The 71,647-nt window shown below is 43.5% G+C and overlaps 2 protein-coding genes, 1 long non-coding RNA gene and 1 pseudogene across 8 annotated transcripts; 2 read left to right on the top strand and 2 right to left on the bottom strand.

Annotated features, from left to right (window-relative positions):
* Positions 1-8,970: 8,970 nt before the first annotated feature.
* Positions 8,971-19,570, bottom strand: LOC147429696 (uncharacterized; annotated as a pseudogene).
* Positions 19,571-25,026: 5,456 nt separating this feature from the next.
* Positions 25,027-44,219, top strand: LOC147429695 (uncharacterized). Of its 2 annotated transcripts, none has more exons than XM_086495945.1 (8): positions 25,027-25,413; positions 39,756-39,889; positions 39,985-40,204; positions 42,014-42,395; positions 42,463-42,597; positions 42,674-42,830; positions 43,242-43,644; positions 43,737-44,219. In XM_086495945.1, exons 1-8 carry the CDS (start codon positions 25,333-25,335, stop codon positions 43,941-43,943), a joined length of 1,719 nt encoding a protein of 572 aa, XP_086352071.1. In that variant the 5' UTR covers positions 25,027-25,332; the 3' UTR covers positions 43,944-44,219. The 2 variants fall into 2 exon arrangements, with proteins under 2 accessions (XP_086352071.1, XP_086352072.1); XM_086495946.1 differs by having other exon boundaries at positions 25,029-25,413; positions 39,752-39,889.
* Positions 44,220-45,227: 1,008 nt separating this feature from the next.
* On the top strand, positions 45,228-51,482 carry LOC147429694 (uncharacterized). The gene is made up of 2 exons (XR_015185897.1): positions 45,228-49,547; positions 49,713-51,482. It is a non-coding gene; the product is annotated as an uncharacterized LOC147429694 (long non-coding RNA).
* Positions 51,483-52,153: 671 nt separating this feature from the next.
* On the bottom strand, positions 52,154-58,845 carry LOC147429693 (uncharacterized). 5 transcript variants are annotated; one of them, XM_086495943.1, is made up of 11 exons: positions 58,412-58,845; positions 58,126-58,323; positions 57,900-58,011; positions 57,701-57,746; positions 57,477-57,540; positions 57,247-57,399; positions 55,351-56,950; positions 55,212-55,270; positions 53,485-55,133; positions 53,203-53,289; positions 52,154-53,123 (listed from the first exon to the last, which is right to left on the bottom strand). In XM_086495943.1, exons 1-11 carry the CDS (start codon positions 58,468-58,470, stop codon positions 53,059-53,061), a joined length of 4,092 nt encoding a protein of 1,363 aa, XP_086352069.1. In that variant the 5' UTR covers positions 58,471-58,845; the 3' UTR covers positions 52,154-53,058. The 5 variants fall into 5 exon arrangements, with proteins under 5 accessions (XP_086352069.1, XP_086352070.1, XP_086352066.1 ...); XM_086495944.1 differs by having other exon boundaries at positions 58,126-58,320; positions 58,412-58,844; XM_086495940.1 differs by having other exon boundaries at positions 53,485-55,270; positions 58,412-58,843.
* Between the last annotated feature and the right edge of the window lie 12,802 nt (positions 58,846-71,647).

The following is a 71,647-nucleotide window of genomic DNA, read 5'->3' as shown; positions in this document are numbered from 1 at the left end:
GGGGGGTGACCTACACTCCAGCCTGCCACAGAGCTTACTCCACAGGAGTAGTGCAGTGAGAGAGAGGAGTGTTGGGAGCTCACCAGTGGCGTGACACTCTGGTTCATCTGGCGGGCCCGTTGCTTCCGCATCTTTGAGGCTCGCCTTGTGCCACCAACAGAGACTGTTCACGATCTTTGGCTAGAGCTGATCCACACACTCAGAGGACAGCTCGAGAGACTACATGGCAGCTCCAACCGCATGCGGGAGCGTAGAGAGGCTTTCCTTCGACTCTGGCGTCCTGGGCCTTTCTACACCATGGTCCAGGGTGTACTTTGATGGCACTACCGACCACCTGTGTGGCTTTTCCCTCCTCCCATCTCTTGATTTAGCCTCATTGTACATATGTTGTTTTTTCATTGGGAGAGTCTCCCCATCATGGTTGTTGTAGCCCTCCCTTGAAGAGGTGGTTGTAGCCCTATGGGCAGTTTCATTAACTAATAGAAGGATCATTTTCTCGGAAAAAAAAAGGATGGTGTGAGGTCACTCCAAGGGGATGAAGTCACGTGATATGGGATGCTCGATCTTACAAGTGCCAGCTTACATCCCTAACCATCGGCCACAATTAGCAGTGTTGTGTCACAAAGTGATGACATGGCATGCCCGTTCGAATAAACCCTAGAGAAACTGACAAGATATTATAAGTGTTCCAACTTATAAAGTTCTGTCCGATGGGGCCCAAGGGACACTAGAAAATTAAAAAGGCCCAACGAATTGCTGACGTGGCACAACATACGGATTTCTACAAATTGCGGCGCCATTTGTACTGGCAGCACTGGAACCAACAGCTTTTAGAACTTGAAGCTTTTCATGTACTGCTTTTGGGCCAGGGCCTCTCCATTGCAACAGTCTTGGACACTGAAAATACATATCAGCACTTGCACAAAGACGACAGTCACTGAACATTCAAATCATATTCATATCACTACCCCTGTCAAGATCTTGGATGAGAATCATGATCTATTGTAACGTACTTAGCAACCACATCCAGATTTGTCACAAATCTCTCGCAAATGTCTTGATTCACTGAATCTTGTTACTATCATGTCCATCTCATCTCTCCGGAGAACAAGATTGAAATGATGTACTCATTTTATCTTTCAAGCATGCACCCAAACACTACTCACAAGAGAGAGCACTTATAACATATTCGTTTTCAGAAATTCCCAGTTCGAAGTACTTCTTTCATAAAGTCATTCAGCATAATAATGTCAGCCCGTCAGTATCCCTGAAATCACAGAGGAAATCAACGACCTTATTCCATCTAGGTAATCTGTGACAAAGGAGCGGAGTAACTCCCCTCTTGTGTAGTTTTCGGCTCCACTAGATTGAATCCGCTGATCATCATTAACTCTTCGAAAATTCAGCCGAAGTGAGCTAGATCCTAGGCATTTAGCTCCTAGGCCACGGACATTACCAAATCGAGTTCGAGACATCGCAGAGCGTAGCTTAGGTGATCGCCATGAGCCCTCTCGACATTCAAAGAGCCAGAGCTTTCTTCAGCCACTGGTAGCACGGATTTGACCAAGCTGAGGCAGTAGAGGGGAGACTGACTCTTCCCTATTAGAGTGTGTTTCTTGGGATTATGCAGAGTACCTTCAGCTTCTCTCCTCGATTGGCTCACTTATGAATTCATTGCTCGATTCCGGATCAACAGCAGCCTCAATAGTGGCCAGAGCTACTGGCATCTCTTCCTTCAGAGCTCATGTCCCGGATGTCTCTTTGCTACCAAAAACCGTTATGTTGCCTAAGGTAGGAATGAGATGGATACATGAGAGAGTTGAGTATGCAGGCCTCTCGAACCAGTGCGTCATCGGCCACCTCGCCAAGGCTTACCCCTGGCGGCGCCCACGGCCCCATCCTGCGGCAGCCGCCGGGTCAGTTGCCCAGTCAGCCTCGCAGTCAACTCCCGACGCTACAGCCTAGCTAGCAGACGATTTGTGGCTTGGGGGACGCAGGACACCTTTCCCAGACACCTGCTCTGTGGCCAGGCACTCAGCAGCCACGTGCACCTCGACAGGGGCAGCCGACACCCCGACAACAGTGGGTTCCCTTGCGGAGTCCATCCTCCCCTGCCTCCCCGGCTCCTCCTCCTCCTGCTTCGCCCCACTCATCCCCGCCACCCCCGGTGCCTTGGCGCTCTCTTGTCGTCAGATGTTTTCTTGAAAGAGATTTCAGTAGAGGAACCCCGCCGATTGCCACCATTCCGATAAGACTGTCGTGCTTCTCGGCCATCCCGCGGCGGCTAATGAGCTTCGACACATGGCGTCGCTCAGCCCTTCAATTACTCCTTCACGTGGCTGTTTGGAGTAGAGGAGCCTCACGATCCGGCAACTGTTCGGGTCCATGTTGCATTGATCCCAATGAGAGGAGAGGAGGAAGTAGACTCCTCGATGGGCTTCTCTTTTCCTCTCTACAGCACTCGTTCCAAGGACTGAACCCTGGGCGCAGCATTGGAGTGTCTCCACACACAAGCTGCCGAGTTCTGCCACCACCTTGGGGACCTGGAGCTAACTGATGTCATAGCTTGCCTCTAGGAGCTAGCACAGTTCTTTGTCACTGGTGCAATGTACTCGATGGGGGGTCGCCACTTGGTAGTCTGGAGCTAACTGATGTCATAGCTTGCTTCTAGGAGCTAGCACAATTCTTTGTCACTGGTACAATGTACTCGATGGGGGTCGCCACTTGGTAGTCAGGATCGTGGCGAACCTTCTGTAGAATCCTTTCTATGTATGCATACATGAGGACCACTTGGCAGATAGTGATGCATTGGGGATGGCATGCCGCCACTGCGAGCTAGTCAAGAGCTCATGTGGGGCTACAGGAGGACGGACTCGCAGTCGCTCAGACGCGGACTACTCTCTGTCCAAGCCGCTTGCGAAGACCCACCGCACCGCTAAATCTCCAACTCTGCACTCTGGTGCACCATGAGGATCTAGGAGGGCCCCATTTTAGATCCTATTGAGGCCGGCTCAAACAGGAGCGACAATATATATGCGCCGAACCAGCCCAATGCACAGACTGAGTTCTAGACCCAGATTGCTGATGCACTGCCTGCACTGGAGCCCTGCTGCATAGGGGGTGACTTCAACATCCATGGCAGTCAGACCACCATCCATGGCAGTGAGTTGGCATCTTGGGAGAGGCTTTGTTTTATGCACGGCTCCCATTCTTACCTTGCTTGGAGACCCTTGGCGGCTGGACCAGCTCGGAGCTTTGGCGAGTGGCGAATGTTTTGCAGCTTTCATGAGGAGCCGTAGTCAAGAAAGGCTTGGCCGCTTCAGAGGGCTAGCCATGAGGGAGGATATCCAAGACGCACTCACAGAGGAGTGGTAGACTCCTTTTGAGCCCCAAGGTGGATGGGGGAATTCACGCAATTGGAGATCCTAATTGCAGCCAAAGGTTGCACGAAGGAAGGCGATTGCCTATTCTTTGAGGTACACGACGCAGAGGAAAAACTACAGCGGGTAGTAGAGGAGTCCCCACTGGTGTTTTCAGAGGAGCGAGGTAGTGGCCGCAGTTGCCTGGAAGTGGCTGATTGATCCGGATCCTTGTGACCTTGGAGCAGAGTGGAGGATCTAGGTTTACGGCACCAGACCCTCAGGTGTCACGTGCGCATTGCACTTGCGCTACGTGGACATGCTTCTGCTACAGCCTAGCGTCAGTCTTAGCTAAATACCTACCCTTGTGAACCTCTAGCAGGACATGCATGTCCAAGCCGGTCATAGTTGCATACCCTCACTTAGTCACTTAAGCATATAGGCATATAAACAGTCACTTAAGTCATTTATTAATAAGTGACTTTGACATGACATTTACTAAAAGTAGATAGGGCAAATGGCTAAAAGACCTATAAAAGAAGCCCTTTGGACGCTAGAGAAGGCAGAAGAGGTAGGAAGCAGTAGCAGTTGCTGAAGTACCCGCAGGACCCAGTACCCAGCGTTTTCAAGCCCCTTCTCATCAGTGTTTTCAGCCTTAAGCACCATCGTTTTCAGCATGGGGCATCTCAGAATTCAGCTAGCAGTCCAGTGTTTTCAGCATGCATTCAGCCCCTTCATCGTCAGTTAGTTGCAGATCAAAGCCGTCAATCCCTACCATTTTCAGCATTCAGCCATAGCCTTGTCGTCGTCGTCGTCACAGTACCAAGCACCAGCAGTACCAAGTACCCGCAATACCCAGCACTTAGCCTTGTCGTCGTCAAGTACCAAGCATCCACCGTAGTACCCCTCAACATCTGCCGCAGTACCCATCAGTTTCTCAGTAGTACTAAGCATCTGCATCAAGTACCCATTAGCATTTCAGCATCTCAACATTTAGCATCGTTGTATCAGCATTGTGCAAGTAATAAAGCAAGTACTTGCTCTGGAAACAGAGAAAGGGGGCCCTTGAGGGTGGTTGGGACCCACATGCAGTGTCGTCTCTCTTTTCTCTCTCTTTGCCTATCTCTCTCTTTCATTCAGTTCAATTTAGTTCTTTCAACTAAAGGAAAGTAACCCTTGTGTTTGTGCGTTTAGTATTAGATCCGAGCTAAATCCTTAAACACTTTCGTTGCACCTGACATCGATATCAGATCTCTGTGCGTGCTTCGGCTTTGCAAACTCAAGGGAAGACACCAAGTACCCAAGAATCCCAAGGACACCAAGAGCCCAAAGAAACCTCTCTCAGTTTTTTTTCTCAAAGAAAGCTTCGCGTCCTTGCCCCGGTCTTATTTAGCCACTCCCACACTTAGTCCATTGCGCATCAGGCGTGCTCCCATCTTCATCGCTATGTAACAAAGATCGACATTGAATCCACAAAAATCCAAATCTTGAGTACCAAGATCTACTTGCCTCCTATGCCAATGTGGAAGGAGTTGGAGAAAGGAACCCTAACCGTCTTCTACATTCACATTCGCATGTAGTGTGCATCCATTTCCGTCAACAAGCAACCATTGGAAATACCTCGGAGCACCCTTACCTTCATCTTCACCCGCAATGTTTTCACGACAAGACTATTCGAGTAGTATTACTTGCTCGCAAGGCAAAGTCAGCATCAAGGCTGGTATTCTGCGACAGTAGTAGGCTACCTAGTAACTCGTATGGTCGGTGTTTACATCACAACAATCCCTATATCCTAGTATCCACAAGTTTGGAGGAGTTTTCATCGACTTATGCATCCACAATCATCAAAAGCATTCATCATCAGAAGTATAAAAAGCGTCTTAAGGTAGAAGTTCGGCAGTTGTGCCTCACCTTTAACAAGGGGGGGATGTCACGTGCGCAATGCACTTGCGCTACGTAGACATGCTTCTGCTATAGTCTAGCGTCAGTCTTAGCTGAGGACCTAGCCTGACACCCTTGTGAGCCTCTAGCAAGACATCCACGTCCAGGCCGGTCATAGTTGCATACCTTCACTTGCACAATTAAGTCACTTAGCATATAGGCATATGAACAGTCATTCATTAATAAGTGACTTTGACATGACATTTATTAAAAGTAGGCAAGGCAGATGGCTAAAAGACATATAAAAGAAGCCCTTTGGGCGCTAGAGAAGGCAGAAGAGGCAAGAAGCAGTAGCAATTGCTAAAGTATCCGTAGGACCGAGTACCCAACGTTTTCCAGCCCTTCTCATTAGCATTTCAACCTTTAGCACCATCATTTTCAGCATGGAGCATCTCAGAATTCAGCCAGCACTCCAGCGTTTTCAACATGCAGATTTCAGCCCCTTCATCGCCAGCTACTTGCAGATCAGAGCCGTCGGTCCCTAGCATTTTCAGCATTCAGCCATAGCCTCGTCGTCATCATCGTCGTCGTCATCGTCATCACAGTACCAAGCACCAGCAATACCAAGTACCAAGTACTCGCAGTACCCAACACTTCACCTCTCAAGTACCAAGCATCCACCGTAGTACCCCTCAACATCTACCGCAGTACCCTTCAGTTTCTCAGCAGTACCAAGCATATGCATCAAGTACCCATTAGCATCTCAGCATTTAACATCATTGTATTAGCATTGTGCAAGTAATAAAGCAAGTACTTGCTCTAGCAACAAAGCAAGGGGCCCTTAAGGGTGGTTGGAACCCGACATACAGTGTCATCTCTCTTTGCCTATCTTTCTCTTTCATTCAGTTTTGTTCAGTGAAGTAAAGTAATCCTTGTGTTTGTGCGGAGTACTAGATCCGAGCTAAATCCGTAAACACTTTCGGTGCACCTCACATTAGGGCAGCTTCAATTGGGATCCAAGAGAGTGGGTCTAGCACGATCCCTTTGAGCCAAACATCCCAAGCACCCCCTTCTTTTAGTACACAATCCAGCTTGGTTGTCACATTCTCACAGCTCATCAGCAAGCTATACCAGTAGCCTCAGATCATTGGCTTCGGCAAGGCCTTTCTCAAGAGTTTCTCTCTGACTTCTGGCAATGGCTCTCGACCGGCCAACAGGTCCGCCGGATCTCCATCTTCCAATGGTTAGTTGCTTACGGGGGATCGGCAATGGGCACCTCACTAGTCTACAGTGGCCATCCTCCTACTTGCCTCTGTTGCAGGCATCCCCTAGAGACTCAGCGTCATTGGCTCTAGGACTGTCCACAAGTACAACCAATTTGGTTGAGTTCTACGGATTTTGACGCCCTTCTCTCACGGGGGGACCCATACCTAGGACACAACAGCTTAATCCATCTCTTCAGGCCCAGCCCTGAGCTATGAGCCAGAGCAAGACCGCTCATGCCTTCCGCTACACACAGGGCAGCCTTGGCAGTACCCCACACTTGATTTCACCTCGATGGCTTGGATTAAGGAGCGGGACAGTCCTGAGCAGCCTTATCCTCTGGTTTGTTTGGTGATCTCGTTGGCGCATAGATCCGTCTGCCGAGACTCTACAAGCCCTATAGCATGAGCTTATTCACACGCTTCGAGGACAATATGACCCAATTCGTGTCTCTTTGGATCGCTCTACACTGGCTCGCCTAGCCTTCCATGGCACTTGGCGGGTAGGCCCCTTATACACCGAACAATATGGAGTGATAAGTTGGCATTTAGGCCACTTGGTTGGCTCTTTCCTCTCCCTATCCTTTGAGATAGCCCTTAGGAGTTAAGAGAGTCTTTGTACTTTGTCAGAAATAAGAGAGTCTCCCCCCACTTTTGTCATGTCATGTTCCAGGATGGATTGTGGCCCTCTCAGCGGTTCTCTCATTTTAACCAATAGGAGTACCTTTTTGTCAGAAAAAAATAATGTCAACTATTCATACCTATAAATAACCAAAATGTATGTGCACATGAAGAGTATCGTCCAAATTGAGTTCACTTTTGAAGATGGTTTAACAATCTTGGAACCAATTGACCTCAATATTGATGACTTTGTTTAATGTGTATGCATGCACCTAGTATAAGATGGGTACGATTCATCAGGTACGTTAGGTATGTAAAAGTGGGCATACCTAGCAAAATGAATAGGTACACTAATGGATGCAACTATGGTTCATTTGTTTACCTGCTTCCCATGGTTGAGCGTGCTCGTTTGACGGGCCCATCGTGAGTGTCCCACTGAATAGCCTTACTATCATACTTTGCAATTAAGCCCACATCAATTTTGAGCAAGAGACACGTTAGGTTTTGTCTTACAATCACACTCATCCTGCCGCTCTCTCTGACACACATCATTGTGTTGGCCAGAGTTGATGAGCTCGATCTTCTATTACATTTCGTTCCCTGAATATGATTATCTTGCACAGAAATTTGCAAGTGATCTCCAATTGTGTGGTTTCATCATTGCCAAAAAGCGTTAAAACATAGGGTAAGCTTGACATGAACGGGTTAACATCATCAAGGAAAATTGCAGAGCATCCCAAAAATGATCTTTTAGTCAACTGGTTGGAAAAACGTCAATGATCAATAGAAGGTTGACGTAGACATTTTTCATACACTGCAAAACAAATGGCCAAATTTACATCTCATGACGAAGCACACAAAGTTCTCCTTTATCAAACGTCGAGCACAAGACCAAGCAAGCTAGATATAATTCACGAATCTTCAAACATAATCAGCCACCTGGACACACAAGGTAAGCTTTACCTGCACGAGTTAATATCATCAAGAGCACTTGCAGAGCATCAGAAAGTGCTCAAAGATCTTTTAGGCAGATGGTTGGCAAAATGTCCGTGGTCAACACAAGAAAACAATGTAATATACCCCATAAGAGTGTCACCACACCAGTGCACAACATATGCTCAAGGACTAACAATATTGTTGTTACACCAAAGCAGCCCATTCAAGAGGGAGAGCAAGCCAAGGGACACAAGCCCGCAATGATTGGTTCATACATCAGTCAGACAAGATATTACTCAGAAAGGACATTTCAATGCCCACACTCAAAATGAGTACACAAAGCTCATAAAATGAACAGTTCCCATACTCTCTCAGTGCATGAGGGTAACAGCACATGCATAGAAGAGGGTTATTACCATTTCATTGGTGCTCTCAAAACCTGTACAAAAGAGAGACCATTCACCAGTTGTAGGAGAGCACGTGCTTTCAACACGCCAAAAGGTAAAAAATCTTTCTTGGGACAAGCATGAATAACAAACGATTCGCATCGCTACACAAACAAACATGTCTTTGATACTTACTTTGGGCATGTTTCTTTTTTCTCATTTTTTCTTTTTCTCTCCAAGATGCTTTTCGTTGCTGGAATCTCGTTTACTATTTCATTAGTGGTACAAGACATGGAAGAGTAAATCCGAGACTTCAAACTCATTGTGCAGCCGCTCTCTGCGAAAGAGTATTCCACAAGTAGCATAATATTGACAAATTGGCAATCTCACAAGACCAACACAACACAAAGCTCATCTCTTACTCACCAAAGCAATCGAAAGGGTTTCTAGGAAACAAGCCTCAATACAAAACATAACAACACAAATCACCCTTTGACACAAAAAGCGCCATGTCTAGCGGGTATCCTAGCGGTTTGACGCACCTCTCCTTAAATGTTAAAATCTTCATGATGCGAAGGTTTTGACGTACAAGTCCTTGAATGCATCTGTGGCTATCTTCATCTTGTCAAATATCTGGCGATCACTCTCCACCAAGTCGATGACAGTAAATTGATCTCCATCTCTCACAATCATTGCATGCATCCTGTAAAAAAGAAACAGCAAAAGTGGTCCCAATAAAACTTGAAAACCTTACCATCCCTACCGTGTTTGTAATTATCACTCCCAATAGATGAAACAAAATAGACTTGTTTTGAACTCCTTTCTCCCATTCGTTCAACACAAACCGCGAAGCTAGGTTCTCTCTCACCGACTCCTCGCGTATACAAATGAAAACTTTTTTCTCCTCTTTTTCCATTATATGTGGTACAATGCAAGAACTTTGCACCACGACAAAGCCCTCGAAGATATCCCCTATCCCATGGGCAAGCTCCATACTCGCTACACCCCAAAAACCCTTTTGTGTTCCTCTGCGTCTAAGTGTGTGTGATGGCTTTTTTCCATAAGCCTCTTATCTCCTCGACGGAGAGCTCTAAGGGTAGAGATAGCAAAGAAGAACACTTATCTTCGTCTTCCTCCTCCTCAAATATGCTCTTGGCAGCATCATCTATCATTGTCCTCTTTCACAGGTGGAAGCTACAACTGGCTTCTCTCTCTCATCGCTCTTCTCGGCTTGCAATTGGGAGTCTATCTCGTTGCGTTGAAGACTTATAATAATAGTAAAAATTTGTGAAGGAAAATGGTACAGATATTTGTATATAAATTAAAAATATAAAGGAAACAAGTAAAAATTGTGATTGCAATTGCAAGTTCATCTTGTTGTATTGAAGACTTAAAATAATAACACAAATTTGAGAAGGAAAATGGTAGAAGAAAATTGTATGTGAATTAAAAATATAAATAAACGAAGTAAAATTTGAGAAGGATTTCAATTTTTGAATAAGCTTTAAATAAAGCAAATGGACCTGTTCAGGTGAGGACATTGGTAACAAGTGCTTGTAGCCCTATCGACATCTTTGTTTTAATATTCTTTGCTCAAATTAGTAAGCATATATATTTGCACGACTTGGTGTGTCACTAGTCTAAGAGAGATAATCAAGAAAATTAAAATCCAAAAAATTTAAAATTTTATTTTCTACTTAAACTGAAATTTACTAAAATTTTCTATATCCTTTTATGGTATTTCTCTTTCTCTATTTTCTTATCAATTTCATCGTCTTATGATAAGAAAGCAATATACATAACTCTTACCAAATTCTTTGTTTACAACAGAGTCGTCTGGTTAAAGATTGTATCGGAGATGGATATAAAGTCTCCAAAGGTGGAAAAGAAGAAGATGCAGACAGTTCATCCGAAGAATCGAATTGATTGTATTGAAGATCAATAGAGACGATGACGTATTCAAGGTACATTTGGTGCGTCTCCATTGTTGGATTTGAGACATTTAAGTTCGGTACCTGCTTCATTCTTCACAAAGACTTTCCACCTTTGAAATATGAAAAACAAATTAAACTTATTTTTCATTACATAAATCCATGTTTTCTTAGTCGTATCGTCTATGAATGTTACATAGTACAATGAGCCACCAAGTGATGATATACTTGCAAAACCCTAAACATTAGAATGAACCAATTCAAGTTTTTTATTTTTTCTTTCATTTTCTGATTTTTGAAATTTTACCCTCTTCTGTTTACCATAAACACAACTTTTATAGAACTCTAAGTCCACTTTTTTCAAACCTGATAGAAGCTTCTTTGATCGAAGGATTTGCATTCCTTTGACACACGTCTAGAGGTTGTCAAGGCTCAATTGTGCTAGTGGGTAGCTCATGAGTGCACAACAAGGCAGAATTTTGACGTACTGTGTATTACTCAATATCATCAAAGTTACTATTTGCCATTGGAGTGATTGGACCACGGCCACACATCGTGTCAATATTTTCAAAAAACATCTATGGAAAACTAAACTACCATAACAATAAGATGTGTCATATACAATCAATCTGAGTATCAAAGAGGATTTAAGAAGAAAGCACACAAATAGTTGGTGTAAAAAGAGCCAAAAATTGCGATCCCATGATTGAGAGAGATCCTCTCTATTGCATGAATATAAGGGCACCATATTTTGGGCTTGCAGAGTGCGTTGAATCTTAGCCATATCCACAACGCAAAAAAAACCTCTAATGTTAAAAATGTGGCTAGAATTCCAATGTAAAAATACACACATGGAGGAAGAATTTACCTAGATTCCCTATATCTTGTGATCTTGATTACCAGACCATATGTAAACTACAAAGAGGATAGGCACTATGGTCTTGTTGGGACTATGTACCTTGTAATCAATATCCATTATAGCCATAATTGCCAGGTAGTGCATGAAAATGTAGAAGAGGGATCTCCTATGCCAATTATCCATGGATGTAAACACGCTTTGAATCTGCAAAATTGTGATTGACAACAGGACCGTGGGCATGTATTTCCAGAAGGAGAATGGTTTGTCTTTAGAAGGTCCAAAACCCTAAGGAAAATTGAAACATCAAAATAATAAACTATGAATGTTTTCCTATATGAGAGCATCACATCTTGTTTCTTTGAAATTACATGGCTATCGTGCTTTTGGACCTAGCCTCAAACTAAGGCCCACATTAGGGGCTAGTGGTAGGTCACAGGCAACAACAGGTTTAAAGAAGCTGGTGAGTGGCGAGCGAGTTGGCGAGAAGTAGGTGGAAGTAGCTTTACTCGACTGTTAGTCATATCAAAACAAAAAAATCCATGTCCTCTACTTACCAATGTAGATTTGTGTCTCTCTCGCGAAATACTTTGGATCTCACTCTCTCTCTCTCACACACACACACACATAACTTGGGTTGAGAGTTTCAACTTTCTTGTTACGATGGCATACCCACATAACAATCAGTGATGCTCCTACCTAATCTTCGTCATTAATGTCAACGTTCTACTTTTTGTATCAACAATTTTCGTATCGCTGTACATCAAGATAAGAAATTTTAGATGGCAAAAAATGTATTTAAAAATCTGTTTCTTTTTTTGCAAATACAGGGAGAGAGGAGGAGGAGGAGGAAAAGAAGAAGAAGAGAGAGAGAGAGAGAGAGAGAGAGAGAGAGAGAGAGAGAGAGAGAGAGAGAGAGAGAGAGAGAGAATGCTTAGCAAGGTAGAGCCAACAATAACCTATGTATGTTTCGGTCAATATGTATGCCAAATGTGTCAACTAAAAGATATTATTGGCGCGATTGTTATTTGTAATATAAGTCTCTTGAACTACATGAGTTGTAGGATATTTTAGTAGGGTTAAGAAGCATTGGAGTGGCTTCACAACTTCTACATAAGCTTCCTGTTTGTGATGTTCTCGTGTTGAATTGCACTTACCATACATAATATCCAACTTGAGAAAGGCCTAAAAGCTTTGTGTGATTTTTAGCAAGTGTGGAGTGAAGGTTGCTCTCTAAAGACAACATATGCTTGCGTGCAAGAAACACATATGGCATACTTCAAGAAGTTGATATGGGTAACCGAATACATGATGAGATCCATAGTAAAAAAACAAGGCCGTTCTTGATGGCACTTCAGTTCACATGTATGACTGTAGAAATTTATATTCAAGCGATGTTGGAAAGTATGGTTGTGCTTGGTGCTTTGATTGAGACATGTGGCACATTTTTTACACGCTTCCATTAGAACATTTTAGAGGTCATTTAGAAGCCCTTGTAGGAGATTCTATTTCTCTCTCTAAATTTTTTTCTCAAAATGCACTCGTACTCATTGAGTACATCCAAAAGGACAACTAGACACGTTGAAAAGTGAACCTAACTTCTTGTACTTCTTAAAACAATCACCTTTTCATTCAATGCAAGTGTTTGTTTTATGCGATAGGTATCTCTCATTCAATATGGATTTTGTCATCAATAAAATGAAAAAAATTCATGAAACTATCAAAAGTAGTGGTAGAATTTGAAGCTTTTAACATTGCCAGTGCATTTGAAATGCCCAAAAACCTAAAAAACAGAGGTTTACTTATCTCGTTTAGAATGACCCTCAGACACCATTCAGAACGGTCCTCGCATGTCGTTCAGAATAGCCCTTGTTTTTTTTAAAACACTTGAAGAGGGAGAAAATGCCAAAAAACATCCATAAAAGGGCTTTAGCAGAATGGCAAACAGTATTGTCTGTTGGTGCTTGTAATATCCTCTTGTCTATAGAAATCAAGAATATATAGCTTCTAAAAGTAATTCACCTTTCATCTTTTGTGTGGGCTCATTGTAGGAATCTTGTGGTCAACAACAATTTTATGATGGAACTACTTATTAACATTTTTATAGCAATAACACACTCTCTCATCTCTCTGGTTATTTTAATCATACTTTGTGTGATTGTTTTGATTTCTTTTATGATGGTAGAATTTCAGAGTTTTGGTCATCTTCGCTCAAAATTGTACTTTGCTCGCTTTTTTTTGCTCGGGCAATGGAAATGCTCAAATTCTACCAATGCTTGACAATTTCATGAAATTTTTCATTTTATTGATGACAAAAACCGTATTGAATGAGCAACACCTACATCATTAAAAAGACACTTGCGTTGAATGAAAGGTGATCGTTTTCAAGGACCACTAGATCATTGAATGAGTAGGGAGCACCTTTTTCATATTTTTGTTAATATCAACCTATTTTTATATGTAATGTTGGCCCTTCTCTCATTAGAGGGGCTCTTTTTTCTGTCTCTTCTAGAAGGGCCTCCAAAAGGCCTCCCAAAAGTTCTAATGTAGCATGGAATGTTGAGTGTGGTGCACTTGCCATATAAGAACAATTCATTGATGAGCTTTTGGTATGAGATATGTTCTTGAATGGTAGTTATCAATAGATATGTCCAACATTGGCATTCTGAAGGAGCTCTAGAATGAGTATGTATGCAAATTGTGATGCGCTTACCAAAGCACGACAAGAAGTTAACATAGTTTTGATATGAGGTGTCATCATTGACAAGATTATGGACCAATTTTGGCACAGTATGTTCAGCATGGACAATGGCAAAGAAGCTCTATCGGTGTGTATGCTGAATTCCATACACTTTCTAGCAACACAACAACTACAAGAGCTTTTGGTTTGAGGCTCTTGGACAATGTTGATATTGAAGGGTTGGATATGGCAAAAGAAGCTCTAGATACTTTTGGTTGTATGCAAAGTGAGCACCTCTTTCCAAATGTGATCACATATGCTCTCTGCTTGAAGGCATGTAATATTATGCAAGCAGTTGACATGGTCAAGCATTTTTTACGGTGGGTTACTTGAGTTGACCCATACTTAGACACCATGCAATTAAGGCATTGATCTCACAACTTCACAAACAAAAGGTGGCAGATGCATCCACCAGTCTACTTTCAATTTGCGTTGCCCTTAGCCTTTGGTGACAAATCCTTTTCACCGGAATATGGACATATTGTTTTTGTTCTCTCTCTCTCTCTCTCTCTCTCTCTCTCTCTCTCTCTCTCTCTCTCTCTCTCTCTCTCTCTCTCTCTCTCTCTCTCTCTCTCTCTCTCTCTCTCTCTCACACACACACACACACACACATTGATAAGTTGGATCTACCAATGCTAGCAGGCATCAAAAGTGCTTCAAAGTGCCTAAATAAAGCCTAATCTTGTTTTTTTATCGTGGTTGTTTGGCGCACAACACACCAATCTTTGCTCACCCTACGAGATGCCTGATTTTGACTTCAAAACGTGGTCGTGCAAGTTGCAAATAAATGGAAAGTGGCCCATGCCCTAGAGAGTGCAATTGAGTAGCCCAAATAGATTGGTTGGCTGTTATGATGCAATACAAGGCATGTACCTAGGCCCATGTGTTAATAGTATACAGGCGGATGATTAGGCAAGGCTCATCTTCCCAAGCTCAACTGCCAATATATACACTCTTTGTGCCCTCCTAAAGCTTGCCATCCACCTTTTTCCCCAAGAATCTGTCAGCCTTCAAATACTCTATTTACCACATAGTCTCTTCTAAACTCATTGACTCCCTCTTCGTCATTGCATCATCTCTACTACTTGCCATCAATTTGTGAATCCTATCATCAATTGGGGCCTTTCCCATTCATGACCTATGTTGCTTGCTCAAGACCATTCCTGAGGTTAGTGCCATTGTAGTGCACAACCATGGCCCACTTCATCTGCAATATATCTACTTGCTCAAGATCATTATCCTAAGGTCAGTGCCATTGTAGTGCACAACCATGGCCCACTTCATCTCCAATAACACCATGAAGTATTGGCTTGAATCCTCTCTACTCCCATGAAGGTGAGGCATGCTCAAACATTTCCTATGGTTTTACTCTTGCAACTTTATGTAACAACTGCAACTCGAGTAGTGAGTGTAATGGAAATGGAAAATCGTTTATTTATTGTAGACCACAAGTGGTAAAAACATGAGTGAGCTATGGGCTACGTGAAAGGATATCACAGTTATGGACATTTCATTATTCAAGTGCTCTTAATGAGCTATGGCCATTTTATGTCCGGGTAGATAGTTTGTATTCATTTTGAGCATTCAGAATCTATAAATAAACACGTGCAAGAGGAATATGCTCACTTAGGGAGAGATTGCACCTAGTGTCTTTGTCATTGTTCTCCTCTCTCTTACCTCTCCTCTCTCACCATGCTTGTGTAGCACTCCCACTCTAGGAGCTACACTTGCACGTGTTTTTATGTTTTTTGGCTCGTTGTCTCTCTCTGATCATGCGCTCTTCTCAATTGTGTGTATATGCGATCTACCAGGTATACAATTCTATTGGGATTATTGTTCTTAGCATGTTATTTTTCATGTTTTGCAAGCACGCCTCGCCTTCCGGTTGCAGTAGAGGTATTAGAGACAACACTCTTGATTATGATAAAATTTCAAAGATCAAGAATCAAGCCATGTGCGATGTAAAGAAGCTAAGTGTCTTGTTTTTTTTTAACAAACTGTAGCATATGTTATCTTTGTTAAGCTTTGATTAATCATAGTTAAATTCTTATAAATTTTCCACTGCACAATTGTTTCATGTGTTGTAGAGTCCATGTTGCTTAAGTAGGAAGAGATGCATGACAAAAATGATGCCTTTGAGTAAGCATAGATGGCTCTTCATAAAAGGCATAGATCTATCTCAAAACTCGTGCTTAACATTTGTTTTTCAAGATGACAATGGGATAACTAATCTACCACACATTGGTCATCTTGGAAGAAGAGCAAGAAAAAGAGTTTTCTTTTTTTTATTTGCTCATCATCAGAACCAACTCGATAAGAGATTATATAGTGGGAGATGGAAAGAATAGAGTATTGAACATCACAAATAATCTTAAGAAGACAAAGGGGTCGAGAATGCATAGAAGTTTTAGATATAGAAGGAATAATCCCAAGCGACCTTGGAGTCGCGAGGATAGAAGAACAAAGACTAAGGATGATGGGGTATGAGAGGAGAGAAATTTTAAACGTTGGAAAGGGGGAAAGGGAAACACACCCGGAATACAAACATCGCGTCTCTCTATAGGCTAGGATATACACAGCACCCAAATCAACTAGAGTTCTCCTTCAAAACTCGACATGGTCATAGAAAAACCATCTTTTGCACACAATGATACGCACACACCCGCTGCCACACATCAAAACAGCCCAATCATCCTGTACAATTCTGTTCACAGCCTTCCACAAACACAACCTCTCTCAATCTCTCTTTGCACAACCGACTTCGGGGGGGCACACCTACCGACACACGCCCGAAAACACATGCACACAAGCAGAGAAGAGAAGGGGGAATTGACACAAAAACACGGCAATGATGGCTTCTCTTTACAAAACACGACCATTTAGAAAATGCTCCAAGCCAGCACATGCATTTGTGAGCTCAATCACAACAATCGGAGCCCTCCTAGCTCCGCATCAGCTTCACGGCTTAGCAGCCTTTGTGTCGCAACATACATTGGCTCAAAGCCCACACGGCCAAAAAGCCTTTACAAAATTGCAAAAACTCCCTCTTATAGGGGTGGCTAAAGCACCAAAAGGAAAAAAGAATTAGTTTTCTGGCTTGTGCAGCCATCTGAGCTCCATTTATAAGTTTTTATACATTTCACACACTTGGTACACCCATTTTAGTATCACATTGCATGTTTGCCACATTAGCCCACTTTCCACACTCAACTGTATGTGAACAACCTCTTACTTGCTACCCCCGGATGCCTTTGAGCGCCAAGCCATGTGAGCTTTCCCTCAAGGATGTCACGGTGGCGTGACAATGCCTAAGTGGGAGCAATCCCTCATAAAAAATGTTTGGGCCAATTTGAAGGCCGCATGTGACAAGCCCCAAACAACCCGCCACGTCAGCAACTACTATGCCATCACCCTCACGGCTCAAAGCGTCATCGATGGCCAAAGGAACCGTTGTCTTCCTAACAAAAGTGGCCAAGATGCCATGTAGTACCCGCGTCCGGCTCATGCCCAAAAGTGCTGCCAACTCATGCTTGTAGCACCTGAGGGGCTGGCCGCCATAGCCAAACACTAGCAAGCTCCCAAGGGAGCTCTCTCCCATCTCATTGCCATTGTGAGGTGCCTCACGCTGCTCATATACCAATCTTACCTGGCCCAAGCATGCACATGTGGGATAATTTTCCTAACACGTGGCGCTTGCCGGGCTAACCTGCCTTCCAAGGTTTTAAAAATCCGCATAAAACTCCCTTTAACTCCTTAAAAAACCTCTTCACTGCACCAAGTTGGGAGCACTGCCAGTTTTTGCTCACAAATCCAATTGCCAGACTATAAAATCTCGGTGAAAAAACATTATGTTGGCTTCAATTACCTCGGACTTTTCCGCATTCCGGATCTGTCGTGGCCTCTAACAACGCAAATCAAAATTGGGAAAAGTTACCATGATCTCTCGTCTTGCTACAAGTCATCGACTTCAAACTGCTACTATAACTTCGTGATCCCAACTCGAAATGAGGAGCAGTCACTTGCATCTTATTACGTATAATGAACACTATCTCTCAAAACCTGGTCAAGGCCCAAAAACTCCCAGATGGCACATTTTCCAGAGCAGTCCAACTGGCCCCAAATTGGCCCTTGGTAAAACTTCAAACACATGTAACTTAACATCCGGGACTCCGATTGTCAATTTGCAAGGACCAACAAGCTCCACAATTCAAGCTCTACACATCCATATGTCAAAACCATCTTCAACCACCTGTCATCATCTGCCCTTTCCATCTTGGATCTACAAACACCTCTAGCTTCAAACCATCATATCTTGCAAGCCGTGGCTCTGTTTGATGAGCCGTCTGGACCAGATCTCTCAACACTTCAAACTCTTCATCTCACAAGCAAAAAACCTACACCTCGGATATCCTTCACCTGCCATCCCATTTGGACCCCTTTGAAGCCCTTCTGGTCTATGAAGCCTCCTCAGTCATAGACATCAAACTGCTACTTGCTTGCCTAGGGTCTTCACACTTGCTTAAGTCCTTTGCCATGCACCTGCTAGCCCATCCATACGTATATGTTCCATCTTCTATGGTTTACCAACTTTGGCTACACCATCATTGCCTAGCCCCCTTGTTGAATATTTATGTTCACCCACAAAACTGGTTTATTCATTTACCAATTGCAAACATTGGCACACACTATGAGAAAAAAAAACCATAAATACAAGGTCTTATTCGTGCCTCCTACCAAACATTAAGTGGGTTGCCCCACCCCCTGCGTCATATCATAGCCTCTGCCTGGATCAAATAGCTGGCACTGTTTTTGTCCATCTGCCTGTAATCTCATCCCATAGTGTTGCACCCCATCACACAGACCATCATACTCACACGCTGCTCATGTCCTACCTTCATCACTCCAAGCATCCTCCGGCTTAATACACACTTCACCAAGCATCATCATACAAGAAAATCGTACCTGACCACATGTCTAACCCTCTCTCCCATCCATAGAATGTGGAGGTCTCTTGTAAGAACCCATGTACCTGCTTGATCACCCATTGCACAACTATATCCATCATCATACCCATCAACCAAAACTCACATACCTTCAAGGGAAGAAAATACACCTCTTGGAACTCTTCTTTGTCCATCATTGGACATGCATGCTACACTGGAATCTCCATTTTCTTTGACTCCTTGCTCTCCTCTTTGCCAACAATACACTCGATTGCAACATCATCAAGCCCTTTTGCTTCAACCACCTTTTCTATCACTGCATCATGCTCTGTCAGAGTAGAGAGAAGCTCTCTCCACACCTCACCATCCTAGACTTCATCCGTAGGTAAGGCCACCTCCACTTGGTCTCCATCAAACATCTCATCTTGCAATGCTCCCTTCTCTTCACACACTTTTACCGCATCTCCACTCACATGCATAAGGGTGACAAGTCAGTTTCACAACTCGTACCTGCATCCATAGGGCTGCAATCACTTGGCTCATCCTCGTCTTCTGTCTCTAGCTCAAGAACCTCCACTAGTTTCATAGCTTCCACCTCGTCCACAAACCATACACTCTTATCTCTATCACACTTCAAAGGAGACTGAACAACCATACCTCGATTTGGCAACACCTCTCTCGCCCGATCTAGAACTGCCTTCACTTCTTGCACAACAAAAGGGCCCCTCTAACTGGCATCCTTGGCATGGGAATAACCCCATCTCTTTGCAACCACAACACCCTTGGTTCTTCTTGCACCGGCACGTCCCTTTGCACCACTTTTGGCTCAACTTTTATTGCTTCAATCCGCTATGGCATCACCACATTTGACAAACCCTACCTCGCATGTCACCTTCAAATATTTGCACTTGCTAGACTTGGTCTTGTAGTCAAATTTGTGGATGATAGATGTACAGTACTTGACCTCAGTTTTGGTGATGAAATTGTTGCATCTTTTATGTCATGGGTTGTATAAGCTCACTTTGTATGACAATTGTGGGCAAAATTTTGCGAATGCAATTGTGGATTCTAAGGCTATTTCATATGCAAAGCTTTGGCATTCACGTTTTGGACATATGAACTTTGCCAGTTTTTTGGGTTTGCAAAAATTTGATATGGTTGCTTCTTTGCCGCCTCTTGAAGCACCTGCCAAACATGTTTGTGAAGGTTGTATTTTGGGCAAGATGCAGTGTTCAAAGTTTCCAAAAGATGATTTAGATAGGGCCACATGCAAGTTGCGGCTTGTGCATAGTGACGTTTGTGGGCCCATGCAAACTCCGTCCTTGGGCAATTACCTTTACTTTGTGACTTTCATTGATGATTAGTCCAGGCATGCATGGGTGTATGCGCATAAAGCGATGTTCAAAGTATTTTTGTGCTTCAAACAATTTTTGGCTATGGTTGAAACTGTCTCAAAATATACTATGGGAAACCTCCATTCCGATCGAGGGGGTAGTATATGTCTCATGAATTTAATGAATTTCTGGCTAGTCGTGGGATAAAACACCGATGTACAATGCCTAAAATGTCTCATAAAAATGGTATTAAGAGAGGAAAAACATGTCACTTACAAAAATGGCACGATTTATGGTAAACAGTCAAGCTTTTCCGCATTCGTGTTGGCTTGAGGTTATCATGTGTGCCACTTATGTACTTAACAGGTGTCCTACAAAAGCTTTGCATTCTGTAATACCATATGAATCATTGCATGATAGAAAAGCCTTCTATTGAGCACATGCATGTTTTTGGTTGTTTGCCATATGCTTTGGTGCCACAAACGCGGTGCAAAAAATTGGATGATAAGGCTGTCAAATGTATCTTTGTTGGTTATAGTGCTGAAAGCAAAGGTTACAGGTTGTATCATCCGCAAACAAAATGTATCTTGGTCTCATGGCATGTTGCATTTGTGGAAGATTCTGGTCAGTCCTTGATTTCATGTACTAGAGATAGTAATGTAAGCTCACAAGACATTTATGACACTTTGTTGCCTCTTTTCAGTTATGGAAGTTCGAATGTAAATTCCAATGAGGCAAATGTACAACCTATGGGGGTTTCTGAAAATTTAACAAATCAGCCTATTATTGATGGAGATGTCCATGATGTACTTGATGAGGAAAGGAATGAGAATGAGCAGGCTTAGAGGTATGCCTACATGGTTGGTGCATACTTTGTGTGACAAGTAAATTGGATGCACCTTTGTCTAGTCGTACTCGTTCAGGTTCTCGCCATGCATCTTATGCATTAGATTGTTATGCTTTGTTTGTGTCTAGCTTATGTGAGGTTGAGGAACCTTTGTCTCTTTGATGAAGCACAGAATTCAGAAAATAGGATGGCTACCATGCAATTTGAATATGATGCACTGTTAGAAAATGACAAATGGACTTTATGTGATTTGCCTCCTGGCAAAAAGACCATTGGTACGAAGTGGGTTTACAAGTTGAAACGCAAGCCGGATGGTGAGATTGATCGCTATAAGGCTCGACTTGTTGCAAAGGGCTATGCATAGCAAAAAGGCATAGATTATGAAGAGACTTTTGCTCCCACTTGTCATATGACTACTTTGGATTTTCTATTGCATTGGCAGCTCATTTTGGTTGGGATGTACATCAATCAAATATTACTGCTTTCTTTAATGGTGAAATATTTGAGAAAGTTTATGTAACGCAGCCTCGCGGTTTTGTCATTAAAGGGCACGAAGATAAAGTGTGCGATGTAAGAAAGCTTTGTATGGGTTGAAGCAATCTCCTCGTGCTTCGTATGAGAAGGCTAAAACTCGTTTGGTCAAACAAGGTTTTCATAACAATCCAACAGAAAGAACATTGTATGTAAAGAGTGAGGGTGATTTTCTTTTCATTGTTGTTCTCTATGTGGATGATTTGTTGATCACTAGACCAAATGAGAGACATATTACTGGATTTAAGGTTGATTTGAATGCTACTTTCAAGATGAAAGATTTGGGGTTGTTGCATCATTACTTGGGTATACAATTTAAGCAGTGTGATGGTGGCATTGCTTTGTGTCAGACAAGCTACATAGAGACATTGCTATGTAAGTTTGGACTTGAGGCTTGCAAACCTATTACCACTCCCATAGAAACAGGTTTGAAATTGAGTCTTCATGATGTTGGTGATCCTGCCGATGTCACTCTTTACCAAACTGATGTTGGTTGCCTCATTTATGTATGCAACACGAGGCTGGATATTCAGTTTGCAGTCTCACATGTCAGCAGATTTATGCATAGCCCAAGGTCTAAGCATCGGCAGGCTGTCAAGAGGATTTTTCACTACCTGAGTGGCATTTTACATCTTGGCTTGTTTTATCCCAAGGGGGGATCATTGCCGCCAGATTTACATGCTTTTTCGGACTCCGATTGGGCTGGTTGTTTTGACACATGAGTGTCCATAAGTGGTTTTTGTTTCATGCTTGACAACTCATGCATATCATGGTTGAGCAAGAAGAAACCTACGGTGGCGACTTCCAGTTGTGAGGCTAAGTGCAGGACAGTCTTCACAGCTATGGTTGAGTGTGTATGGCTCAAACACCTGATGGCCGATTTGGGTGTTGGATAGGACACTGCCAACACTATTTACCCTGACAGTCAGAGCGCATTGGCAATTATGAGGAACCCAGTTTTTCATGCTCGCACAAAGCACATTGAGGTGCATTACCACTATGTCAGGGAGAGGCTCTTAACAAGAGAGATCAGCTGGGCTTATGTGCGAACACAGGACAACCTTGCAGATATTCTCACAAAGGCATTGTTTCATGAGAAGTTTGAAACTTTCCGCAAAGCTTTGGGCTTACTCCCCTTTGTGGACTGATCATGTCCTTAGAGCATGGCACTTCCCTATACTCTAGGTGCCAGCTCTCGTTCACCGCATCACTCCCAGGGGGAATTTGTTACCATATACATGTGGTAGTGATGTGTGTGAACACACTTAGGACCGTTGGGCCATTTTTTCCTCACTAGGAAGTTTTTTCCCCCATGCATTGTATATACGCCCATCACTCTAGGGATATCTTATCTTTCCATTGCACACTAAGTAATACACTTTTTGTTGTGTGCCTTGAGCTTCCTTCGTCTTCTCCAAGCTGTGTGTGTTTTCTTGCAACCCTAATTCCAACAATGTAAATGTCATCAATATTGTATAAATAGGGCGACCCAGTTTAGGTTTGTGAGCAATAGGTCAAGATATATGGGCAAGGATTTGGGCTCCTCTTCCTCATTTCCTGTGAGCAAGAAGGAGAAGAGAAAAGCCCATGATAAGGAAGAGAAGGAAGATGAGGAAGAGTTGGAAGAGAAGGAAGATAATGAAGAGAAGGAAGACCCTGGGCCAATTTTCACTATCTCCACTTACTTGAAAGAACTCCCACCATGGCTAGCAGATTTCCTAGGCCCTTCTAAGGTGGGGTTGGAGGATGGCATGGATTATGGATTGGGCCTTGACATGTTGTTGTTAACACAGTTGGACTATAAAAAACATGCAGAGCAAATGCAAGGGCTGCACAATCCGTCAGAAAACTGAAATACTTTATTGGGAGCTACACGAGAAATGGAGCTAGTAAAGTTGTACAATTTACATCATACTCTCAAGGAGAGAATTTGTAATGGTCTCTCTTTAGAAAAAAATATGATTATGTAATGTTTTCTCTTTACAAATTGCTCTCAAGTAGAGAGTTTGTAATGTTTTGTCTTTACAAAATGTTCTCAAGTACTATTTTGCTATTTACAAAATTCTGCTTCACAAAACACTTTTGGGGGTTTTGGGAGTCCTGGGACTCTTTCTTGTGCTAGCTTCCTCTATTTTTCTTGGGCTCTTCCTTGGTGTTTTGGGCTCTTCTTATGTTTGCTTGCCCTTCTTAGGCTCTGTCTCCTTGGGCTTCTTTTGCTCCTCCTTAGGCTCTGTCTCCTTGGGTTCTTTTGCTCCTCCTTAGGCTCTATCTTCTTGGGCTTCTTTTGCTCCTCTTTGGCATGTGCTTTTCTGGGGGCAACAGGCTTCTTTGCATTCTTTGGAACCTCTTCCTTCTTTGGCTTGTAATCACCGAAAGTGAATAACACAATGGTTTGGCCTTATCTAATTGGCATTGTATACACTTGCGTTTGACCTCAACTCGTACACCTATTTTTTGCTTATTCTCATGAGATGGTAACCCTCAACCCCATGACGATTCAAAACGAGGCATGGCCGCCCGTCTTACAAATCCCCCCAAGCCGTAGATCCCATTTGAAGCGGCTCGTGTGATATAGTGTGGAGGGTGCGACGTGCACCCTCAACGCAATAGCGATTCAAGACGAGAAAGCATGTCACCTGCCTTAGCCTCATCACTAATTGACACCTCCCTACGAGCTGGGATCAATGGCCCACATTAGGCATCGCGAGGTGGTAGCAATTTGGGCCATCGGAGCACGTTTTTGAACTAAGCGTGAACTAAGTGTTAGTGAACTTAATGTGAACTTGATTTAAACGGGGTGGGAATTGTGTGCAATACACCAAAATTGGTGTGAACTCAGGAGGGAATGTTTAGTGTTCACCACACCAAATTTGGTGTAAAATCGATGTGAACTAAGCGTCGATCTATAAACTTAACACACTTACTCCTTTCAACAAGTATGTGATAGCTTAGTGGTTAGAGTCAAACTCAAGGAGGAGAGAGTGCAAAGGTCAAGCCTCAAATCCGGAACCCTTGGGAATCTTTTGCATTCCCTAAAGAATCTAACGATCACGCAATCAATCAACGATCATGAGCCGTTGATCTCACCTCCCAAACAGAGGTGTCAAGTAGTGTCTTACTATGACACTGGCCTTAGATGATCCATTCCTATTACTCGACTACGCTAGTGAGGCTAGTTGATGGACCGAGAAGGTTACTGGCTCAGAATCATCGTAGATTCCACTGAGGCGACGCTTCCCTTGCGATTCACCTTGCAAGTCAGGCCTCAAAATTGAAGGATGATATGGGGACTCGAACTGGGACAGCCGCAAGTTCCACCCTGCCATCTGCTGCGCTAGACCAATCAGGCGAATGCTTGTTTTGCGCCGATGCCGTCAATCATTTTTCTCATTAAAAAATGTGCAATACCACATGCTGCCCTTGCCCCGTCGACCTGCATCACTGTAGCTCTGCACGAGACCCGTCCTGCATCACTGTCGTCATCACTGGCCTCGACTGCCTGCGCCTTCCTTTTTCGCCTCGGGAGTGAGCACCGTTCCTTTTTCATTTCATGCCAAAGGGCATCTCCTGAAGATTCTAACCAAAGAGATTTTTTGAAATGGGTCCGACATACTGGCTCTTAGTGTGACACTCGCCTTAGATGATCCAATTACACAATTCCTTCTCCGCGTATTACTCGACTACGTAAGTGAGGCTAGCTAGTTAATGGACCCGAGAAGGTTGCTGGCTAAGCAGCGCCTTGTGGATGATCGTACTTTCTCTTATGGCAAGCGCTCATCAAATCAGGTACCCCCGTCTACTCTGTGTCTTCCCCCCCAAAACACACGCGAGCGCGCGCACACACATACACATTTTTTTTTGTAAAGCTTTTTTTATCAATTCACAAGTGGCAAACCTCAAAAGAAAGATCGGATACAAAAGGAAGAACACAGTGTTCTGTAATGTGAAGGCTCTAAAAGCTTACATAGGAGAGCTGAAGGAGATCCGGGGATATGTCCCCAACATCAAAGGCAAAATGTAAGGATTGCCTAAATGAAATCTTGAACGAAGGAAAGGGGTCAGCATCCTGCTGATGGAACATGTGAAAATTGCATTGGCGCCACAAAGACCATAGAGACCAAAACCTGACCCATGTGAAGGAAGATCGCAAATTGTTGGGAAGTTGGGAGAATGCCAAAAGCCCATAACCATTTGTGGAAAACTGCTGACATGATGACATGCGGTCAAGGAAGGACCTGGTAAAGCGACAATCCCAAAGCAAGCGTCTAACAGTCTCATCACAGGCTGAACATTTGACACAATGAGAAGAGCTGATGTGACGCACACTAAGGAGAGTTCCAACAGGGTGAACTCTGAGCTAGCAGTGTCGTAGAAACAAGCATTCCTTCAGAGGCAAATGGCTCTTCCAAATTGCAGTATTGCCTTTCTTCACCATTGATCAGATTTATGCAAAGACCATAGCGCATTACAATGGTCAACCAGCCAAGACTCAGGCAAGAGAGAAGCATAAATGTTGCGGGCAGGAATGGGAACAAAAGGTGTGTCCCATAAGGTCCAATCTGATGTACTGCATTCATTGGCCAATGGCGGAATGGGCAGGAAAGCAGCCAGCATGTGCTCAAGCGTGCTCCAAATCCGGCGATAATGCACACCCAAACCAAAGCATGCAACTGCATGTGGAAAACAAAGCATATTCCCAGACGTGTCAACCACATCATCCATCGTGCGTATGCCATGGCAAGAAAGGAAGTATGCTTGATGTGGTGACCGGTCAACAAGAGTAAGAGAGAATGCCCTACTCCAGTGAATGCTTTCCAAGTGTCGTGTATTCCCATTTGGTTGTTGTCTACCCACACACACGCAGAGTAAGTACTAAGGAATTACATGTAGCAGAGGTTAAGATTGTGCACTTCTATTGGCTATGAACCCTGAACTTGCCAAATGACAGATTTAAGCTATTGAACCGGATGCAATACACTAGAGGCTGAAATAATTAGACTTCTACCAGAGGCTGAAATTGGCTCATGAGAAAGATTAATGCACATGAGTGTGTCCTCTTGCCGTTCAGAATTTGTTTTTTGCGATTTTGGGTTCTCATATAATTACAGACTTGCCCTTGGTGTACAAGATTGTCTATCTTGATGCCCTGATACGATTACTTTTAATAGCGGCTTGTTTTATGGCTTGTTGATGAGGGGGTTACTATTGTTTGTGACTAGACTTGTCAAATACCTAAATTACTCATGTGGACCTCCAGATCTCTGAACTTTGCTTGCACCCAAAAGTTGAGAGCCACGTGGTGCTAGAGATTTTGGTGGGCCAACTCTTGGGCTAATGTCTAGATCTAAAGAGTGAGGACTTTTTGTGGCCGTGCCCGGCATTGTGAGGCTATTCTCTTCAGGTTGGGTCTTGGGTACATCCTAGATTTAGCCAGGGTGCAGCTGACCGGGTCTAGATCAGTAGTAGGACTCCCTATTTTAGGGTATTGACTATTCATTTACCCCAATTATGGGTTATTTGGTGATGCTGGGGACCGAGGAAGCCGTGTATCCCTCCTATATATGGAGGGAGGGCCCTCTTTTCTTACCGGTTGGTCATGTATCTCTACACTTTGACCACTCCTGTATAGACGTTGCGGTGGATGGGCTTGGTTCCACTTTCTCTCTTCTTTCTCATGCCTTGCACACTTTCCCTCTCTATCTCTCTCATGTTTCTCTCATGCCAAAGATCATTCATGTCGGAGGCTTAACTGAAGGATCGCAAGAGCTGGAGTAATTGAGCAAGAGGAGAGAGAACATGGCCCATTTACACTGCAATGTGAAGCTTCTACATCATAGCAAAGTCCATGTGAGAAGATCCGAGTGATGAGCATACAAGGTCACTACAAGGGACCAAGATGTGGACACTGGATGTTAAATGAGCTCACACCCAACCAAGAGAAGAACAGGAAACAAGAGCTTACCCAAGTATAGGTAGAGCGTTATTTTTCTCTATATGCCATTTTTGGCATCCCATTGTGGAATGTATTGAAAATGATATATCTGATGTGTTCTATAGGCGGATTTGACCTCGAGAGGACAAAATATCTGGGACCTTTTCCACCGATGTCTTTCCTTTTTTGGAAGGTGGTTGCTTAGTAGTTGGTCTATCTGTTTTGTTGGGACAGTTGTTGAAATTGTTGTCTGTCTGAAAACACCCAAAACATCGGCCCTCTTGGTGAAGAGTTTTTGGTTGCTTTTGAGTGAGTCACAACGATTATTGTTGAAGTTGACTTTGTTGATGCCTAGACGTAGATATTTTTTATCAATTTTGATCCGTAGAAGTTTCTTGGGGTTTCTCAAGCTCAAAAACAAGATTGTCTTTCATCAGCTTATAACCTACTGTAGCATGGTCCATAAGCTCTTGCATAGTGGTGAAGGCATCCCAATGGTGTATCTCTTACATGATCCTCCAAGGTTAGCTTTTTAAATAAAGAATTTGGTAGGGTACATCCTAGAACCTCTGATTGTAGTCGTCTAAAAGTTTTGATGGAAACCATCTTCAGATTATCCCATTCTGCAATGAGTTGCACATCAAAGAGAGATGTGAGGTAACTACAAGCAAAACTAATCTCGAAAGCTTGCCATCCCTTTGGAGCATGAGGCTTTGTGGACAAAGAACAACACGCTGAATAGCATTGTCCTTGAAGAATGTTGTTGCTCGGCAAATCTTGGATTTCTTTGTATAGTTTCCAAGTGAGGCGATGTTATCTGCTATTGTAAGAATTGTAGTGCTTTCTTCCGATCTGTAACTCTAAAGAAGGCAAAGAACTTGACTGTCGATCCACCGTCCTTGAGATCCTTTGGTTGAGAAAAAGTAGCGGTGGTGGATATGTTAACTTTACACCACTTTGCTACTTCACATAGGTCTACGGCATACTTGTACAGCTAGTATGTCTCCGAGCTGGCCACCCATAGCATAGGTTTTACCTTGTCCGACCGCCCGAGTTTGGGGCCGGCCACCCACTTGAGTTGGGTGCCCACCTTGGGCATTCATATATATGGGGCCAGGAGTACACATTTCATATATCATATGGTCATTGTGATTGGGTCTTCTGCTCATGGTAGTCATGGGAGGTTGATCGCCCCCTTTTCATCATATCTTCCGTTTGTGGTTTGCTGTCTCTCTCTCTCTCTCTCCTCTCTCACGCTTCCGCACACGCGCACTCTCACATGGTATCAATCGCCTGCGTTGAGGGCGCATCGTCCGCATGAGGTTTTCCTCCCAAGAAGAAAAATCAGCCAGCGTTTTACACCAAGAGGGGGGGCGCCATCAGTTGGAGGACATCTCTCCCAAAGACCTCAACCCTCCCCTTGCGTTTTATCCGGTGGTGGCTTGTGCAGTCTATCGGTGACTGTTGGAGCTTATGGTAGCTTCTACAGTGCAGACTGTTTAGTCTGGCTTTCCTTATTTCGAAGGACGTTTACGTCGCAGATTGCTACATTTGGCCTTCCTGGAGTTTCACAACTAAGCCACTTGGCCACCTTGGGTTGCAGGTTCATGCATTGACAGGCTTCTAGTCATTCTCACGACGGTTCCTGGGATTCTCCATTTTCTCCAGACGGTTTGACTACAGACACCACGGATCCTATTGGGCAGGACATTTGCAGGCCTATTGGCACTTCTTTCACGACACGGAGCTGTTTTCACACTCAATTCGACACCTTCACGTAGTACCTTCACATTGAATTAGTGAAGTACAGCAGTTTGCTACACTACTCGTGACGGCATCTTTCCATGGGGATTTCTTAGCGGTTGGGACACCCCAAACTGCTACTACACTCGCGGAGCTCGCTGGAGTATTGTCCTTCAGTGGACATCGGAGCAGACATCTTCGGCTTCATGCGGTAGATGGCTTAAGGATGCAGAATTGCATGCCTTGATCTACAAGAAGAAACTTATGGTTGTGATTCACGCCTTGTCTACTTGGAAGCATTATCTCCTAGGAGGATGTTACAAGCTGCTGACGTGTCAAGCCACTAAAGAACGGAGCCAGCTTGCAGATTCGAGTTGTGGGGCCTAAACCCTAATTGAAGAAGCAACAACGGAAGAAGTTTTACCAACTTGCAAAGTCTTGCCGAGTAGCCAATTTTCAAAGAAGAGTTCCCACCAACTTATGGGGCCCCGTCCAATGGGGCCAGGGGACCTGAAGGCTTAAAATAATGCAGAACCACATGCACACACACTCTCTTGCGAAATTGTTGATGATGTGGCAGTTGTACGGATGCCCGCATTTTATGTTGATGATGTGGCAGGTTGTACGGATTTCCGTGGTTTATGCTCGACAGGTTTTAGCGTCAATTTTTGAGTCCAGATGCTTTTGAATTTGAAGTTTTTTACGTAGCTACTTTTCATAGGCCAAGGGCCTTTAAATATGAGTCAAGGGCTCGATCTCTGGCACGCTTCCGGATGAAGGTGAAGGGATTGGAGTACTGGCGTTGTACTGAGTTCAAGCAATATAAAGAAACACTAAAAGGGACGCCAAGGTTTGGGGCCAGTGCTCTCTTGGGATAGAACTCCGCCACTCCCCGTCTTGTGTCGTGCATCTCTTTCAGTTCAGTTGTTATTTGAAGTGCATAAAGTTGTTTAGTCTGTTCTTTTCCGTTGGCACGTGGTGCCCCTCCCCGTTACAATGGTGTCAAAGCTTCAGCCGTGTGCTTTTCTAAAAGTATACCGGTCCTACCAAAGAGCAGACAGAGCAAGGTGGCGCTTTTAAAGTTTATTGGAAATTTTATTAAAGAATCTTCATGTCCCAACCGCGGACTTATTAGCCACCCTTACTTCATTACCCATCGTGAGCGCTCCCGTCTTCATCGCTCTGTCTTACAAGGCATAAGCCATAAGGAATTCAAGATCACTTGCACGAGAAGGATCAATTTTTTTTTCAAGCACTGTTTTTCGCAGAGGTAGTGCCGTGAAGTAGTGGACGTTTATAGCTACCAAGCCGCACACTCCAAGGACTAAGCAAAATTAGTCCTTGCTTTATTCTTGTGTTCCGTGGGCCCCATCAAATGGAACCCCATAGGTTGGAACAACTTATGACATTTTATCTTACACTTTCCACTAGTGTCCCTCCGGGTGGTCATGCCACATCATCACTTTGTGACATACCCCCCTCTTGAAAGAATTGTAATCGCCCTCAATTACGCCTGCAAAATCAAACATAAGCCGAAAACCAGTTCAGTAGACATTGACTCTAAGCACTAACGCACTAGACAACACATATCCAGCACTTTCACAAAGACGACAGCCACCTAACATTCACATCACTACTTCCCTCGAGATCTTGGATTATGATCAATCGGCAACGTATTTAGCAATCACATTTAGATATGTCATAGATCCCGCAAATATCTCGATTGACTAAATCTTGTTTCTATCTTGTCCATCTCATCTCTCCGGAAACACAAGACCAAAATGCTACAGTCATTTCATCTTTCAAACATGCCCTCAAACACTACTCACATGAGAGAGCACACATTTATCAGTTTCATTTCGGGAATTCCCAGTTCGAAGTACTTCTTTCATAAAGTCATGCAGCAGAATACTGTCAGCCCCATCGATATCCCTGTAATACAAAGGAAGTCAGTGACTTTATTCCATCTAGGTAATCTATCACAAAATTATGACATGGCATGCCAAGGACATAAGTTGTTCCAACTTATAGGGTCACATCGGATGGGGCCCTAGGGACACTTAGAAATTAAAGAGAGGGAGAAACTCGTGCAAAGGCTGTTGACCTGGCAGGCCGTACGGACAGCCCCGCATCTTGCGTTGACTCCTGTACGGATTTTCCACAAATCGCGTTGAGGGCTTGGAGTGCTAGCTTTTGGATTTTGAAGCTTTTTATGTAACTGCTTTTGAGAGCCCTAAGGGCCTTTAAATACAAACCTAGGGCCACTCTCTGGCTCAGTCTGGCTGACAAGCAACAGAGCAGAGAGGACCCTCGGGCCTTGTAACTTTGCTCAAGCATTAATATAAAATAAATATCGAAAGGGGCGCCAGTCTTTGGGGCCAATCTCTCTAGACACGGACTATGCCAGGCCGTGTCGACTCAATTGAACTGCGATTAAAGTTGCGAAGTGTTTTTAAGTGATTCTCTCGTGTGTCATGCTAGATTCTCGATCTGGGGTGTCCAAGTTTGTTACATAATCTGTGAGGAGCAACTCCCCAACTCCCCTCTTGTGCAGTCCCGCCTGCACCAGATTCAACCCGTTGATCTCTGGGAACTCTTGGAATAGTCGAAGCTAGACCAAAAGCGTCAAGGTAAAGTTCCAAATCCGAGGAGTATCTGCTAGGTCCTCCTCCATCCACTTCGTATCCAATGCCGGATAGTTCTTACACTAAGAACCACCGTATCACTTTACCTTTCATTTTTCTTTCCATGTGAGCTAGTATGTGTTCTAGAACAAGAATCTCCTCAATCTCTTCCACTTCAGGTTGCTCCTCAGGCTCCCTGTCCACTGACACCTCACCTGGATCTGGGGAATTCTCTGATCTACTAGTTGATTCCCTTTTCCTTTCTTTCCTTGTGCCCTGGGACTTGTGGGTAGCTAGCCTCCCCTGTCCATTGGCACGTCAATCTCAATCATCGGAACCCAAGACGCACTATCATTAGATCCCCTTTCTTCTCCGGAATCCTCTAATGAACTTGCATCCGGTTACCTTAGTTCGTCGGAACCCTCGGATGTGCTATCATCTGATTCTCCAGAATCCTGTGATGAGCTGTCATCCGGTTCCCTTGATTCATTCTCTTCACTGGCAAACTCTTGCCCTGTTGAGGTGGATATTATCCTATCCAAAGGATAAGTCAATGAGCCAATATGCATTCCAAATCGCTTCTTAGCATGTCCCATAAGTCTTTGAATAGAGTGAGACTTCTAGTTTTGACAATATTCTCGAATCTCTTTTGGTAATCCACAGCAAAAGCACTTAATTTGGTTTCTCAAAGTAATCTTCCGAAACGAAGATATTGGCAGATAAGTATCCCAAAACCTCTAGCAGTAGTCATCCAATGTATCTTTCTTAGTCATTCTCAAGTGATGCCAAGCTGTGATGACATCTCTTTCATATTCATTTGATATCCAAGTTGAATTTTCTTGAATTTTAACCACGTCACAGGTGCTTCTCTGCGTAACAACAAAGTAGACCACCATGTTTGTGCAGTTCCTTTCGAGTAAGATGCCACCCTTCACACCTTGGAGTGTTCTGTGAACCGACCTCCAGAGAAGGCGACGTCAAACTGTTGTACAAACTCAAGGGCTCGATGGGTGTCTTGGTAGCCTAAAAACGTCTCAAACCTGACGGCATGACCCCCTTCCTTTAACTCCTTGGTCTTTTTGCTCATCTAGTCACTGTGAGAGGAGGATGAGCTCTCCTCCTATGAACTGTTGGATGGCCTTCCATGCCTTCTAGACTTGTTCAAAAATCTGCTTTTCTTGCTTTTTCTCCTATTCTTCCGCCTTTTCTCATCCTCTGTAGAACTAAAGGACGACAAACTGTCGAAACTCTCTGAAGACAAAGAAAAATTTGAGTCATCCTCGAAACGAGCACGATATCTTGATCTGCTTTCCATCTCGAAATGAGACTTCCGGCCCAAATAACCGGGGAAATTCACCGATTTCCTCTTCTTTCGAGAGTGCTTCAAGCCTTTCATTATCTGGTTCATCTTTTGGTCAACAGCTCTGTCCAGCTCTTCCTGCGAGTACACCTTTCGCTTTTCTGCACTCATCTGTCCTTTTAGCTTTCCTCCCGACCTGAGAGGAGAATCAATGGCCTCACGCCATATCGAGTGAATCTCATCGATCGGGTAATTCTTTAGGTGTTTTGCAAATCTCGGGTCTCTGGAGTACTTGATCAGTCTTTTCAACCTGCAGTTTACACTTTGTACTCTGCTCTAGTAGACTTCTCTGCCAAAAATTTGCCCAAATCTTCGTTCTTTTCTTCAGTTCCCGTGCTGGATTTTAATATTTCTTTGTCTTCCTGTCACAAATTGGTGATGTGTCAAGCCACTGAAGAACGGAGCCAACCTTCAAATCATGGCCGAGGGGCCGAGGGGCCTAAATCCTAAGAAGAACAAGCAACAGAAGAAGAAGAAGTCCTACCAACTTATGGGACCCCGTTGGATGGGGCCCAAGTGACATAAAGACATGTAAATAAAGCAGGACCCACACACACATAGCTCGGATTTTCCGTTGACTGCTGATGTGGTAGAATTGTACAGATTTCCGCAAAACACGCAGACAATGCTGACGTGGCAGATTTCCACAAAATACGTTGACATTGCTGACGTGGCAGTTGTACGGATTTCCGCAAAATGCGCTGGCAGACTTTAGGGCATTGCTTTTGGACCAGATGCTTTCATGTAAACTGCTTTTGGGTCTAGGGCCTTTAAATATGAGGCCATGGGCTCATTCTCTGGCATGCTTCTTGGAGAAGGTGCAGAGTCTGGAGTACCGGCTTGTATTGTGTTGATGCAATATAAAGAAATACCGAAAGGGGCGCCAAGGTTTGGGGCCAATACTCTCTGGGGTGGAATTCCACCACTTCGTGTCACGTATCGTCTCTCTCTCAATTCAATTGTTATTGATGTGCTAAAAGTCTGCTCAATCTGTTCTTTTCTATTGGCACGTGGTGCGCGTCTTGTGACGGTGGTCTCAAAGCATCAGGCGTGTGCTTTTGTGACAGTGGTATCAAAGCATCAGGCGTATCAAACCTTCTCAACCGTCTGTTCCGATCGGGGGAGTCTTCAGGAGTATGGTGCAGCCATCTGGCCCTGATTTATTGCAACCGCCGTTGCCCCACCTTCCCCACCACCACCGCCACCGGGCTACAATGGTTGGAGCCCATGGATACCCATATAATCCATATGTGGGATATGCACCTAACCAACCTAAAAATTTCAAGGATGGCGGCACGATAGTCAAATTTTTCACTTTTGCCAGGGTGAAAGATCGCAAGAAAGCATTGGAGTTCCTACAGCAATTTGACAACATCTATGCTTTGGGGAACTATACAAAAGAATCCGAGATTTCTCGAGTAGCAGGATTTCTTAAAGATAATTCTTTGCAATGGTGGAGTTCAATCGCGACACAACCGCATGCTCCAAGGACCTGGCAAGCTTTCAAGACAGTTTTTGCACGTAGTTACATGACTTCTATGTTTGAAGTCCGGATTTTGGCAAATTGGGGCAACTTGAAAATGCTTGCCACCGAAACCATGGACTCGACGTGTACCTTCCGGTGTCCTTCTTTAAGTTCATTTCCTTGGAGGATCAGTGCGAGCGCTACACCATTGGACTACCATCACCATTGTAGGAATATTTTCTTTCCAAGCAAGTCTCTACCATGCAAGAGCTTATGGACCATGCCGCGGTCGGCTACAAATTAATGAAGGGAAAGCTAGAGTTTACCACAGAAGAACCTCCGGCCACTAACCACAACTCTCACCAACAAAGAACAATTTCTCGAGAGTCTCGTGAAAGCCAACCGCAAAGGCCTCGTTTGACATCTCAACAACGAGGTACCTTACTACAAGAAGGCAGATGTTTTGGATGCTTTCAAGCAGGACATAAGTATTTTGGTTGTCCCCAACGCACGGACAGACCAGCGGAGCCGACTCCCACAACAACGGTCGGCAGAAACCCAGGACCATCTCCAGCCAAACGAGCTAAACCGGCCATTGGATTAGTACATGACATCTATGGCATACGCCTTGAAAGTACAAATGAATTGTGTCGAGCATACAGCAAAGTCAACGGTTTGAAAGCCCTAATTTTCTTTGACCCAGGAGCTACAGAGAACTTCATCCATCCAGAATTCTTGAAGCAGATGGACTTCGATTATGATGCAGAGGGTGGAGAAATTGAAGCTGAGCTAGCCACGGGGCAAACTCAGAAAGTGGTACCGCTCATTGGTGCTCTTCCAGTGACTATCCAAGATTATCATGGAAAAGCTGATTTCCATATTATGAAGTTAGGCAATTGTGACGTTCTCTTGGGCATGCCTTGGCATGACAAGAATGATGTGACTCTCCAATTTCGGAACCGAACCATCACCGTGATGCAAAAGGGCAAGCCAATCGTCCTCAAAGTTCGGTTGTCCGAACAAAGCCCTGAATGAGCTCTTTAATTGTTTTATAGTTAGATACTTTTGAACATTGTTTGAGAAAGTATTGTTTGAAATGATGCTATCTGTTTTAAACATGTCTTGGTTGAATCTGGTTTAATACTGGGTTCAATGATTGGTGATTTTTACTCCCGATTGGAGTAATGAGAAATAATGTTTGAGAATGCTTGTTCATACTCATGGCCCGGACCCTTGTGGTTATTTGCGGGGGGAGTATTGAATGATTGAAAAGTGTTGTTTTTACTCATGGCTTGAACCTGGATTGTTATTTACGGGGGGAGTATTAAGAAGTCTGAGCAGTCCTTACTCTCAGCACCTCCAAACGACGGAGGCTACGGTCTGGGGGGCGTTTGGTTGTAAAAGGCCTCTATATCTCATGGCCTTGACCATTTTAGGTTATTTGCAGGAGGAGTGATGAGGGAGTCGTTGAACAGCTCATGGCCCGGACCGGAATGGTTATTTGCAGGGGGAGTGTTCATCGGCGACTTTATGTGTCACGTGACATATCCAACCCTATGTGTTCGTGGACAAGCTACAACATGACCAGGGTTCAGTTCAGTCAAGTCAGTCTAGAATAGGAAGTGATCTGGCACTTTTGTGAGTCTGTTCGCAGACCGTGCATGACCAGACACGTAGAGTAGATGCATATCCTCTGGTTGCACACAGCATGATCATCAGAATCCATCGGGGGAATTTTCCAGTGCATTAAACCTATTTTTCCTATTTTTGACTTTTTTACTTATTATTTTTAAGTGACTTTCGTTGGGAACTGGGTAGGGCAATTTGCCTAAGTTAATATATAAGGAAACCCTAGCACTAGCATTTCTGGCAGAAGAAGGAAGGAGACCAATAGGCACCCAGTGCAGCAGGCCCTCTGGAGCACCTTCTCAAGCAAGATTCCCCCATAGAACCACAGCGTTTTCCAGCCTTGAAGACTCAGCGTTTTCAGCATTAGAACACCCAGCACCCCAGCGTTTTGAAGGCCATCACTTCAGCGTTTGAAGCTCAGCAAAGCCAGCGTTTCAGCCCCATAAACCTGGCGTTTTTCAGGACCAGCACGCCAGTGTTTTAGGACCAACAAGCCATCGTTTCAGGACCAGCAAGCCAGCGTTTTTCAGCCAGTAATAACCAGCGTTTTTCAAGCAAGAAGTCAGTGTTTTTGGACAGTAGGAAAACAGCGTTTTTCAGCCATCCAAATCTCCGTTTTATCAGCAGCAAATCAGCAATAGACACAGTGTTTTCCAGCAGATAAGAACAGCCCGTAGATAGCAGATTCAGCCAGCCATCGTCTTCGCGGTGTTCGTCGTCGCCGTCATCTCATCATAGACTCGCAACTTGCATCAGCATCTTGTACCAGATTGTGCAATCAATAGAATAGACTTCTCTCGCCATCGAGAGAAGGGCCCTTGGAGGAGGGTTTTACAACGTCTTTGGTGTCGTATTCTCTTCTCTCTCTATCTCTCAGTCTCATGCACTTCCATTCACAGTGTCCATTCACTTTGTTTGTGTTCATTGCACTCTCTCACTAAAGGAATGGAAGGCTCTCCCTTCCGTAAGTAAAAGGAACCCTTGAGCACAGTTCGGAGCACTCATCTTGAGCAAAGTTAAACTTTCACTTCCGCGACACCTTACATTATGTTTCTATGTCTTGTAACATGCATATGTGAGCATTTGTGTTGCATTGTGATGTGCTAACTACTGAATATTCCTAATTGGATGAGATTGCCTGGGTATGTAATTTTAGTGTATCAAGACACCCCTGGAAGATTAGTGCAGTCTGGGTGTGATGGCTAACTTTACTACGGTGGAATATCAAGAGTTCCGATCTGGACGAAAGGAGAAGCCAACTCCTTGATCAAAAGAGTCAAAAGGAGAAGCCAACTCCTTAACAAAAAAAAGAGCAAACTGATTGTCCATCGGAATGACCCTCAGAAATTTTTGAACTAACTTGAGTTGTTTTGCAGATATGTTGTAATCGCGGATGATTACTTTCTTTCAAGAAGGGGGGGTGTCACAAACTGGTGACGTGTCAAGCCAGTGAAGAACGGAGCAAACCTTCAGATCACGGCCGAGGGGCCTAAACCCTAAGAAGAACGAGCAACAGAAGAAGTCCTACCAACTTATGGGACCCAGTCCGATGGGGTCCAAGTGACATAAAGGCATATAAATAAAGCAGGACCCACATACACAGCCCGGATTTTTCGTTGACTACTAACGTTGCAGAACTATACGGATTTTCGTAAATCGCGCTGACAGTGCTGACGTGGCAGATTTTCGCAAAACACGCTAATAGTGCTGACGTGGCAGTTGTACAGATTTCCGCAAAACGCGCTGGCAGATTTTTGGGCATTGCTTTTGGAACAAATGCTTTTGAGTTTGAAGGCTTTTCATGTAAACTGCTTTTGGGCCTAGGGCATTTAAATATGAGGCCATGAGCTCATTCTCTGGCATGCTTCCTGGAGAAGGTGCAGAATCTAGAGTACCGACTTGTACTGTTGATGCAATATAAAGAAATACCGAAAGGGACGCCAAGGTTTGGGGCCAATACGCTCTGGGGTGGAATTCCGCCACTCCGCGTCGCGTGTCGTCTCTCTCTCTCAATTCAGTTGTTATTGAAGTGCTAAAAGCCTGTTCAGTCTGTTCTTTTCCATTGGCACGTGGTGCCCGTCTTGTGACACTCCCCCCTGAGAGATGTTATCTCTGTCTGATTCTCCACGAGAACCCATGTGTAATCTGGGGTTCTTTATGGCTTATGCCCTTTAAGACAGAGCGATGAAGACGGGAGCGCACCGGATGCGCTATGGACAAAGGGTGGGAGTGGCTAATAAGTCCGGGGTCGACTAATATGTCTGAGGTCGGGGCACGAAGATTCTTTCACAAAAACCTGTGTGCTACAAAAAGGATCGTATCCTCCGTAGAAGAAGAATCTTTCTGAGCTCTGATACCACTGTAACAAACTTGGGACACCAAGCAAGAAATCAATAGCAACACATGCAGAAACTTCAAAACCACTGAGCTTTGAGAGAGAGAGAGAGAGAGAGAGAGCTTTGAGAGAGAGAGAGAGAGAGAGAGAGTCGACACGGCCCGGCGGAGTTCCGTGCTCGGAGGTATTGGCCCCAAAGTTTGGCACCCCTTTCGGTATTTATTTTTATATTAATTCTTGGCAAAGTACAATGTCCGAGGGTCCTCTCTGCTCAATGCTTTCAAGCTAATGGGAGGGAGAGAGGCCCTGGAAATTCTTATATATGCTTTTAGGCCTAAAAGCAGTACATGAAAAGCTTCAAGTTCCAAAAGCTCTCATGCTAGCGCCAAAAGTTGCCACTGTAAATCGCACCACAATTCGCAGGCGTCCGTATAGCGTGCCACTTCAGCAGTCTGCGTGAATTTCAGGTTTCCATACAGCCTGCCACGTTAGCAGTCAACATGAATTTTAGGTTTCCGTACAGCCTGCCACGTCAGCAGTCCCACACAAAATTAGTCCTTGCTTTATTCTTGTGTCCCTGGGACCCATCGGACAGGACCCCATAAGTTGGAACAACTTATGACATTTTATCTGACACTTTTCACTAGTGTCCATCTGGGTGGTCATGCCACGTCATCACTTTGTGACAGCCATGGATTTTATTATGGATCTCCTAAAGATTCAGACTAGAAATGATGCGATCTAGACCATCGTGGACAGATTTAGCAAGCAAGCTCACTTTATTCAAGTTAGGAAATTGATCAAAGTAGAGCATATGGCTAGGGTTTTTCTAGCACAGATTTTCAAGCATCATGGGATGCTCAAGTCTATTGTGATTGATCGAGATCCGTGCATGCTTCCCCTCTCAATTGCTATGGCCTTGGTTTAATCTATCATCTGCAGCTTTTTATGTTTGTACATCTTTTTGCTCATCTTTTGTTGGGTCAGCTTGTCATTTAGTGTGCTGTTGGCTGACAGTATTGATTGTTTGTAACAGCAAGATTACAAGCATATTTGCACAGAAAAAATGCCACCAAATGGACAGTAGATGGTGTTCAGATACAAAATCTACCAAATTTGTACAGTGCAATTCAAAAGGCACCAGGTGGCTTTTGAATTTGCCTTCAAAATTAAGGTCAGTAATCATGACCCAGAGGGCCTACAAAGTTAAGTTGTTAACTAGCAGCCGCTTAATTTGCTCATTGGTTCCTATTATCCCTTCAAGTGCAGGTACATCAAAACTCGTGTCAAATTCAATCAGGAAAGCGAACCCCCACCTGGAACTGAGGACGGGACGAATATAGAGGTTCTTGAAACATGCAATGAGCCTTCTCTTTGTGCAAACAATGGCTCGAAAGGACAAGGAACACTTCAAGGTGCAATGGCTCTTATTATAGGGACAAGTGTGGGGGCTGGGATACTTGCGCTTCCTGCCAGAACAATGGATGTGGTGAGTTTCTTCTCTCATACGAGTAAAAATTCTTGTGAACCGTGCACTTCAAGTTATCTCAAAATCAAGCTTGCCTAGGATTTTATAAAAACAGGACTGGGCAGCATGGTGCTGGACATATAATCTTGCTATAACTCGAGTTTGAGTAAGTCGGGTTAAAAAAGCTGAAGAAACAAGCATGCTGGGCTTGGGCAGATTAATGGCAGCAACTTGTAGGCCAAACATTGGCTGATGATTCTTTTATGTTCTTGAAGGCAAACATAGCAACTTTGGGCAAAGCAATGCAAGTATGGTGTCTCTATGCACTTGCCTCCGGTCTGTGCATAAACATGTGTAAATCGTCCCTTATCGGTTACACAGAGGAGCATTGGCTGACCTTAGGGAGCAGGGAAGTGTAGTGCACAAACATATTGTGTTTAGGCACCTTGGCTATCGAGAGTGGGTGTGAATATTAGTGTCAGTCAGATGTTGTAATGGATCTCTAGCAAGATCATAGATAAGTTTGTTCATTGGAAATCGTAGTTAGAGCCTTTTCATGTGCGGCTAAAACTAGCTCAAGCAATCATGCTTCCTATGCTTTCAACTTTCACGCCTTTGCTGTGTTGGAATTGTAAAGCAATTTCTCGAATCACTCAGCCCATCTGCTTCATTCTTTGGAAGAAAAGTAACCTCAAGTCAGGGATGGTTTGGGTCTCATAGCAACACATATCCACCCCTGAAAGAATGCGTGAGGCATGATTTGGATATGACAACCAAGCATTGAGCCTTCGTCAGGATATGTGTGTTGATGTGGGTTTCTATTGCTGAATACTTCATATGTTAGACGGGTCTTTTGCAGCGCAAGACTCTAATAGAGGCGCCATGTTGGCATATCGTAAATGCAGATCAGTCAGTCCTCTTTTCTCAGTTGCCTAGTGCTTTTATGTTAAGAGTTAGTGAAGTTTAGTGATTGGAAGCCACATTCTTGTAGAGAGGTAGTAAATTCTCTACAATTGGTGGTGCTTGCCATTTCTAGAAATATTACCTGGCCAGGAAAAGAACAATTTACAGCCAGCTTCTCTCTTTTCCTAGAGTGCAACATCAGTATCATATCCCTTGTGGGTATCAAGGTATTTGGCAGGAAGTCAAAGGCAAAATCCCCATTACTGATAGTTTTGCGAATCAAGTCTATCACTCTCTTATTCGACTAAGGCATTGGCTGGCTGACAAGGCTAACAAGGCTTGGTGGGTCCAAAATATGTTGCCTGGTGGAGGGATGTACTGTTTCGAGATTGGCATGCTCAACTACCTCATAAAGCAAAGGAGCTTGTGTTTCTTTTGCACCACTTTCAAAGAAGATGATAGAAATCACTTCATCATTTGTCCTCTTGCCAAGAAGATATGGGCCTTTGTTTCTTCCGTCTGGTTTCAAGTTGCTTCATGCCGGTGTCTCTTCATGTTGCCGCATGTGGGATGGCTGTAGTATGTCTTTTTGGTGTCTCCAAGTTCTCCACCACTTCAGCTTTCTGATCCATCAAAAAAATCCAGGGTGGCCCATGATCCTCTTATTGAGCTTGACGTGAATGGTTCTCATTTAAACAGTAGAGAATTAATTTTCTGTGTTGTAAGTTTATCAAGCTTCCTAGAAGTGCTCAATGGGGTCATTTGATTCTGCATACAATTGTACAAAGGCACAAACAAATGAACGAGCACTATAACATAAGTTTTTTCCTAGGGGTAGTATTGCACATCATTAAATGTTGTGATATTAAGAGTGTGAGCTTAGGTTGCATACTGAGAAGATGCACCTTTAATTTGGAAAGTTTACAGGGTTTTGTTCCAACACTTACATCTATGGGGTTGAGCTGGTGTTTTCTGGTACTGGAAGCTCTTCTACTTGCTGAAGTCAATGTAGCTGTCTCAGAGCAGCATAAGAATGAAGGTTCCCATGTTGGTTTGCCGTTGTGTGCCATGGCGGAGAAAACTCTTGGCCCTGTAGGTGGGGCTTTAGCTGCTTGTATATATGTCTTCCTCACTTATACAGTCTTGGTGGCTTACATTGCGAAATCAGGAGATGTTCTCTCACCAATTATGCATACCTCACCCACACTTTGCTGCTGGATCTTTACATTGGTATTTGGAAGCCTTACACTTTTGGGCAACACAAAACTTGTTGATTCTCTCAATCAAATCTTGACAAGTGCTATGATTGGTAAGTTTTCTTTGCAGTTTTTGGGCTTAAAAACAGAGGCAACTGTTTCTTCAATGGTTACATGCAGGTGCATTTCTACTGATAATTGTGGGAGGATTTGGAGTCAGTGATTGGAACAGTCTACAGCACATGAACTGGGAAAGGACTCCAGAAACATTTCCAGTTATCATCTTTGCTCTTGTATATCATGACCTTATGCCAGGTGAGATTCTAAGCTTGCTCGAAGTCCTGTTGGTGATTTTTAGGTGCCTAATACTCAATCTTCTACGTGATTTCAGTTTTGTTCACATACTTGAATGGTGATATACATCGTATTAGACAGGCAGTATTACTTGGAAGTGCTGTACCAGTGGCCATGTTTTTGCTCTGGGATGTGATTATTCTTTGCATTGCACCAATTTCAGGGAATGAAGACCCACTCGTATTTCTAACAAGGTAGCTAAGCTTACTTTCCATACAGACGCACTTACAATAGGCTAACCTTAGCTTTGTACTTGCTATTGCAAGTACATACAGCCCCAAGCAGCCCCAAAATTTAGGAGGGTTTACAGGCAGAGCTTCATAAACTATCTAGCAGAGCTAGAATTTGATTTTCAAAGTGTTTTTCCCTTGCTAATTATGTGATGAAATTTTGAGATCTTAAAGAGTCATCAAGCCAGAACGCATGTATTGATTAAGTGCATCAAATATCACTTTCGTGGTTGGATGAGGATTGCTCACGATACAAAGTAGGAGCTCCTAATTAAAAGTTGCGTTGTTAGAACGCATCAGAAACTCAATGGTTTTTGCAGAGTCTGGTTTTTAAATGGAAGAAAAGCTTGAGATTTATGTTGTTGCCCTTTAAAGGTCAGGAGGAACAAGCATTGCTGTAATGATTGAGCTATTCTCGATTCTAGCATTGGCAACGTCTTTCATTGGCACAATAATAGGTTTCATCGCATTTTTTGAAGAACGGCTTGCTCAAAAGAAGAAGGCGAGTACCCAAATGCAAGACGTGATGGCATCCTTCACGAAGCTAGCATTGAAGAGCATCCCATTGGAATTCTTGAAATCTTATCATTCATATAAAGTTGGGTATCTGACTGTGAATAGTACCGAAGACTCATTTCTACAGCAAATTTTTGGAGTTCTGGACAACAGCTGGAGAAATAATAGGACACAAATTGTGCTATCTATATTGATTTTGGCTCCACCTTTGGTAGCCTCAAGCATGGTTTCAGATGCATTTTTCTCTGCCACCGATATAGCGGTAATGTTGTATACTTTCAACTTTTAAGCTGGTTCTGGATTGATGAGTGCACAATTGTTTCACCAACTATGCCATTTTGTATCACTTAGCAGGGTGGTTACGGTATGACGACACTCTACGGATTGTTTCCACCAATGATGGCTTGGTCTTTGCATGAGAGGGGTCTTTTCATGAACAAAGATGAAGTGGGTTCTATGCTGGCTTTGACAAGGCCCCAAGTTCAGGCAATTCTTGCAGTGAGTGGAACATGTGCCACAGGACTTATGGTAAGTCAGCTCATGTTAGATTTGGGCATGTAAATGTTGCATAGGGCCATAATGGAGATCATCTGCAGTTTCCATCAATTTCTTGGGGGCGTTGTACACATCTCTATTAAAATATGTAGTGTAAATACATTATTTAAGTGCAAGAGGACATTCGGTAGGTAGGACATTCTTTCCAAGGGATTGGATCCTTTGGTGTATTTTTACTCATCCTACATGGGGATGTTACTAACACCATGTATGTACATGAAAACCTATAAAGTTTACTTCACCAAATATGTATCAATGAAGTGGGGATTCATTTAAAAGTCATGTTTTCTTTTCTGAATTGCGAGCAACACCACCAGAACTGTTCAGAATCAAGGTCAATAACGAAAGATGCGTTCCATTTGATATGATTATACACTCATAGCTCAGTAAATATTATAAGCATTTTCACCATAATTTCAATTTAACTTGTATATATTCGAATATACATACATCCTGAAAGCATACTTTGTATGACCAGAAAAGCTTTCTTTCCCATTTGTTGAGGAGATGTTTCATAAGCATCACAGAATGAATGGCCCAATAATACCTTAAGATAAAAGGCTCAAATGAATAGGATAACAATCAGTGTTCTAGATTTTAATATAATGTTCTCGTTGTTTCCTTGTTTAATATTGTTTATACCCAATTTTTTACAATTACAGGGGCCAATATATGTACCCAAGAAATTATTATTCATAACAGAGATCAAGAAAAAGAATCTTTTCATATCCTCACCTATGTTGAAAAGATTTAATGACAAAGTTCTTATTTTAAAAAGTTTGTTTGAGTTTGAATTTTAAAGGATAAAGATTAGTTGTGTAAGTAATGAAAGGACAAGTGCTTCTAAAAAGACCAATCCCATTCAAGAGAGTTGCTAGCCCTTCATTGCAACGATTCGAGTTTTTTAATCTGATCAAAAACTTCCAAAGAGGGGATGGTCAACGGTACTCCATCATGAAGCATAATCTATTAAAGAGAGGATAATGGAGTATATCCTTCCCCCTACAGAATTTACAGGACATAAAAGATTAGTAAAAGTTTAAAATAGCTTTTCCTAAAGTCTGAAATAAATTAATGAAGCAAATCATGCAATGATAGTGAATTAAAGGAAACCATAAAACCTTCACAAATAAAATGTGAGAATGTTCTCTTTAACATTTAGCCTTCCTTTTCCAACCAATCTGTTCTTCAAAAATCAACTAGTCATGCTTGATTGGACTTTCCTTAGAGGTAAATGTTTTAGAAAGATATGCACACAAGTGTTGTTATGCTTACAATGTTTTTCTATGAGATTGACATAGGACTTGAGGAATTGAACATAATAAGTAGGTTATGAGATAGCATCGACCTGTTGACAAGAAAGATGTGCACATATTTGAAATTAGAAGAATCTCGCCTTTGGAAAACTACGAACAAACAAAACATCTACTACAAAAAGATTTGAGAATGACAAAAACATATGCTTTGCATGGACTACTTGAGTGGCATAAGAAAGTATGGTAGAGAGTTTGCATAGTGTCTCCTCAAAATATATAAGAAACGGAAGCTATGTTTTGGCTCGTAGTCAAGTGCAAAGTCCACCCTACAACATAACCATCGACACCAAAAATTTAGTATAAGAGGCAAGGCCTTGGTAGAGATGAAATTATCGTTTGTTTTCTGTAATAAACCTAACTTCCATGTAGCAATTAGGCACCACTACTTGCTACTAGTACCTTGGACACCAACACACCTCCACTTAATTCATGCCCCTCTTGCAAGTGTCTTCACCGACTTCTACTACTATTGTTCAACAAGATGTCACAACTATAAGCAAAAAACAAAACTCTTCTTATTTCACAATGAAAGGTATAAGAGGGAGTTCGTGAGCCTTGAAGAGGGTGTAGCAAACTCAGGAATCAAAATATTTCATTGTGCAAAATACCCACCTTAGTAGTAGCCCTAGTGAGCCTTCCAAGTTGAAAAAGCCCACGTGGCTTCATGTCGGTACAGCATTGTTGAGATCACCGTTGCGATAACTACGCACGAAAAATGTGCCACCCATCATTAGTAGGCCATTCACTTTTTTTGGGCCTGTCCCAAAGGGGTGAGACCTTAGTGATGCCTTCCCTTTTTTATTAGGAAAAAGGGGAGGTTATTTTCAAAAAATGTACAATTTTTGGATTGGTTGGTTCAGAGAGAAGACACTCATTACAAAGATAGAGCTTAGAAGACACTCATTACAAGGATTGAAGACTCACTAGGTGGTGGTTGTAACTAGTATCATGAATCAGGATGGTCTACTTTTCTGCAAACTATTAATTTGTCTAAAATATCCCTCGAGAACCTGTGAATTGCAAAGCAAAATGTCACCATCACAGCCCCCTAATCTACACAACTCTGCAACCCCCCTAGGCTCCGCTTTGCCTAGCCATGGTCCCCGACCATCATCTCTCTAAACAGGCCTCTCTCCTCTCGGCCTCTCTCCTCTCTGTTCGTCTGCACAGACAATATCCACCATTGGCCTTTTAATTTACACATTTTAGCTAAGCGCATTGAGACTTCGCCTCGGCAATTGGATCAGCCATTTGCTCCGCTATTCCTCATGCGAGGAGGCCTCCCTTTGCCATCACCCTCATGTCATAGGGCAAGACTACCCTCCACCACACAATCACGACGGCTTCGCTGCAAGAATGCAGATAAATAAACATAATGTCAAGACATAGAGAGAAGAAAGAGACTCCGGACTCTGAAGCTTGAGAGAGAGAGAGAGAGAGAGAGAGAGAGAGAGTTCAAGAAAGATTTTTTAGTGTCTATGTGAGACCCCGAAGTCGGCCTATGAGACATATCAAATATACATGTGTGTATATCCTCCATCTATTGGGAAAGACAAAACAATCCAAACTGGTACAAAATAAGGATAAGGATAAAAAACTTGGTTTGTGATGGGATCTACGAGGGGGAATGGAGCTCTAGTACTAGGGGTATGTGCATGTCTATATGCTCAAGTAGTGCAACCATGCAAATGCATCAAGCTAGCTAGCTCCATCCTATGCTAATAGGATGGTGTAAAATGTGGTACATGGGAGGATCATGATCAAGAGTTGAACAGATGAATGCAGTTGGTTGAGCCATCGTCTGGGCTCGTCTCTCCTCAGTAGCTCGACGTGCTCGAGTCTGGATCTCCTCAATCTGTCTGCGGTGGAGTCGTGGGGCCCAGCATCTACAATAACAAGTGGGCGTTGTCTGGCCCAGCTCGTCTCAGCCTGCTCGATGGATCTGGGAGTGGAGGGGGTGTGGTCCTCCGGAAAAAATCTGTAAGTTGTGAATGTTCCTCCCCTCCTTCCCCCATGCCTCTATAGGTGGTTGTAACAGTGTCTCTCTGTATCTCCAACAGAGAGAGAGAGAGAGAGCATTGTCTCGGCCGTGCCTTGCTCGCATCAATTGATGGCCTGCCTCACGCTCCATTCGACCTGGCTACACATCACGGCTATTGCATCCTGTCCTGGTCGGCTCTGCACCGAATAACAGGCCTGCGAGTCTGAAGTTTGAACCTCAAGGCTCAAGCACCTGCACTGACACGCATGCAACTGTCCGCCCTCTGCGGCTGTGTTGCTCCCCGTCCTTACAAACTGCGCCGAGCCTCACATTAAAAAAAGAAGTCACTGTTCGTGCATCTCGTCTCTTCTCGCCATCTGACTCCGCGCGTCAACTGGGCGGCCGTGACTACTCGTGCCATGCTTTCGCCTCAGCCAGCTGGTCCTCCACTGCCACCTGGCCCTTCAGCCGAGCTTCGACCATCCTTTTCCTCAAAGCTTTTCACTCACCTGAACGAAAGGAATAACCCAAGATTCTAACTATTTTTTGCTCTCAGTCGCATGCGCATTTCTCTCTCTGCTTAGGCATTGATCAAGGCCACCATCATCAGCTGCAAATTTGTGCTCTTGCAATGATTCCTAGACAAGCAAAGCCCAAGTGGGCAGAGCGAGCGGCTCAGATGCAATTGGCAAAGTAGTGGTAAGCACGCAGAGACGGACATGGCAGTACATGAAAGGTTGGACCCGTTCATTGCAAGAGGGTAAGTGGGACAGGGATCTATTATCTTGGTTGGAATGTCTTGAACACAATCACGTGCGAGAGACTTAGATTTTTTATGAGGCATGGAAGCACATTGAAATATACATGCTCACAACATGACACTCGATCTGGAGCTCCCTAAAGTCTAAGTAGGTTAAAGTCTAAGTAGGTTGGCACACATTTCCTTTTACCCAGAATCTCAGAAGATACTGCTTTAGATTGGGAAGGCAAAGGAGGGCTTTGGAGTAAAAAAAGGGGGAGGAGGGCACACGGAGGAGAAAGAGAGAGAGATAAATTAGCAAGATGTTTTGTTGTTTCCATGTCTCGTCTCTGGCTATCGTTGCAAGACCTGCGTCTGACAGTTTCTCTCTCTCCCCCTCGCTGAGAGACCTGCGTAGGCGACATATCGATGGTGGTTGTGTTGGTTGCTGCGCATGATTGGGTTGTGTTGGCAGATCGTGCGAGGAGACATTTTGTGTCGAGGGCATGGTTCAACTGCAGTAGTGGAGATGCCGAACGCAGGCCAAGGGGGAAGGTTTTTGGAATCTCTCCCCCTCTCCCTCTCTCTCTCTTTGAGGCCTCTTGGCATTCTTCCTATGATGTTTAAGTCTCTGCTGTAGAGAGGTGTCGGTTGGAGGACTCCGTGCGCACAGCAAGCTTAGGGGCATGACAATATCACAGTAGAGGTGCTGGTGATTCGAGGAGGGCACTTTGCGGCAGGAGAATAAGGGAGCAAGTGGAGGATACTCGCATTGCTTGTCATTCTGCCTGATGGTGCAGGGCATGCAACCGTGTGAAGCAAGTGGAGGATACTCGCATTGCTTGTCATTCTGCCTGATGGTGCAGGGCATGCATGGCAGCGATTGAGCAGAGCCAACAGTTAGGGCATGATTATGAGGTAGGGAACTAGGAGGATGGGGAGGGAAAGGTAGCTGAGGAGGAGTACAATATATGCACGGGTGTCGTAGGGAAGAGGAGTTGTGGATCCTGAGGGAATGCAATGTGGACAGCCCTCGTAGGGGAAGATGCGCAGGCATCTCAGGCAAGAGGAGAAGGCCAGGGCGCGCGCTGTGATCGTCACGAGGGGGATATGAGTGTAGTGATAAGGTAGGGTGTATAGGATAATTGTGCGGGGAGGATGTGGCATGCAAATCAGGCGACAAAAGCAGCCAAGCAATGTTGCAGAAGAGGAGGGCAGGAAAGTGGGCTGGTCGAGGCCACAAAGCCATGGGGAGGGGAGGGAGATGCGGGAGGCACAGAGCGGACGCATGCGAGGATGAAGTGAAAGCCAACGCTGCAGGAAAGCGAAAAGGTGTCGAGGGGGAAAATCCACGCAGGAGTTGAATGGGGAGCATAGAGAATATGCGGAAGACAGAGCTGCATTGGAGTGCAAGAGGGAGGGAGTGTGGAACGCGCAAGACACGACGCTTGCAGAGGGGAAAAGCAAGGAGCGATCGTATCTTTTGAGATTCGCTGTTAACAAACAGCGACCCAAATAGAAATCATTAAAAAGAGATGATTTATCTCATTGGCCTTCTATCAAGAATAGCTTTGGTAAGAGAGAAACCGTAGTCCTCGGTTTGATTGTCCACCAAGGATAGCTGTGGTGAGAAAGAAATCTTAAGATCAATGAAACTATTTTGGTAAAGCCAGCTTGGATTGATGTATCCTTTCCATTGGCAGGCCTCGTGATTTTCTCACTTGTTTTTTTAATGGCAGTGTGTAAACAATAAACAACCCTATTGGTAATATTGGCTCTTACGAAGAAGCCTTATATGAGGCTCTCAGATCAAGCTACAAAATGGCAGGCGGTATTCAAAAGGAAGCACATTCAAATCAGCAGATTACAAAACGAAGCGGAGAACCCTACAAGCGGCTCATTCTGGGTTGTTTCCAGGTCTATAAGAGTGATCAGATGTGGCAGAAATTTTACATGTGCAGACTGAGGATCAGATTATGATAATGTATGCATACAATCTTGCCATGCATAGCTGAGAATTCTGAACTTCTGCTTAAACTATCCAGAGTGATTGACGTCATGTTTTTGTAGTAAATGCTGTGGCTCCCTTCACTACTCCAAATGGCTTCACTACATGTCAATGCTTTGGCCAGTATAGCCATTATCAATGCATTCCTGCTTGCTTCCCAACAGACATTGAAGGTCCTCATCTAGAACATACTTTTCTTTTCACTTCAAAAACCGTGACGATCATGGATCAGAAGTGAGAGAATTAGACGGGTTGTGCTCTAGCTCCCTTTTTCTCAACAAGAGATCTTTAGTGGGCCAATGGGGCCGCAATCCATTGTTAATGTATTTGTGGGGATGCTCTTAAACCCAGCAGCTCACTGAACCGTGTTGTAATCAATTGTTCCTCTTCGACACACTTAAGGGGAACTTAATTGGACGGCATTATTTATTCTTCAAACAGGATTATAATAAGGTGGGACTACAGTATTTCAAGGAGATGGTGTGTCAATGCTATATGCAGTGGCCAACAGAAAAGTGATCAGTGATGGTAACAAGGTTGGGCCAGCTTTGTAAGTACCATGATCAATTTATCAGGCATGCTTTAGGCCGTTATGGCTTTACACTCTTCATGGAGGTTATGTCCTTCCTAAGATCAAAGAGCCTTGATTGTTTGTGGAGAAGGTGTCCTATCTGAGATACAAACAGCCATGCTTGAGAGACTTGACCTTGCTGTGTGAGCAACTTTTGAGCTAGCTTGTTTACTCTAGCAACCATGGATAGACTTTGATCTGTTGAAACGCACAACACCATTTGACTTTGTTGCTTGGGTTCAAGTGGTATCAAATGGTCATGTCAGTAAACTGGTTCTGCATTGATGTGTTAGATAACTGGGCTCTAGTGTCTGTCAACTCGATACTTACCCTATTGAGTTTCTGTTGAGCTTATCGGTTGGACTCTTACTGCCTTACCCAACTCTCTTTACAATCATTTGACAAGGTATGCATGTTGCTTCCCGGGCCGTCTTCGTGTGGATTTCCTCCCGAACAAACCAGGCAGCACTAATGAGTAAGCAACAAGGGTTTGCACTGATGATTAAGAAACAAGGGTTACTGGAAAGCGGCTTGTAATCCTGTATGTTTCTTATTCAAATGTAACTCTGCTATTCGAATGATTCGGACAGATGTACGAGCTCTACAGCCTTACAACAAGCATCTTGAACAGACTGGAGGCAGAACAAAAACAGACAGAAACTTGCGCGCAGACCCACAGTGGAGTTGTGGGTTCTCCAGAATACCTATTACATCACGGAAGGAAATCCACCAGGTGGTTTAAAGCTTCTCTAGGTAGTGAATCCTATATGGAAACATATTCTAACATATAGTTCAGGTCAATAGAGGATCATTATCTTATAGGAACCTGGCAAGGAATGTTTGAAATTGTGACAATTGGAGGAATCATGTCATATTTAATGACAGGTGACATAAGAATTGAAAAGACACGAGGCATAGCACTATGGATCACCAAGATTGTAGGAAAATGCCTCTCAAACCTTTACGCAGGGTCTTCCAAACTGCTTATATGCTTGAGTCCAGGGCTTCTCAAATCTTGCAAGCCCCGGATACTATACTGGGTTTCATCCATCAATGATAACCATTGCTAATGCAAACTAGCTGTGGCTTTAGCATTGCCAGGTCACCACTTCAAGGAGATAAGATATGAATCAAGATACTTGCAAGGAGTTTCATGTCAATCCAAAATTAAAATCAAATCAATTGATGGGATGCGCTTGTTCTATGAACACTGGGTTGGGAGGTTATTAACAGGTTCATCAATTCACAAAGCATTAAGTCAGTCAGCTACATCTTGCTATCTTTGTCGTGAGAGAGGGGGGGGGGGGGGGGGGGGGGGGGGGGGGGGGGGGGGGGATCCAGCACGTAAATAACGCAATGCAAGGCATACTTCAATTACTTTTCTTCAAATGCAAAGCAGTGATGGGTAGCGTAAGCCAAACATACTTTGAAGATACAGAACCCCAAGAATATTCCAAGAAGCATCCAATCTGTGACAAAGATTCCAAGTTCAATGAGCTTACCACAGTTCATTAACAGTGAGACGCATATCTGCACTGGGAGATGAGGCACCATTGACTTTACTCCGAATTGGTCCGTCAGACCCATTACAAACAGAGTACTGCTTTACAAGCAGCAATTTCTCATCAGTAGCATTGCAAGTGAAAGGACAAAGCAGAGGCCATAAAGCCAAGAGTAAATAGATGTCATGAGTTCCCCCAACTAACTGGTAGCGAGTCCGCTTTCAGATTAATCACTGATGATTACGGGCATGAGGCATAGTCGTTTACAACGAATTTGCCATAGATCATTTAGAACCCTCACAAGCTGTTACCTAGGATCTAAATCCACCATCAGATAACACCACCACTTCCACGTGCCTGACTAGTCATCTATTCCCAAGAGCAAGTCTGTTGCGTAACTCAACTAAACTTCTACTATATGCACGTTCAATGCTTAGTATATGTTTCAACTTTACGTGTATTCTGCACACCTACACACACAAGCATGATTGCATACCCACACCTCTGTTGATAATAATATTTATGCTGGACCTTGGTGTGCAGGTAATAAATCAAAATCCGAAAATGTATTGATATTCTCTGCACTCCTGCAGAAACAGAGACTATACATGGTCTCTGAACGAAAAAGTTAGAAACCCTGCCAGATAGGGTTAGGCCTTTTAAGAAGCATAATTGTACACCTAAGATCAAAAAGTCAGCTACAGGGAGCCTAGAGGGATCCACCAGCCTGGCTCCAGGAGAGGTCCCACCAATATTCTAAAATAGTTGTAACAAATTTTAGAAGTCTATATGGCTGAAAGAATCTCCTAGCAGGCAAGTATGAGCTGCAGCACCATTAACTTTATACAATCTCGAAAGCTACCGACCTTCACAGAGTGCAATGTTGTTAGCCTTTATCGACATTTTGCACACCAAAAACTTCACTGCTTGAGAATTCGGCTTTCAGTTCATCTAAGAAAGCTCAGACCCCATCATTTCTGCATATGACTGCCATTTCTGAAACACTACCTGGACTTCCCTTCACTACCCCTACTCCGAAAGGTTGACAGAGAGAAGAAAGATCGTGGTGCTGCCACAGAAACAATTTAACTGCTCAGCATACCCACTTATATGAAACAGCTCTCATTCAAATGCAAAAGACAGATTACCTTTAAGCTTAGAGGTCCCCGGTGCATGATCATACTTGAGCTCAAAATTTGACGGAGGTATTGGAATGGAAGTTTGTAAGGATTGGACTGTACAAAAACATTCATGAAATGAATATGATAGCAGTTCCAAGAGAAGCAAAGATGGGCCAAAGGGAGATCCCACTTTGCAACGTTGAGAAAGACCATGCAATATCTACTCAAGGGGAAAACTTGTAACCGATTCAATGGCAGCCACAGAAATCCAAGGAGACAGTGCTAGAAAAATTGCACACAGAACCTTACCTGATCCTTTATCCGAAATGTTGCGAATACTGCCATTCACATTGGCAATCCCAAAATCCTTCAAAATCCTCTCTTGCAGCTTTACTTTTCGGAACACATCTTGTGCAGAGTGCACATTAACCTCTTCAACATCGTCATCACCTTCTGAGGGGGTTGATGCAGATACACAGTCTGTAACAAAAATCTCTGGGGCAGCACGACTCTTTCGACCGAATTTCAGCAACCGTTTGAAACCCCTTGCAGGTTCTTTTGGCGGAACAATTACAACCACAGGCTTCTGAGAAGAGTGCGACTTTTTCTGGGATCGAGTGACATCATTTTCAGAAGCGTACTGAACTTGAGAAGAATTCCAAGAAGCAGGGCTGCCAATAGGGGACTCCACAATTGCAGCAGCAGAGGAGGGGCTGAAGTAATCAGGAATAACAGCACCTAGGCGTTTCAAACTTGAGCTGGCCAAAGAGACAGCTGTCATAGGGGAAAATCTGGATGCATTGTGTTCTTCGGATGCCAAATTAGCCCGAAATGATGCAGACCCATTGACTGAGTGCTCAGTCTGCACCCCTTGACCAACACTCTCAGAGAGAAGCTGAGACAAGGTAGCACTGACTTCTCTTCGACCTACTTCCTCACGAGGCGCTTGTTGAGGTGCAGGGTCTGGCTCAGAAGCATGAGTGGCAGCATAGCGTTCATGAGTGACGAAATCTATGGGGAATGATATAGTGTGGCAAGCCCTTTCATTGTCGAGTTCATCGTCTCTAGAAGGTTCAGCCAGCTTACCTTTATCACATAAAGCAAAGAAACCACCATCTGAGTGATGAGTTACATCAACATCTGAGATCATTGAAGCCTGGACTTCCACCCTCTCGTCTTCGTTTGCATAAGAAAGTGGCTGAGCAGAAATCTCTGTGCTCCCTTCAACAACAGGAAGGAATTCGCCATCACTAATGTCTGTAATGTTGCTCACAATGGCAGGAAGTTCTTCATCGGAAATTTTCATAGGAGTTCCAGGTGTATCCTCATCAGAGCTCTTGACAGCCTCAGCCTTCAATTTCAATACACCTGGCCCAGCACCTGGTCCTATGCCAGTTCCCTTTCGCAAGAAGGGCCTTACTTCCTGAATTGGGGCAACAGCACTTCGCCTTATCTTGCTTATGACAGGTGCCTCAGTTTTCACATCTTTTTGTGTGTTGACTACAACTGAGACCTCATCATCAGGTGCAGATGCTAGGTCTCTTAGCTCACCTGTTGCAATACTCTGCTTGGTCTGTCGTGCTCGGTTCTTTCTGTCTCCCCTTGTGGTTCTACTGTTAGAGCTGTTCTGCAACAGAATACCTCCATTTGAATCTAGAACAGAAGTTCTGCTTGTTGCTGGAGGATTTACAAGAGCCCCCCCATTCTTAAAATGCATGTGGGCAGAACCAGATGGCTTTCCTGGAGAAGGCTTCGCGTTTTCCTTCTTCAAGTCTGAAAAGCAAGGGACAGAGCATGCAAGAGAGTTTTCAGAGATGTTCATAGAAGCGGCTGTCCGCTGATTTGACACCTTCCCCACAGTTCCTCGTGGAGTAGTTTTGGGTGAGACTGAAACTGCTCGCGTCGAGCTTCGAGGAGTGGTTGAACTCTTCTGAGATGTAGCACCAGCCTTCTTTGACCTATGAGACTTTGGAGTGAGAGCCTGCTCTTTCATAACTCGTGGTGTCAAGGGAGGAGAAGGAGGGCTGCTATCTGACCTTGAACAATCCTTTGTTGATGATGCTTGAATCTTGCTATCCTCAACAACTCCATCTTCCTGTCAGCAGACAAAACAAAACACCGGCCATGATGTGACAAAAATATAGCATCCTAGAACTAAGTGTGTGCATTAATTACCTGAACTCTCTGGATGTCCCTTAAGTTAGCCTTCAAAGCAAGCAGCTTGGCAGCTCGGGTTTTAGCATGGGAACCATCTTTGTTTAGCTTGGCTGTCCTCGCATCCATTTCAGCTTTCCTTAGATCCAAAATCTCCTCCATAGATCTAAGTTTGGCTTCCCTTTCAGCTCTTTTGGACTCCTGTTCCTCCATCATCCTTGCATCTCGTAGTTTTCTGTAATGTTCATAGAATCTTCCTTCATTTGTACTAGAAACCTCATCATTGACTAGTGGACAATCAGCTAGGCTTGCTAGAGATTGAATACTGAGATCAGAAGACACGGCACAGTCCCTGCTGCCACTATATCTGCTGTCAATGTCTTGGCCATCACAGTTAGTTGGTCCTTTTTCTGTAAAGGATGCAGCTTGATACCGTTGCAGGCTTCCGAACCCTTGACTACATAGTGCTTCATTTGCTGGAGCCGTTAAAGTTAGACAGGTTGGGGTAGACTGATAAACTTTTGAATCAACAGACACGCTGTTTCTTTCTGTGTGGGCATCACTGTGAGAAATGCTTGTTACAGTGCTTTTTGTAGAGGAAAAATCACTCTCTGCAGGCTCAAGCATCCTTCCACTGTCTCCCATACCATCTAGCTCTGATGCAAAAAAATCTTCAGATGTTGAAGAGCCCCTCTGGAGACAGGGAGCCTTTTTTGGTGAGACAATTTGCTTTCCAAACACCAGGCAGGCCCCTACCGGATGGAGGTATGCCTCTTCTGAATTCAACTGGGTTGGTATGAAATTGGCATGGCTTCTTGGAGATCTCACTACAAAATCACTCCTAGGACCGCATCTATCAGCAGAATCTACAGCTGGTCTTGCAACACCCCTTTCTTGCCAAACTGCACTACTTAAATCAAAATCCCCTTCTCCAGGCTGTTTCAACTCAAATTTCCCTGGCATTGACGTGTTGGCCCCATCCAAAGATCCTCTCCTGCTCTGTGGCTTTGCAGACTTCTGCTTTCCTGGTCCCTCCTCTCTCCCTTGTCTGCTCTCAAAAAGGTTGATGGCAGCCTGCACACTTAACCTTCTTGCAGCTGCTGGAGATGACCTGATGATAACAGAACTTGGCTCATCTAAAACATAACTCTTTGCATTACCTTCACTATCACTGCTACTGGTGTCCATTTCTTGGTTTCTCTCCTTGCTCTGGCGTTCAGAAAAGTAATTAATGCTGCGGATTACCACTGACCCAGTCCGCCGGCTTCCAAATCTGCCCACTTGAACCTTCTTCAGCGGAGAGGCTGACCTCCTCCTGGGAGACATTCTTTGAGAAATGCCTTTGCTTGCATGACCGTGCAGCCTTACTGGGCTCACAGATTCAGCTTCATCTGGAGGACTAGGACAATCTGAAGCTACTGAATCAGCCATCACCGGTATCCTTACGCCTCTCGTATCATGGGTACCATCCATGAGAGTGGTTCTCCTAGGTGCACCTGCCTCCATCTGTTCAGTTGCATAAGACTGTTCGCTCTTCATCTCCTGAGAACTATGCTCGTCCAGCTTGTCAGCCGCTCTTTGCCACTTTGAAAAGAGCTCATGAAACCAGTTGCAAGCTACACTGCAGTAAGCAATGGGGTAGAACCAGCTGTAAACTTCAGATAATCCAAATACAAAAATTAAGAACATCAATTGAATGTTGCTTGATTGAATGGCAGCATTCAAACATATCAATGTAGCACAATTCATCAAATCAAAAACACCCCAAATAGTACTTTAAACTTGCAAGCTGACATGACAAGACCCAAACATGACATAAATTTGCAACAACTTCCATTATCTGCTTTGCAATGACTTTCGTTACGCTATGGAGACGATAGGGTGACATCAATAGAAGGCTAGATAAAGTTTACATACCGCAGGTGGTCTGCTCCAAAAAAATCTGAAAAGGCTAGCAAGTCTTCAATGCCATCTGCATCAAATCCAGCTGCAGTGGCCCGACAAAATGCCACGCTTTGCTCCTGCTGCAAGGCAGAAAGTCGCACATCCATTGCTCTCAGCAACTCCCTTCTGCACATTGGAGAGTTTACATGAGGGCAGTGCCACTGGGTCACTGAAGCAGACTACAGCTGTCTTTATATACTTACTTGGAGTTGTCTGCTGCATTGGTATAATGACAATGTCCCAGATGATATTCTGGAGGAAAGAGACCTGAAAATCAAGATAGGAGAGTCTTGAGCGCTTCCCATAGAGATCTCATGCTTGCTAAGTTTCCAGTAGCCGTCCAAACTGACTACTGGCTCACTAAAGATGATCATGAATACACATGCCCTCTCAGAACTTGGATGAAGATAAGGGGAGGGGGACTTACCGGATCTCAATACAGTTTGGTTTGTACTAAGGAAAGTATCATGAGCCTGCAACAAAGTCAAGGAACAGGAACACTTCAATGCCATTCAATTTAGAACAACCTAAATTCTCACAAGCTGCAAAAACACAAAAACAGAGTCTATATATGCACGCACAGAAGAGAACAAACAATTGGATTAAAATTACTGAGTACGGTCCACCTCTGGGAAACTGTTAGCCTGTATGCTTCTCACTTGCTCAAGTTGGATTAGCTCATCTTCAATTGTTTTGACACGCTCCAACACCTCAGGTGTACTTACATATTGTATAAACCTGGAAAAGCAGAAAACAGCCAAAAAAGCTTGAAATTTCGAGGTAGAGTGTCACAGCAAAAAGCTAGCAACGCTGATTCATTCTCTTTGTAGCAGAACCCAGCGTCAATTTCACCTTGCCAGCGTTCCCTTTGTAAACCATGGCCTTCTGCTCCCATTGTACACGTGTGGCCCCTCTAGCCTCAATGTTAGTCCCGCTCCTGCTGCATACAGCTCTTGAGCTGCCCGCACGTGCGACAGGAACGTCTTCACAAACCCACAAGCAAGCTTTTCTGTTTGACCCTCCGCTGAAATGTAGAGCTCGCACCTGCTGCTTTTCAAATTAAAGAGGAGAAAAAGGAGCTTGAGCGAGAGCTCAGCAGAAAAGCAGAGAGATCTGGAGAAAGGCTGCAATGCCGTACCTGGAGGAAGGTGAAGATAGGCGCAGCTCTACAAAATCGAGCACTGTGCTTTCGTTCATCTTCGGGAGGAAACTTGGGAGGTAGACCTGCTGCTGCAAGGCAAATGCAGGAAAATGCAGCTATGGGGGTGGAGCAGTGGCTGAGCAGGGGAAGAAACCCATGAAGGAAAGGAGGAAATGCGAAGTGGGTTTCAACGTAGAGAGCTAAAACAACAAACACCAGAGGGCAAAAACGAGGAAGGAAGCGACAGGGCAGCTGCAGGAAAATGCAGCTATGGGGGTGGAACAAAAGCCGTGCAGGGAAAAAAAACCCATGTATGAAAGGGGGAAACACGAAGTGACCATAGCCAGCAAAACACCGAACACAGAAGAGTTGCTAAAACGAGGAGGGAAGCGACAGAAGAGATGTAAGAGAGTGGGGGAGTAGAAGTAGTAGACTGCGCTTTGTCAGAATCGCTTCTTTGGGAGGGAATAGGACCCGCATGTAACCGGCCCTTTGTTAAGATCTTGGTCACACGCAATAATAGAGTTCCCGCGCTTACCGACCTCGAGGCGGCTTTAATTAAATCCAGAGACCTTTAAAATTCCTCCCATGCTAGTAATGTGGCACACCTCTCACACAAAATTTCATTGACGCAAATTCCCTGGTAAAATAGTAATATCTATGCGCTTTGTATCTCTTTTACACACTTTCTTAAATTCATTGGTTAATAGCCTACACGCTTTTTGAAATTTTGAGTGATTTCTCACAAAACCTGTAAATTATAACACATTGTCCTAATTGCTAAGGTATCACTCACATCCCATTGTTTATCTCCGTGACAATTCTAGATTCTGTCAAGGGGTTTGAATTTTGCCAAATATTCTAGACACTACGTTGTTTGAGCCCACTTTGTGTATTGTTTGCACGTCATCAAAGCAAATCAATCAAAGCGCATCCACACTGGCAGGGTTTAACTCTTGCCCACTAGCATCACCAAACCCTTCCTTCTTTTCTTAGCTCAGTCGAAATTGACAAAGTTGGGAAGCTCCTTGTTCTACCCCTGCCTTCTGCATTGTTCAATTGCACGAATAGCGAATGCCCGCTCTTGTTTGCAAAAACAGTCCAATATTGCTGATGTGTGGTAGGGGTAGAACCCTCGCTTGTACAAATTTGCTATTACCTTGCAAATGATAGTGAGGATGGTAGAGGGTGTATGTGCATGTGTGTGTGTATGTTAGTCAATGTGTGGCTTGTCTTAGTTTTCTTTGTTTCTTCTTTTCTGTTCGTTTTCTCCGTTATTTTATCTCATCTATGGGTTGGGAGTGGGAGTGGGTGTGCATGTGAGTGCCTATGTGCAAAGGTAATTTTGTTGATTTTTCGTCTTCTTTTTGCTTTTCTTTTTGTTTTTCTCAAGGGGGTGGCTACAATGGGTTCTCCAATGTGGTGTCTTCCTCCCAACAACGACAACTTGATCGGTTTGGCTGGGATGAAAGCATCCACTCCTACCTTTGAAACGGTGGTCTTCTTCACATTGTTGTTGCTCTTTGTGAAGTCATCCTCGTCATTTGTCTTAGCTTTGCTTGTGTTTGCCTTGATTCCTTTCGACACTAACTTTGCTAGCTCTCTCTATTATTGGTGCTTTTTAGTAGCTATCTAGTGGTTGACCAGCGGTCTCCTTGATCTCCTTCACGGCACTTCACTAGTGGTTTTCCTTTGGCACTATATCATGGCAATAGTTTTGGTTACCCTCTTCAGCCTCTTCTCTCTCATCCTTCATTCTCTTGTATAATGGTAACCTCTCAATGCATCTTTTGATGTTATCTAGGGCTTCTAAATTACCCCCCATACCTTCTTGAGTGGCTCTCTCTTTGCAGAGTAGTTTGGCCTACTTATCTTTTAGAGGCTTTGATGAATACCCTATGGGCCTCTCCCTCCTCCTCTTCCTACATGGTTGCCAGGGCACTTTTTACCCTCACTAAGAGAGGTTTTCCCCCTGGTGTTTTCCAGCTTTTCCACTTTTGGACCATTGGCCTTTATAGTTGCCTTCTAGCATCCTATGTAACAGTTTTTACTACCCCTTGCGGGAAGCACTCTTCATGTTGGGCACTCCAAGGGGTTTCAAGTAATAGAATGTCAACAATGTTTTTCTTCAAAAAAAATTGGAGGGAGACATGTAGCCGACCCATCAAGAATCAAGTCTACTCTCATCTAATATCGGCACATTGCAACGCGAGGTTAGCTATGCATGAGCAACATTGTTATGATCAAAGACTGTACATATTTATCACTTAGTGAAGTCTTTTAAATTACCAAAGCAATCCCTATCAAGTTCTTGTACATACAGAAAAACATTTGTATCACTATAAATGTAAGGTTCGTTAATATGCATAGCTCATGGTCTCATGGCCCCATTGGTAGCATCATTGCAATGCCCTCAAGAAAAAAGAGGTGGCCCCAGAGTGGTTGACAACTTGTTCCATAAAACTATTTGTTAACAACTTGCATTGTCATTGGAGGGTGTTTAAACCACCCCCAAACTACAAATGGGAGAATTGAGACAATGCTGCCATTAAAAGAGAGCTAATAGGGCTCCCAATAGGCTTGCTAGAGACGCTTTTGGATGGCCCTGGAACAAAAGGACCATCGCCCACATCCTCATTGAAATTCTTTGTAGTGCTCACCTACAACTTCATTGGAGGTGCTTCAACCATCCCCAAAGTGAAGAAACACCTTTAGGACCCTCTAGTGGGCTTCATAAGAGCCTTTCCACTCGTGAAACTACAACCAACTCACAAGATTGTTGTTGTGATCGGTTGCTCAGCTATTGACCGCTTCACCTTTAAATGATGCTCCACTTGGCAAAGGGCCCTCCACAATAGAGCTTTTAGGGGAGCACTCAAGCCTTTGTCTGAATTCTAGGCATTGTTGCTACCTCACTTCCACTCTTTGGATAACCTATTGCTTCTATTGAACTTCTCTTGTATGCCTTATGGTTTTGGCAATTGATCTCCACCTGAGATAGTGCACTCCATTATGAAGGGTGTATGTGGGAGCGCTCTAGTCAATTTGGAATTGCCTCCGATGAAAGGCATTCACGTTACAAGAGAGCATTCTCTTCTGATTAGGTAAGATGAAGAATGATACGAGCTAATCTATTTACAATGAGAAGTGGCATATTCCCAAAATGGGGGTAGAGTGAGTAATACCGATTTAACAAAGATGTCTAGCTACGACTTGCTAAAGAAGAAGAGACGAGAGTCCACCGTGAGATGCATGTTGATCCCCTTTGAGAAACCGCGCGTTAAATAGTGACATTGAAAGAAGGCGGGAGGGGGGGGGCAATGATCGTTGGGTGATTTGGACCCTCCAATTCTTCAAAATAGGCAAAAATGGCACCCTAGTTTACCCTCACAAAGTTAAAGTGGGGACCTCATGGTTCCTAAGCAAAAGCCTTATCACCACGTTATTTAGGTGTCACATGTCCTTGAGAACATGACAAGTGTGTGCAACCCCTATTTAACCCTAATTCACCCTAGTTTATAGATCCCTTATTTTCTCCTAGATTACGTGGTAATCTAATGATGGAGATCAACCTCGTGCCGCATCAACTAATTTGGGTCTTAGATCCCTTCGAACGGCCTTGTGTTAAGTACTGACCAACGACCCCAAACCGCCTGCCCGGTCCCCCCTCCCCCCCCCCCCCCCCAAAAAAAAAAAGACAAAAACAAAAACAAAAAAAAGGGCAAAAAAGCACCTAGCTTATAAGTGCACATGCCCAATGACATAGAGCACAATAGGGCTCATAGTAGGGTGTAGACACTTTAGAACTCGCTTGATTTAGCTTAGCCTAGAACACATTGCTGCATCTCTACTTCCTACCTCCCAACACTTTAGTGAACATCACGTGATGTAGATGATCATGTCGTTTCTTCCCATGAAAAGCACCCCACCCTTCTTTCTCAAGACACACGCAGTGGAATCCCTCTTCTTGGTGTCTTTACAAGGTGTTCAATTTGTCATATGATCTACTCAAAGGCCCACTCACTACTCACTCGCCAAGTCCACAAGAACTTTAGAAAACCTCCATGCTCCAAGTTCAAAAGTCTAGCTTCTTTTGGGGTTTCACTGCCAATTTTTACCAAAAAGAGAAGCTTGACAACTAGGTACAACCTTTACCCAAACGTTGAACTTTGAAGGCATGGAAAATTGGCCCCTTTCATACAAGTTGGCAATCTCCCTCAACACTTCTTGTGCGGCCTTCAAATTGACCATTAAAATTTTTATCTTTTCTCGCCTCTGGGTTTTGTTTCTCCCAAAATAAACAAATTTTCAAATTTAAGCTAGCAACAAAGGTTTTCAAATTTCATTTTATGCTCCCATCCCTATCGCTTGGACCTCCATGTCCTTTTTAGAGATCAAACGTCCATCTTCATAATCAAGTCACTCTTTTAGTGATCAAATTGGTGTCCAAAGAAGATTCTTTCTAACGAAGACAACATCTACTTAACATAATATGACGAAAGAGAATCCCCTTTACACGTGGCGCAAGCTGCGAGATGAAGGCTACGTTTTAAAAGAGGGAGAGAGAAAGAGAGAGAGACTGCCGAAGGCAGCCGGCCATACTAGTTTAACGAAAGCTTAGGGTTGATTGGCACAAATAGGGGTTCTACCCCAACCAAGCATCAACAGATTTGGATTATGTTGTTAAATATTGGCAAAGTGGTTGCACGTGAATGACTGCACATTTTCAACAGACGGGGTAGAAGAAGCAGTTTTCCAACTCTGCTAAAATTGGTAGAGTTGAGAATTGAGAGCAGGGTTCATTAACGCACGCAGGTTGGGTTTAACCCTGGCCATGCGGACGCGCTCTTATTTCATCACTTTAGCTAGAGATCTTACTCTAAGGAGGAATGATGGCCCCTTATTAGGGTAGACGAGTTAGTTTAGAGCCACTCAAGACAAATAAATCGTAATTTTGGGGGAGATTCTACAAATTTTCCCATATTTGAAATGTGAAAATTGCATCATATTCCTCACGAAAAGACGAATTAGGCAATACCAAGATTGATTTTTCTCCGATTTAACTTGAATGCTCAATTTAAGAAAGCCAATAATTGAGGTTTTTTAAAGCTTAGAGACACTCAAGGCCCAATAATAGTACATTTTTAGCAAACCACAAGCCAGATTCAAAGTATATTCCAAATTTTGGCTCTAAATTGGAGGGTTTATGATCTTTGAAAGGCACTAGTCCCACAACTGGCTCTTTTACCGTGTGTTTCCATATGTGTTTTCAAGCGAAGGTAGATTACTCATATCAATGCATAATATTGCTAAACAAGGAAAGTCCCAATCTTTTGCTCTTTCGTGCAAAATTGCTCTAAGTTGCTCGTCCTTCATTCCAAAAGGATCGTGTTAAAAGCATCTTTGGATGTTGCCTTAGCAAACGTTCTTTCTCAAGTGAGACAAATCACGACCTTAAACTTGCTATAGACTAGCCCACATTCTATTGCACTCTGCCACCTTTGGTATTGGTTTGTGTTAGAGTAGGATAAGGAGTGACAAATTTGCACTTGAATTGTAGCATAGTATTGTGAATCCTGACCTCATATCGACAATCCTATACAAAGGACAAGATCGCGTGGAAAGAAGGCATCCCATTAAAGTGGAGGACCAGAGCAAATGAGATTATAATCTTAATTTTGCATTCTCAACACAACAATGTATAAAACGGTTCTTATTAACATTCTTCATGACGCTTCATACATCACCGATTAGATACTTTCTCCACTTTCGTCTTGTCGTCTATTCTTCATCAAATATGATTATAGGACTTGTAAGAGAACTATGGTGTAAATTAAAATTAAAATTGAGTTCCTCTAGTGCAAGCTCTCACCATCTTTGCTGGAGGGAAAACTCTCTCTCTCTCTCTCTCTCTCTCTCTCTCTCTCCACACACACACATACATATCTATATATACAAATACATATATACATTTTTAGATCTATGTGTTTTTATTTACTATTATGTAAGTGCAAGGTGCCTCTCCATCAAAGATACACCGGTTTGCCTTATGTTATAGCCCGAGCACATGCTTTCCTCCAACCTTATATTTACTTGTAGCCTTTACACTTTTTTCTTGGTGTCTATCTACTTTCCAAGTGCAATAGCTTCTAGGGCTTTTTGCTCCCTAAAAATCCAACTGATCCTCGCTTACTAGGATCCTAGGTGTGGAAAGGTTTCCAAAATCTTGCAAGCCTAAAGAGAAGAACCCTCAATCCTTCTAATGCCCACCCTCAAGTTTTCTATCGTGCTATCAAATCATGTTGTGGTTGGAGATGTTATTCAGAATCCTTATGAAGAGGTCCAATGTTGAGTCCAAGATTAACTTGTTATATTTTGCTCGCAATTACTACCACATTGCCCAAGCACACTCTTTCAACCCCCATCAATTTCCTTGTGCCCATACAAAAGCTATGTCAGGACCGTAGTAGTAGTAATCATAAAAGTAAATGAATTTTTGGGTGAGGATATTTTAGAGAAGCTATTGGATATCTTGATTTTGTCAATTTTTGAAAGATGGTTAGAAAGCATTAAAGCTTTCCGAGTGGCTGAATGTGCGGGCTCCCTTGGCTCCCATGTCTATCACTCACAATTTGTGAGTATTGCAAAAAAAAACTTTCAGAAGCATACTAAATTTAGAGCTTACCATCTTTCGTTCCTCTATCTCTACATAAGTGGGCAAAGAGAGAGAGAGAGAGAGAGAGAGAGAGAGAGGGCCCCTCTTCTTGCACAGGACTCCCCACGCAAGGGGCTCCCTCTCTTTCTTTCTTTGCCTTGGCCTCCACCCCCTCCTCCAATGATCTCCTTATGCCACGCGGCAGGAGCTTCAAGATACATTAGATAGTATAGAGAAAAGTATTATCCCTTGTTAATTTGAAATCTTGAACGGTACCATATATATAGATCCAAAATCAAGGGTTCATGGTTGAGCAGCTTCTCCTCTGTCCCTTATTGTGGCACCAATTCCTCTTTTTTGGAAGCAAGACGGCAAGGTGGCCTCCTCCCTTTGGGAAAGAACAAAAATGTGAGGTGCGGCACCAGAAGCTAGGTGAGCTTTCGTTTGTGGGTACGGATGACGATGGTGGTGCAGGTAGCTTACATATCACGGTGGGGCTCACCATGGGTTTGCCTCTCCCCACTGGCCATGGGCTAAGGTACCAACAAGAGTCAAGGCATGCAAGATCCAATCAAAGGGCTCCTTGGTATCTTCTTTCACATGGCGTTTGTGTGTAGGTGGATGTTGTGAGTAGTTCAGAGCTTGAAGACTTCTCCCTTTGATAAAGAATCCAAGAACCCACACACACACACACACAATTTTTTAAGGTTTTAGATTTAAAAAACTCACCTTTCTCATGTGCAACTGGCCTATGGTTGACCTTCAGCTGTTGCGTCCACTTCTAACGCTAGCAACAACTACATATGCTCTCTCTCTCTCTCTCTCTCTCTCTCTCTCTCTCTCTCTCTCTCTCTCTCTCTCTCTCTCTCTCTCTCTCTCTCTCACACACACACACACACACACACACACACACACACACACTCACAACCTCTCTCTATCCCTGGCATGTGTAGCTATATAAATAGGAGGTGCACTTGTGTGTGTGGTGTAGCATGTGAGCATATGTGTGGTATCCTACATCACAATAGCCTCTACGATAAGGCCAGGCCCAAATAGATGGAAACAACAAAAACAAGAGGTCGTATCCAATTGCGATGGCTTCCACCTAATAATTGCAGGGTGTTGGAATGATGTGATCAAAGCACAAGAGAGAGATGGTAGCAGTAATAATGCAAATGGCTTGCACTTGGTGCTTGCAAAATGAGAGACATCTTCTCTCTCTCTCTCTCTCTCTCTCTCTCTCTCTCTCTCTCTCTCTCTCTCTCTCTCTCTCTCTCTCTCTCTCTCTCTCTCTCTCTCTCTCTCTCTCTCTCGATGAAGGAACTTTTATGAATATCTTGCTTCCCCTCCAATGATGCCATAATAACACGAGGAGGACCTAGACAAGCAAAAACCCAACAACTTCATGGAACTATGCTCCTCAAGCCTACTCAAGTGCTAAATAGTGAGCAACTTCCATAGACCAAACATGGTTGCCATTGAAGATGTGATTAAGAGGTGGCCCTAGCAGTTATATATAGCCCAAGAGATGGAAAATGCAGCCGATTTGCTAGCCAAGACTAGGTAGTCAAGAGTGTCGCAACCATGTGAAGTGGCTCTTGTAGTTTAGGTAATTGCTAGGTAGAGGGTTGAGTTCATTATATATGGTGCACTTTCATTTGACTCATAATTTCTTTAATTTTCACCCTGCAGGTTAAAGCCGATGAGAGCTAGGAGGAAGGGCTTGCATGCAAGTTGGCTCTAAGATGAGCTACTCACTATTGGCTTCACTTGAGAGAGAGAGAGAGAGAGAGAGAGAGAGAGAGAGAGAGAGAGAGAGGGAGGGAGGGGGGTGGAGAGATGCTTTCAAAAATAAATAAGAGAAAAAAATTAGAGAGAAAATAGCTTAATAAACGATTGATATTAATATAATCAATTTTCCTCTTGTTATTACCCACACAGAGAGAGAACCTTGACGATTTAGAAGTAGTCTCAAGAGAGATTTAGAACTAAGACTTGACAGGAACCGAGACAACCAATCTACCACAATTGCGTGATAGAAAGGTTGTTCCAACTTCTTGTTCCTAATCAGAAACATAGACATACACATGAGAAGAGGAATGTTAATGGTGTAGGAATAGTGCCAAGATACCTTGAAGGCAAGTATCAAGATAACCAACCAACAACACTCGGTTGATAAAAAGGCTATTTAATTTCTTATTCTCTCTCTCTCTCTCTCTCACACACACACATACATTGCAACACCCATGAGAAAATAAATTTTTTTGGTAGGCAAACAATGCCAAGCTCTAATCAATGAGTCTTGAACTCAAGACCTTATACTCTAGAGATAACTAGGATAACCAATCTATCTAGATAATATAATGGTGGAGGGAATAAACTGCAGAGTCGAAAGTGGTGAGGACTGTTTATTGAACATCCTTGCATGCTCTCATAAAGTAGGCCCTCAACAAAATCAAGAGACAATCCAAAACTATCTAGTTGAGCTGCCCCATTTTGAATGCACCAAGCTTGAGATGGCTTGGATCTTTTGCTATCCTTGCATTTCTTAGCACAAGCTATGCCCACACAATGTGTTTCCCTTGCAACATTATAACCAATCTACCACACTTGGGTGATAAAATGGTTATTCAAGATTGCTATTCTTATTTTTTTAGACACAGTCTACCCTAACCTTACTGATGGGTCAAATGAGTCGTTTTTCGTCATGGAGATCAATCTAGACTTTGTAATGCTACACTTCAACCCCGAAGCCACAACAAATGTCTGCACAATGTGGGGTGCCCCCTTGGGGGGTGGATGTTACACACAAGCAAAGGTTCCAGTGGGTCGTGGAGAAGACCCATATAAAAATGAGAAGGTGGGAGTATGTGTTGCTTGCCTTCTAGAGTCGGGTCAAAGTGATCAATTCATTTATGCTTCCTTATATTGTCTTCACCATCCCACTCCTCAAAATAGCAAAATGTAAGTGGAAGGAGTTTTTGAAACCTGTTAAAAGATTCTTATGAAGGAAGAACACTAAAGCCTTGTCGCCATGGCAATGGGCAAAGTGGGAAGTTATCGATCGATTGGTGGTTCAAGGTGGCCTCGGAATTCTCAACCCTACTATTCATGTTGAGGCCCTGTGTACCAAGTTTGTGGTCTCAATTGCAAAAGAAGACCAATCTTGGGCTATCATGACCAAGGATACGATAGATAAGGCAAAACTTTGCTCTAAAGGTGGTCATTGGAAAGGGATCGAGGTGCATGACAAACTATTAGCCCCGTAGTGGTCTAGCTCGAGATTGGGTGGCATCATGGGAGAGCTGGTGCAAAAGTGCAATAGAGAAACATGGGTACTGGAATGGGGTGAATTAACCATATACTTCCAGAAGTCCATCTCGCATTGGTCCCTTTGGCTATCTATAGTTGTTGGTGTAATTTTGAACCCTTATTGGAGAGAAATTGCAAGAAGGATTAACAATAAAGGACTCCAACGGTTGATCCACTTATGAGATGGAAACAACAAGTGCTAGAAATCATCTGACCATTTGGCTACCCAGTTTCAACTCAATGGCACTGAGAAGCTACTTATCATCAGAGTTATTGAAGGCCTGGACAACATTTTGATGCCGATTAGGGAATCCACTTTTGAGTGGAAAGTTTGGAAATGGCCCATGAGTAGCCAATTCTTTAAACCTCATACCAAGGGCATTTACCAAGTGTTAATGCACGAGACTGATAGGTTCGCCCCTTTGAACAAACAATGGATGGAAGCTCGATGGGTCGAGGTCACAAAGAACATCTGGAATCCACAGTGGCCTCATTTTACGAAGGTATCTATGTGGAAGGTGTTGTGGGGGGCTTTGTCGACAGGCGTCAATATTCAGGCACATGGTATTGGGTCCGACAGGTGTTCAGGGTGCAGATTGGCGAGCGAAGACCTCACCCACCTTTTCATGGAATGCTCAACGCTTAGAGGCCTAACAACGAAGGTGTGCAAATGGATACAAAGAACGTGGAAGATATGGTCTTTCAAGAAGGATTTGTGCCTTGGTGGGAAAGAGTTTCGAAGTCCTGCACTTCTAACATGTGCTCAAATTGTTAGATACCGATTCTTCAATAATATACGAAAGGCCAAGGACTATCGTGTCTTTGATAGCGACCTCTTTGTAGCAAGCTACTCAGAGATTGTACAAGAAAGTAAGGAGATAATATTTGTGATAGCTAAAAGGCAAAACTCGGATGATTGGCTTAGTGAGACCCTCACCATCTGGTCGAGCCTTGCTGTTAAAGGATTGGACTTTTGGTACTAGGTACTTCTAGTTAGGCTTTGATGTAACCATCTGGCCCTCAAGGCTCAGCATGAGCTCGAGGCTGCTTTGTATATTTCTTGGTGGCATTCTAATACATTCACTCACAATTGTGAGTTTTGCACAAAATAAAAATTTGCTCTTCTTATTCATAGAACTACACTCATACTCACCCATGAATATGGATGTGTGTGTGTGTGTGTGTGTGTGTGTGTGTGTGTGTGTGTGAGAGAGAGAGAGAGAGAGAGAGAGAGAGAGAGAGACAATAGAGGAGTCATAGGAGAAGACAAAACAAAATCTCCCCTTATCCTTGATACACGAGGCAAATTATCATACCAATCATCCGAGTTTTGCTTGCACCCGAGTGTCCATATTAGCACTTTGCTTTCTTGTATAATTTTTGCAAAGCTTGCCACCTCAGGATCTCCTTCAAACACATGGCGGTTCCTTGTCTGCCATACATTATGTAAGAAGAAGTACCTAACAATTTGAGTGCTATGAGGAGGGCAGGACTTCCCAAATTCTTACCTCCTAGGAATAAATCAGTTTGGAAAAACCAGTTTTCCATGTCCTTTGGACCCACTTGCATTTTTCCTTGTGAGGCCTCTGATAGCTGGGCATTCCATGAATAAGTGGGCCAAGTCTTCACTAGCCAACCTGCACCCCAAGCATCGATATGTCCCAATCCATCTCTCCTATATCTTCACTCCCGTCGGTAGAGCACCCCAAATTGCCTTCCATAGAAATACCTTCATGTGTTGCAGAACCTTTGACTTCCAGATGTTGTCCATTACTTTCTACCTTTCCTCCAGCCATTGTTTTTTTCATATCTTGTTAAGGGGGCTAGACCAATTCTTATTGTGCATCATTGTATGATATATGCCTTTAGAATGGGGTTTCCATAAGAGATTGCTTCCGGGCCAGGCATTCCAGTCAAACACCTGATTCACAAATTGGCATCACTACATTGTCAAGCTCTTTCATCACTTTGTTGACTAGCAAAACCTCCAAGCCGTTAAGTTGGTATTGGGTTACCAAAAGGTCAATGGTTTTTGAGCTCTTGATGTCACTATCCCAAAAGTGCCCAACTCAATTCATACCCTTATTATTCAGTTCCTAGCTATTTCTATCCAATAGGGATTATGTGGCGGATTTACAACTTTGGAAAGCCAGGGACACCACTGCAAAATGGAGTTCTTGAAGTATCTGGTTTCTTACCCCCACTTTAGGACTCCCGCTGCTTTGTTACATTTCCTTACCAATTCCCCTGAGCTAGCCCCAGACTTAGGGTAGACCACGTCAGGGCTAATAGTTTGTCATGAACCCTATCCCTCTCCACTTTTCACCTTTCGAGTCAAGTTTAGCTGCGTCTATCATATCTCTGATCATGATAGCGAAATTTTAACTATACTAGGAAACTGGGATAATTAATCTATCATACTTGGGTAATAAACATGTTGTTCGAGTTTCATGTGCTTAGCTCACACACACAAGATCTTCTTCTTCTTCACACACATACACAAATAAACTTACATACATATGAAGAGAGATTTTAACTATAGGAAACTTGTATAACTAATCTATCATACTTGGGTAATAGATGTGTTGTTCGAGTTCCCCGTACAAGAGACCTCAAAGACCTATTCGATGAGTATTGATGAACTATAAACTTCATTCTCTAGAGAGCACTAGGACAACCAATCTGCCACACTTGGGTGATAAAAATGCCATGCCAATTTTCAAGGCCACATGCATACAAAATCCCAGATTCTTAATCTCAAGGCTTGGTACTAGCTTCAAAGGGAACTAAGATAACCAACCTACCACACGTGGATGATAGAAAGGTTATTCTAGTTTTTTTTTTCTTCCTATTAACCCATACGAAATTTATCTATCTCACTTTTGCCCACCCATGAAAACTTTGCTTAATAAAGTAAAGCTATCAAAGACCTAATACCCTAGAGGACCAGAGGAAATGTGTATAACCGAAATATCGCATGTGCGCTAGAAAGGTCATTCGAGTTTTCTTCTTATTCACACACACAAACACACCCATGGCAAGAGAAATCATATTGCTAAATGAATAATCCCAAGAGACCTCAAAGATCTATCCAATGAGCCCAAGATCTAATACCCCAAACAAAACACAAGATCTAAAATATCCCAAAGGATTTGGAAAAGCCATTCTACCACACTTGAACTTGTATAAGACAGGGGAGTCCAAAAGGGACTAGATGTCAAAGTCGACGATGTATAGAGACCAAGGGGGGGGGGAGAGAGAGAGTT

Source organism: Adiantum capillus-veneris, chromosome 22 (assembly GCF_014529385.1).
Source record: "Adiantum capillus-veneris isolate H3 chromosome 22, ASM1452938v2, whole genome shotgun sequence".
NCBI lineage: Eukaryota > Viridiplantae > Streptophyta > Polypodiopsida > Polypodiales > Pteridaceae > Adiantum > Adiantum capillus-veneris.
Note: the sequence above shows the minus strand (reverse complement) of the source record. Positions and strands in the feature narration are given on the sequence as shown.

Coding starts and splice junctions, on each gene's coding strand:
- LOC147429695 (XM_086495945.1), top strand. CDS start 25,333: ATGGACCCGAGAAGGTTGCTGGCTAAGCAGCGCCTTGTGGATGATCGT. Junction 25,414..39,755: donor GCAAGCGCTCATCAAATCAG/GTACCCCCGTCT, acceptor TGTAACAGCAAG/ATTACAAGCATATTTGCACA. Junction 40,205..42,013: donor CTGCCAGAACAATGGATGTG/GTGAGTTTCTTC, acceptor GAAAGTTTACAG/GGTTTTGTTCCAACACTTAC.
- LOC147429693 (XM_086495940.1), bottom strand. CDS start 58,470: ATGAACGAAAGCACAGTGCTCGATTTTGTAGAGCTGCGCCTATCTTCA. Junction 58,012..58,125: donor ACAAAGGGAACGCTGGCAAG/GTGAAATTGACG, acceptor CTGCTTTTCCAG/GTTTATACAATATGTAAGTA. Junction 53,124..53,202: donor GGGGACCTCTAAGCTTAAAG/GTAATCTGTCTT, acceptor TTTCTGTGGCAG/CACCACGATCTTTCTTCTCT.